The 72089-nt window shown below is 47.0% G+C and overlaps 1 long non-coding RNA gene across 1 annotated transcript; it reads left to right on the top strand.

Annotated features, from left to right (window-relative positions):
* The first annotated feature begins 40962 nt into the window (after window positions 1-40962).
* Window positions 40963-42864, top strand: LOC144165136 (uncharacterized). Its single transcript, XR_013321380.1, has 3 exons — window positions 40963-41181; window positions 42223-42304; window positions 42778-42864. It is a non-coding gene; the product is annotated as an uncharacterized LOC144165136 (long non-coding RNA).
* The last annotated feature ends 29225 nt before the right edge of the window (window positions 42865-72089 follow it).

Below are 72089 nucleotides of genomic sequence, written 5' to 3'. Positions count from 1 at the left end.
GCCGCGCACACGCACACCGATATCCCGCATCAGAAGTGCAACGTCAGAGGCCACGGCGACACATTTTACCACGCGCTCTCCTGCCGCGGCTTGTTTTGCCATCAGGTGCTGGTTAAATTGTCCGGGTGGCGCGACACACCGCAATCGCAGTCTGTCCTGGGAGAGGAAATTCCAAGAACGTTTGGCTTGAGGCAATTTTGTTTGAGGGAGCAGGTTCGAACCTTGCTGTCACCCGCCTTTATCGTACTGCCTAGATGCCCACGTTCCGGTTCTAATCATACAATTACTGGGCGACGGTGCACTGCGCATATCTGTATGTCGAAATGCTGCTTTGCTGTCTCATTAGTAAGTTTTTGAGGGGTTCACATTTGCTCGATGTTACCCTACAGAGAACAGGAACTTGGCCTATTCTCTGCGCGCAGGACAATACAACGATCATGTCCCCTCAAAAAAGAAATGCCCCAAGAAGATGTGTGTGACGATCAGCTGTGGTGCGTTTGCCAGCTCGTGCAACAGAGTGTTCTTCGGTTTCGGTGGCCTTGCAGCAGCAGCCTAGATTATAATTCAGCAAGCTGTAGAAGCCAGTAAGAGACTCTTCAGAAAACTTATCCGAATACAAAAGCTTTTGCTTTCTTCTTGCGTGAAAATATGCTCAGAAATTTAAAAAAATATCAAAGCATGATAGGCTTAGTAAACCCGCTCACTGCACACAGTCTACAATATTATATTAAAAAGAAGAGCTTGGGTTAATATTGGCTGCATTGAGTAAGGAGCTTCTCTTTAATATAACCGGGTTAGCAAGTGACGAGAGATGTGAAGAAAGTAGAAAAGTCGGTATATCAGACTTTGTATAAAGTAAGCATAAATACCCATTTTTCGACCACGGTGGTTCGAATGGTGGATGGTGGCTGTGGCGGCTGACGCTCTTGGATAAAGTGCGCATGTGTTGAAATGCCCGTCTTTATCCTGCGGGAGAAACACTAACTGCAAATCGATGGGGTGCTCCCAAAGTGCTCCTTGTCCCTTTCGCCTCACGTGGACTTGAGAAATCTGACATTGTTCAGTACAACCTCCGATGTCGTGCTCGCTGTTTTTTAGTTGAACTGTCCTGCATTTTCGCTACGTACGTGACCGTGATATCATCGGTAGAACGACACTAGCTCACTTTTAAACGCATCTGAGTGGGACAAAGACGTTTCTTCCGGTGATCGCAAAAACAGTAGCTTCGGCCAAGTTCGAAACGGGGCAGTAGCTTTTCACATACGCAAATAGTGCAACCCAGCCTTACATTTTAAATGCATTTAAGTGCGAAAAAAGGTTTTTCCGGCTATCGCCATACCCGCATCTTCAGCCAATTTCGAAACGCAGCGGTAGCTTTTCACACACGCAAATAGTGCAACCCAACATTCACTTGGCATGCAAACAAGGGCTATAGAAAATTTGACACAGCGGCTTTGATCTGGCTTTCAAACGCTCACGAGGAGGAAAAACAGTTGGAAAATCATTGATCGAAGGCCACGGACAATACTCGCTACATCAGGACTTCTATTGGACATATAACAATATTCGGGAACGGCTTGTGTATTGTTCCGACAACGCATTACATGACTTGGGCGGTTCAAAATGTGGCGTCGTAACTCAAAGGTGGCAGCCGGAGTTTGCGAAGAAAGGAAAAGTAATTGAGGAAAATAGAAACGAAGGAAACTTGGTCTGGATTGAAGTTCAGCAGAGAAGGGGCCACGGCAACGCGATACTAGCACGCATTGCGTACTTCCCGGAACCGATGCTGCTGACTGAAAGTAGACCGTATAAACACGTTGCAGTCTTATAGTTTGTATCGCATGCTCGTAATGGTAGGCGGTCGTCGCAAGGCACGCTCTCACGAAACCTCTGCATTTTTTGGTATTTTTAACGCGTTTTGCGCCCCCAAATTTGGGCTAGCTGCTTCAGCTCCGCTGCTAAAAAAGCCTGTGCCCTTCCACTGTGTAAACAGGGGTGACAAGCGAAGGTCGCCAAAGTCCAAGGAGGGCAGGAAACAAAACATATTTGTTTGTCATTTGCAATTAGGCCTATGCTCTCTACAACAAGCTGAATGACACTTGGAAGGACGTGCGCTGTGTTGCGGCGTGCACATATGGGGTTCTTGGTTTCACTGCCGCGTCATACACAACTCACTGGGTCAAGCCTTAAAGTCGACCATCACGGATTTTTCTCAGTAACACTTGTGGCTCATCTTTGAATGGCCCACAATGCTCCCGCAAAGTAATTTTTGCAAACATTTTTTTTCTGTTTAAAGTTACTACTGTCGGAAAATTCATCAAGAAATCACATCTTCAATCGCAAGCATTTTCTAGACATCATTTTAAGGCCACGAAGAGTACCTATGCACATATGAAAAATATATGTGCTTTTTGTTTGGTCTACTTACGCCCTTCAGGAAGTGCTTGATGTTGCGCATTTTCATACTTTCTAGCATAAACAAGCACACTCAATCAGATAAGACAACGTTTTCCTTGGATTTCCCTCATGTGGACATTTTGTTAAAAACACTGAACAAAGAATAAATGTGCCAGAAAACATTTGTTAAATTAGGAAAAAGCTCCTTTCAGGCACACATTCACCTCATAATGGCGCATTGCTGCGCTGGTACTAAAATTATCAAATACAACGCATTGTTTTGTACAAGTCGCCGCAGTTTATTTCAGATAGTTTAATCTGAACAGTCTTTGTTTTAACAGAGAAAACATTTTTGAATTGGTACACTGACAACCACCACGTTGTTCCATAGAGCGTCTTCTCTATAGAGCACCAAGGTACTGCTGGAAGAACCGCCGCGGTGGCTCAGTGGCTAAGGCGTTGCGCTGCTGAGCACGAGGTCGCGGGTTAGATTCCCGGCCGCGGCGGCCGCTTTTCTGATGGAGGCGAAAAGCAAAAACGCCCGTGTGTACGAGATTTCGGTGCACGTTAAAGATCCCCAGGTGGTCAAAATTAATCCGGAGCCCTCCACTACTGCACGCCTCATCGCCTGCGTTGCGTCGGCGCGTTAAACCTCACAATCAATAAATCAATAATTCTGCTGGAACAAAAAATGACAGGGACGGGTGTTTTAGGACGCATCCCTTTGGCGCTCGCCTCTGGGCTAAGCGGAGTCACCGTGGTAACCGAGTGAACGATCGCAAGACCGAATAGTGAAAGAAAGTAAAAAAAGGAGAGTGTCGCGAAATTGTGAGGGGAGGGCGGTTCGCCGTGGCGGCGCGAGCTTTCCCCTAAAGATTGCGGTGCGGGAGGGGGGCAGTATGATGTAATTAGTAGAGCTTTGCGAAATTGTGAGGGGAGGGCTGTTCGCTGTGGCGGCGGGAGCGCTATCCGAAAGTGTGAGGAGGTGAAGAAGGCGCAATATGCTGTGCCCGCACGAGACGCTGCTCTGCGCGACGCATGCAAGAACGTGAGGGGTGCGTTTCGTGACGATGGTGTGCATTCCGCCTCTGAGACACGAGTAGTGGTCAATTCCTGATACGCACTTCATCTTCAAGCTCATCTTCGCTGCCGTCGAGAGAACGCACGAGTGAGTGCTGCCTCAGCGCACTGCTGCTGCGTCAAAATATCGAATTAGGGAGTATAGTACTTGCCCGCCACATTTTGTAGGTTTATAGTATTCAGCATGTTCTTAGAACATAATTTCATTTATTTTGTTAAAAACAGTTGGAAGTAAACTTGGCTGAACAGTTTTCTGACGACAACTATTTGGAGACACGGACCTGCACTGTAGTCGAGTAGGAAGTAAGCCCAGCCTGAATAGTGGAACGGCATTATGACTTAAGGTGATGGAATGATTGTGTTCCCTTGATATAAAGCACTTTTCCAAACCTTTCTAGGTGTTTTGCTTTTCTATCCTGCACAGCGAATTCCGCTCCCAAAGCACTGTAATTCCGGTGATGTTCCTTTCAGCACGCATAAACGATTGATGTAGCCTTATAATCTGGTCTTCGTAAGGCGTCTGAAGACTGCCCCTGCTTTTCAACCGATTTACAGTGCCACCAACGCCATTTACATGCGCTCTTGCCGTGTGAAGTAGCAACACCTATTTTCGATTTAGTTCTAACGTCATCACCAGATACTATGTAAAGAATTGTTCACTTTCCCGGGCTTAGCGATCGTGACGTATTACATTTTGAGCTGATGTAGCGAAAACATCGTTGCGCAAACGCTTTAAAACAATTAGAGACTACAGTGAAAGTAATTATGAAGCAATAAATAACGAACGTTTCTTGTTTCTTCACACTTTTCTACCTCATTATCTCGAAAGAACGGTTGAGGATAACTGGCTTATGTTCAAAAATAAGCTACTAGATCTTGTGAACAAAGTTATTGTTTTACGTCAAGTTTTCTTTAAATGCAACGCCCCCTGGCATAACTGCTACCTCAAATGACTCGATAATAGGAGCGGAAGACTCTTCAAAAAGGCAAAACGATCCGTCGATCCTACACACTGGTTAAAACATAAAACCTCCAACTCGAGTTATTCGTCCACCCTTAAATCGACTGACTTCACGTTTTTTAACGCCACTTTGCCGTCATTACTATAAAGTAACCCAAAGCAATTTTGGAACACTGTTAGGACACAGAATACAAGCAATACAGCAATACCTATAAAGGTGACCCCATGCCCAGCCGTGTGTGCTGGTTAGTGTTAAACGACACGTTTGTTACGGCATTTCCATCTTCACGAACCCTGCCTGGGGCTCCTGAACTTCCGTCAAAGGACTACGTTCCGATGGATCCGATTAATTGCAACGCAACTTTGATTTCCCCCATCATAAAAAAATCGGAACCAAAATCCTCTTGTGGTGTGAAAGAAATGAATTCGAAAATTCTAAAAACGCTGTTGAATATTCTTCAATAATACTAGAATGCATATTTTTGCAATGTTACCATCTCCACGCATTTCCACAAGATTGAACAATAAACAAGGTAACACTAGTATTAAAATCAGGAGATTCTCAAACACCCTCCAACTAATGACCAATATCTCTGTAGAATTATGGAGCCTATTATTTTCACACATCTCACAAAATTTCTAGATTTTTTGACTCCCAGGAAGCAGGCGTTCAGAAAATGCTTCTCCTGTCAAACCCAACTTTTTTCAATTACTAGCAATCTGCACAATAATCTAGATACTGGCTTTGTAACTTATTGCATAATCCTTGATTTTGCTAAAGCGTCCGACAGAGTTGACCATTCCTTACTTTTACATAAAATGAGTGTTCTTGAAATAGATCCGTTAATACTGGACGGGATACACGTTTTTTAAACCTCACTTGTTCAATTTGTCCTCGCTTATGACTGAAACTCTCCTTCATCACCCGTTAGTCCCCCTGTTCCACAAGGGTCAGCTTTAGGACTTCTCTTATTACTAATATATATAAATAGTTTACCAACTGACATCACATCTGGAATGTATCAAAAAATAACGAACGCCAGTGATATTATGCAGCTTAAAACTGACTTAAATAAGCTCTCTTCTAGGTGTAAAACATGGCAGATGCAGTTAAACGTCTCGAAATGCAGGTCAGTGCTAATTTCGCGTAATAATCAGACACCACCCTCTTACACTCTTAACCATTCCCCTTTACGTACGACGCTCTCTTACAAGTATCTTGGCATTATTATTACTAACAACCTTTCATGGAACCTACATTTAGAAAGCATAACATCGAAGGCTTACAACTCTGGGCTACCTCCGTAGAAACGTTTCTCTCGGACCTTTGTCGTTAAAATTACTTTTATACACCACCTACGTTCGCCGTAAATTAGAGTATTCTTATTCTATTTGGGATCCAGCTAACATGACATTAATACATTCAGTCGAGATGGTACAAAATCGCGCCACCCGTTTTATTCTATCCAATTATCACACAACAGCCAGCGTCACCAAGATGAAAAAAAAACTTTAGGCCTTTCGAACCTCTCAACTCGACGAAAACATTCACGAATTTGCCTCTTTCATATTAAAGCGAGTGTTGTATGCCCGGCTACAGAAAAATTTTAGTGACGTGATATCCGTCATGGAAGTGATGTCGCTAGAAAAAGTGTCATTGACGCGGCGGCGCCCGGTTTCAATCGCATGACTGTCTGGCCGAGACGGGAGGTACGTGGTGCTCTTTCAACTGCGCTACCAACCGCGACGCGAGCATATGCTACGAACACGGTTTATGTGTTTCGCTATGACTCATTCAGATGGTGAGCGCCGTCTAGAAGAAGCGAAGCGAAGTAGCGCCTCATGACGCTCCCCGCAGGGGCGGTTCTATCTCACTACGGCGGACAGTCGCATTACGGCTAAGAGTGCATTACGGCTGAACGTCGCAACACGGCGGAGAGTCTCACTACGGCTAAAAGTGCGTTACGCCTGAACGTCGGAACACGGCGGAGAGTCTCACTACGGCTGAAAGTGCGTTATGGCTGAACGTCGCAACACGGCGGAAGGGGGACCCTTTCAGCCGATCAGCCGTTCAAATGATCTGCAGATAGTTGCGTTCAGCATTTTCGCAGCTGGGCGTTACGTGCAAGAGCCAGTATATATATTTCGGCGTGTCTTTTTCGCATTTTCATTGTTTTCCGGCACTTGTTTTATTGCTTGCGTATTTTGCGGGTTTATTTTTTACGGCTGAAAGTGGTGGTACGGGTAAATACGCGTTTAATTGTTATATACGTGTTATTTCTAGAAGCATTTGAAGTATCGAACAATATTCCTGTACTCAAAAAAGGTCTCGCGGGGTTTATGCATAATTATCGCCCCAAATTAACTCATTGAGACCAGACTTTTTCGCCATCTAAAAACATCCGCTTGCTCCCCTTTTCTCACTTTAGTTTTCGTGCTGTCCTAACTACTAACATTATGACTGTGCGCCTAACAGACAAAATTAAATCGTTCATTGACCGCTGTGACGCTGCTGCTGGGGTTTTCTTAAAGTTCTCGGCAGCATTCGACACCATTGACCATGACGTTCTTTTCATTTCGCTTGAGCGTTATGGGATAACAGGTCCTGCCATAACTTCGATACGAAGCCGTCTACTAATCATGCAACAGACCGTTTTAATTTCTACAGCAACATCATACCCTGTCACAATTAATATAGGAGTTTCACACGGCTCGATCTTGGGCCCATTGCTCCTTTTAATTTAACAAATGATCTTCCTCTCTGTTTTAATTCCTCAATGCATACTGCATATAGACGGCACCACCGTCTTAAACTGCCACCCAAATAGATGTGCCTTGATCCAAATGCTCCAGGCTAACCTGTTTTCCTTCCAACGATTGCGTCTCCTTAATAAATTATCTTAACGTACCTAAAACTTGCTTTTAGATGCGAAGCAGCTTATGGTCGGGCCTGTTCCCTCCGCCGTTGTGCGGCGTCCACACCCCCACTGTGCATGCCTGGCCAGGCACCGCTGATGATGATTGTGGCAGGATACCCCTAGAGATTGGCCAACCAAAGAATCCATCACGAGATGGCTTCGCGTTCAACCACCATCGTCATCTTCCCGTAGCGGAACCCTGAGTAGTATGCGAGGCATTCCTCCTATCCTCTGTGACGCTCCTCTCCTCTCCGGCATTCCTCCTCTCCTCTTCGGGATTGCGCAATGAATGGCAACACCTGCGTCTCCGCGCGCGATAATGCGAAGCAGCTTAGTGTTAAGGACGCGACGGTAGCCGCTGCATATTCCGCTGGGGGCGCTACTGTAGCTCCCCGGTATAAAGGACACGCGCGCGCGCGCCGCTGCCCTCATTCTCCTCCCGCAACACCGCGATCGAACTGACAACTAATGGGAACTTGAGTCGACCCCATGGCTGCTTCGCATACTACTCAGTGTTCCCCTGCGGGAGTTGGTGATTTTTTTTTTTTTTTTGCTTTTCAGTTTCCGCAAGAATAATTTTAGCCAGCCACTTCCTTTAGTTTCCAGGTGACAAGGTAGGACTTCGCCGCAGTACTTTTTTGAGGTGGGGAAGGGGGACGGTGTGATGGGCGATTCTCCCCATAAATTTTATGAGCACGTACTTTCCATATCAAAGAAAGTTTTATTTGACATCAGAGTTTACTTGGAGTTAGCCGTACTTCAACTCGCAAACACTCTTAACTCTCTTTAAGTTTTTGTCCGCATTCAAGTAAATTACTGCATTTCTTCCTGGGCGTATGATACATCGCGCAGTTAAGAACACTGCAGAAACAAGTCTACATCAACGTTATGGCTACATCATCGGTAACCGAATTCAACGCGCCGTAATTTGCTACTTTTATGTACACACAATAACTACGGTAAACATGTGATTAAAGTATTCGCCATTTCATTTTTTAATTAGACTTCCAATTCACCTGGGTTTTTAAATAAAAAATAAAGACTTTCTTGTGAAACACTTCACGATTGATTGAATTGTAAATGCAGTATTACGTGTTCGTTTTGCGAATCTGGCATTACGGATTGCCATTGCATCATTTTCCTTTGTTAGTGTACTTGCTTCTTAGTGTCATACTATTTCTTAGGGTTTGTTTTATCCAGTTCCTTCTGTTTTTTGTTGAGTGTTTATTTACAGTTTTTAACATTTGTGCTCTAGTGATGCATGCTATTTTCGCATTTTTTAACAGTCATCACGGGACATCTCGCCTGCGGTTTTTACCTTGGGACCTCGCAGTGTTTTTGTACTCATTCACTTCCCATGTTCCCGCTTTCGAAATAAAATTCAATTCAACGAAAACGTAATTTATGAAATTCATTAACGAACGTATTTTGCTTTACAAGAAACACGCCAAAATTATCTACATAAAGCCAAGCCAATACCTTGGGAAGCTCTTGTATACAACTAAAAAAATCCCGCCATCTGCACGAAGTGCATGATGATGGGAGATGCGAAGCTCCAATGCTTATCGGTAAAACCGTGAAACATTCGTCCACACATCCTATAAAGACTCGACACGTTGTTATAGGGGTGATTGTATATCCCTTTACGGCCCAGCCCACACAAACGTGTGGGTCAACAAATTCCTTTTATGTAGCGCCTGTTTTGGTTTCGGTTTCACAGCCGTGGGTAGCCGCTGGGAACGCTTCCGAGACTTTATTCATTTCGGTAGTTCAGTGATTTTGCCTCCAGGGGACGAGAAATCGCACATTAAAACGGCGCCCCAGCGTGCGCGATCACGAAAGCTGACTCCAAGATGAAAACTAATATTTCTTCTTGCTATACTCGTAGTTTATGAATAACAAGCCTAAGACACGACTTGCAGGACTTGGGAAAACACGATAGGCTAAAAAATACTCCCGTTCCCTTCGTGTGCGTTCCGTCATCACACTTGAAAAATGCACCCACACATATGTTAGGGCTGGGCTTTCGTCGTTACGAAAGTTTTGCTGGGCGGTATAGGCTCCGGACAGCGATGTTTGCCGGGCTAGCGCAGCGCCAGCCACGGCAGACCCGCGCAACTCTGGGTCGGTCCCGCCACGCACACCGCCTTCAGCGCCCATGAACGCAACTTTGCAAAAACGTGTGTGATAACGTTATTTGCGTTTATATCTACTACATACTGCAACGAAGTCATGCAGAAATTTATTATAGTAAGGGGAAGCTTCCAAATAAAACGGGGCGCCGATAAAATGCTGTCTCCTTGCTGCCGAGCCGTAGGTTGACGCAACTGGGAAGCGTGTGTTCAAGGCTTTGCGTTCTCCCGCGGATTGTTATTCTCTCGTTTTTTCGCAGATACAAAGTGTTGTTACTGATTCCTAAATCTTGAAAAGCCCTCATTAAGCGAGCTGATTACATGCTTCCGTGGTGTGCGAGTAGCTTGTTAGTAGGCTGGTTAGCAGGTGGTAAATCCACAGATGTGCGTATTAAATTTGGTAACAACGAGGGCCCCCAAACATAGCTATAGCAGCGTAGGTTATCATCCAGCGGTACTACTCTGCTTCATCTAATATTTCACGGGCTTACATCGCCGTATTAAATACATTAAACACATATGGGGGACACTATAGGCGTTAACTTTCTCAAATGTTTCGCAAGCTATTGGATAGCATTAAATTACCGCCTCTTCTTGCAAAACAAACACTGGAATTGTTCTCTAAGGCACTGAAAAGCAAACAAAAATAGAGATAAGACGTTCCGCAATAAAAGTTGGAAATATATGAACGCAGGACAAAATGTTCGCGCTCGGACAGGAGGAGGAGGAGGACAAACTTTATTTATCCTATCCGTTGTGACTGCGGTCACTCCGGACGGTGTCCTCAGGGAACTAAATTTTCTTCCCTTGACTTTGCTGCAAAGGTATTGACGGTAATAAAAGCGCTACTATGTCTTTCTAAGAGGTCTCACGCCGGACCCGTTGGCGTGGATAGAAAAAAATACCCGAATATTAATATCCCGTAATTTATTCCGATACGCCTATTAGATGTTCTACCTACCCCTCCCCTCACCCCCTCCTCGCCCAATGGAATTTCTTGCGATAGCCTTCTCGTGAAGAGTTTCTCGTGAAGAACTCTTCTAAAAGACGAGTTTCGCGGGGTTGTGGTTGATGGCATAGTGACTACTGTTTTAATGCAAAAACGTGGAAGAAAACATTATTATTATTATCATACGCTGGAGAGCTATCAATTAACAAACAAAAAATAAAGCAAGTCGTAGAAAACAATGAAAATGCGGGAAAGACACGCCAACATATATATATGCAGGCTCTTGCACGAAACGCTAGCTGCGACAATGCTGAACGCAACTAGCTGCAGATAATTTGAACGGCTGATCGGCTGAAAGGGCCCCCCTTCCGCCGTGTTGCGACGTTCAGCCGTAACGCACTTTCAGCCGTAGTGAGACTCTCCGCCGTGTTGCGACGTTCAGCCGTAACGCACTTTCAGCCGTAGTGAGACTCTCCGCCGTGTTGCGACGCTCAGCCGTAATGCACTCTTAGCCGTAATGCGACTGTCCGCCGTAGTGGGACGATCTCACTACGGCGGACAGTCGCATTACGGCTAAGAGTGCATTACGGCTGAACGTCGCAACACGGCGGAGAGTCTCACTACGGCTGAAAGTGCGTTACGGCTGAACGTCGGAACACGGCGGAGAGTCTCACTACGGCTGAAAGTGCGTTATGGCTGAACGTCGCAACACGGCGGAAGGGGGACCCTTTCAGCCGATCAGCCGTTCAAATGATCTGCAGATAGTTGCGTTCAGCATTTTCGCAGCTGGGCGTTACGTGCAAGATCCAGTATATATATTTCGGCGTGTCTTTTTCGCATTTTCATTGTTTTCCGGCACTTGTTTTATTGCTTGCGTATTTTGCGGGTTTATTTTTTACGGCTGAAGGTGGTGGTACGGCTAAATACGCGTTTAATTGTTATATACGTGTTATTTCTAGAAGCATTTGAAATATCGAACAATATTCCTGTACTCAAAAAAGGTCTCGCGGGGTTTATGCATAATTATCGCCCCAAATTAACTCATTGAGACCAGACTTTTTCGCCATCTTAAAAACATCCGCTTGCTCCCCTTTTCTCACTTTAGTTTTCGTGCTGTCCTAACTACTAACATTATGACTGTGCGCCTAACAGACAAAATTAAATCGTTCATTGACCAGTGTGACGCTGCTGCTGGGGTTTTCTTAAAGTTCTCGGCAGCATTCGACACCATTGACCATGACGTTCTTTTCATTTCGCTTGAGCGTTATGGGATAACAGGTCCTGCCATAACTTCGATACGAAGCCGTCTACTAATCATGCAACAGACCGTTTTAATTTCTACAGCAACGTCATACCCAGTCACAATTAATATAGGAGTTCCACAAGGCTCGATCTTGGGCCCATTGCTCCTTTTAATTTAACAAATGATCTTCCTCTCTGTTTTAATTCCTCAATGCATACTGCATATAGACGGCACCACCGTCTTAAACTGCCACCCAAATAGCTGTGCCTTGATCCAAATGCTCCAGGCTGACCTGTTTTCCTTCCAACGATTGCGTCTCCTTAATAAATTATCTTAACGTACCTAAAACTTGCTTTTAGATGCGAAGCAGCTTATGGTCGGGCCTGTTCCCTCCGCCGTTGTGCGGCGTCCATACCCCCACTGTGCATGCCTGGCCAGGCACCGCTGATGATGATTGTGGCAGGATACCCCTAGAGATTGGCCAACCAAAGAATCCATCACGAGATGGCTTCGTGTTCAACCACCATCGTCATCTTCCCGTAGCGGAACCCTGAGTAGTATGCGAGGCATTCCTCCTATCCTCTGTGACGCTCCTCTCCTCTCCGGCATTCCTCCTCTCCTCTTCGGGATTGCGCAATGAATGGCAACACCTGCGTCTCCACGCGCGATAATGCGAAGCAGCTTAGGGTTAGGGACGCGACGATAGCCGCTGCATATTCCGCTGGGGGCGCTACTGTAGCTCCCCAGTATAAAGGACACGCGCGCGCGCGCCGCTGCCCTCATTCTCCTCCCCCAACACCGCGATCGAACTGACAACTAATGGGAACTTGAGTCGACCCCATGGCTGCTTCGCATACTACTCAGTGTTCCCCTACGGGAGATGATTTTTTTTTTGCTTTCAGTTTCCGCAAGAATAATTTTAGCCAGCCACTTCCTTTAGTTTCCAGGTGACAAGGTAGGACTTCGCCGCAGTACTTTTTTGGGGGTGGGGAAGGGGGACGGTGTGATGGGCGATTCTCCCCATAAATTTTATGAGCACGTAATTTCCATATCAAAGAAAGTTTTATTTGACATCAGAGTTTACTTGGAGTTAGCCGTACTTCAACTCGCAAACACTCTTAACCCTCTTTAAGTTTTTGTCCGCATTCAAGTAAATTACTGCATTTCTTCCTGGGCGTATGATACATCGCGCAGTTAAGAACACTACAGAAACAAGTCTACATCAACGTTATGGCTACATCATCGGTAACCGAATTCAACGCGCCGTAATTTGCTACTTTTATGTACACACAATAACCACGGTAAACATGTGATTAAAGTATTCGCCATTTCATTTTTAATTAGACTTCCAATTCACCTGAGTTTTTAAATAAAAAATAAAGACTTTCTTGTGAAACACTTCACGTTTGATTGAATTGTAAATGCAGTATTACGTGTTCGTTTTGCGAATCTGGCATTACGGATTGCCATTGTATCATTTTCCTTTTTTAGTGTACTTGCTTCTTAGTGTCATACTATTTATAGGGTTTGTTTTATCCAGTTTCTTCTGTTTTTTGTTGAGTGTTTATTTACAGTTTTTAACATTTGTGCTCTAGTGATGCATGCTATTTTCGCATTTTTTAACAGTCATCACGGGAGATCTCGCCTGCGGTTTTTACCTTGGGACCTCGCAGTGTTTTTGTACTCATTCACTTCCCATGTTCCCGCTTTCGAAATAAAATTCAATTCAACGAAAACGTAATTTATGAAATTCATTAACGAACGTATTTTGCTTTACAAGAAACACGCCAAAATTATCTACATAAAGCCAAGCCAATACCTTGGGAAGCTCTTGCATACAACTAAAAAAATCCCGCCATCTGCACGAAGTGCATGATGATGAGAGATGCGAAGCTCCAATGCTTATCGGTAAAACCGTGAAACATTCGTCCACACATCATATAAAGACTCGACACGTTGTTATAGGGGTGATTGTATATCCCTTTACGGCCCAGCCCACACAAACGTGTGGGTCAACAAATTCCTTTTATGTGGCGCCTGTTTTGGTTTCGGTTTCACAGCCGTGGGTAGCCGCTGGGAACGCTTCCGAGACTTTATTCATTTCGGTAGTACAGTGATTTTGCCTCCAGGGGACGAGAAATCGCACATTAAAACGGCGCCCCAGCGTGCGCGATCACGCAAGCTGACTCCAAGATGAAAACTAATATTTCTTCTTGCTATACTCGTAGTTTATGAATAACAAGCCTAAGACACGACTTGCAGGAATTGGGAAAACACGATAGGCTAAAAAATACTCCCGTTCCCTTCGTGTGCGTTTCGTCATCACACTTGAAAAATGCACCCACACATATGTTAGGGCTGGGCTTTCGTCGTTACGAAAGTTTTGCTGGGCGGTATAGGCTCCGGACAGCGATGTTTGCCGGGCGAGCGCAGCGCCAGCCGCGGCAGACCCGCGCAACTCTGGGTCGGTCCCGCCACGCACACCGCCTTCAGCGCCCATGAACGCAACTTTGCAAAAACGTGTGTGATAACGTTATTTGCGTTTATATCTACTACATACTGCAACGAAGTCATGCAGAAATTTATTATAGTAAGGGGAAGCTTCCAAATAAAACGGGGCGCCGATAAAATGCTGTCTCCTTGCTGCCGAGCCGTAGGTTGACGCAACTGGGAAGCGTGTGTTCAAGGCTTTGCGTTCTCCCGCGGATTGTTATTCTCTCGTTTTTTCGCAGATACGAAGTGTTGTTACTGATTCCTAAATCTTGAAAAGCCCACATTAAGCGAGCTGATTACATGCTTCCGTGGTGTGCGAGTAGCTTGTTAGTAGGCTGGTTAGCAGGTGGTAAATCCACAGATGTGCGTATTAAATTTGGTAACAACGAGGGCCCCCAAACATAGCTATAGCAGCGTAGGTTATCATCCAGCGGTACTACTCTGCTTCATCTAATATTTCACGGGCTTACATCGCCGTATTAAATACAATAAACACATATGGGGGGACACTATAGGCGTTAACTTTCTCAAATGTTTCGCAAGCTATTGGATAGCATTAAATTACCGCCTCTTCTTGCAAAACAAACACTGGAATTGTTCTCTAAATCACTGAAAAGCAAACAAAAATAGAGATAAGACGTTCCACAATAAAAGTTGGAAATATATGGACGCAGGACAAAATGTTCGCGCTCGGGCAGGAGGAGGAGGAGGACAAACTTTATTTAACCTATCCGTTGTGACTGCGGTCACTCCGGACGGTGTCCTCAGGGAACTAAATTTTCTTCCCTTGACTTTGCTGCAAAGGTATTGCAGCAAAAGCGCTACTATGTCTTTCTAAGAGGTCTCACGCCGGACCCGTTGGCGTGGATAGAAAAAAATACCCGAATATTAATATCCCGTAATTTATTCCGATACGCCTATTAGATGTTCTACCTACCCCTCCCCTCACCCCCTCCTCGCCCAGTGGAATTTCTTGTGATAGCCTTCTCGTGAAGAGTTTCTCGTGAAGAACTCTTCTAATAGAAGAGTTTCGCGGGGTTGTGGTTGATGGCATAGTGACTACTGTTTTAATGCAAAAACGTGGAAGAAAACATTATTATTATTATTATACGCTGGAGAGCTATCAATTAACAAACAAAAAATAAAGCAAGTCGTAGAAAACAATGAAAATGCGGGAAAGACACGCCAACATATATATATGCAGGCTCTTGCACGAAACGCTAGCTGCGACAATGCTGAACGCAACTAGCTGCAGATAATTTGAACGGCTGATCGGCTGAAAGGGCCCCCCTTCCGCCGTGTTGCGACGTTCAGCCGTAACGCACTTTCAGCCGTAGTGAGACTCTCCGCCGTGTTGCGACGTTCAGCCGTAACGCACTTTCAGCCGTAGTGAGACTCTCCACCGTGTTGCGACGCTCCCACCGTGTTGCGACGCTCAGCCGTAATGCACTCTTAGCCGTAATGCGACTGTCCGCCGTAGTGGGACGATGCCCATGGATTCGCGGTCCACGTTGTCGCCACTACGTTCACCTTGAATGGACAAGGCGCCCCTGCGGCATCGTCCCACTACGGCGGACAGTCGCATTACGGCTAAGAGTGCATTACGGCTGAGCGTCGCAACACGGCGGAGAGTCTCACTACGGCTGAAAGTGCGTTACGGCTGAACGTCGCAACACGGCGGAGAGTCTCACTACGGCTGAAAGTGAGTTACGGCTGAACGTCGCAACACGGCGGAAGGGGGGCCCTTTCAGCCGATCAGCCGTTCAAATTATCTGCAGCTAGTTGCGTTCAGCATTGTCGCAGCTAGCGTTTCGTGCAAGAGCCTGCATATATATATGTTGGCGTGTCTTTCCCGCATTTTCATTGTTTTCTACGACTTGCTTTATTTTTTGTTTGTTAATTGATAGCTCTCCAGCGTATAATAATAATAATAATGTTTTCTTCCACGTTTTTGCATTAAAACAGTAGTCACTATGCCATCAACCACAACCCCGCGAAACTCTTCTATTAGAAGAGTTCTTCACGAGAAACTCTTCACGAGAAGGCTATCACAAGAAATTCCATTGGGCGAGGAGAAGTGAGGGGAGGGGTAGGTAGAACATCTAATAGGCGTATCGGAATAAATTACGGGATATTAATATTCGGGTATTTTTTTCTATCCACGTCAACGGGTCCGGCGTGAGACCTCTTAGAAAGACATAGTAGCGCTTTTATTACCGTCAATACCTTTGCAGCAAAGTCAAAGGAAGAAAATTTAGTTCCCTGAGGACACCGTCCGGAGTGACCGCAGTCACAACAGATAGGTTAAATAAAGTTTGTCCTCCTCCTCCTCCTGCCCGAGCGCGAACATTTTGTCCTGCGTTCATATATTTCCAACTTTTATTGCGGAACGTCTTATCTCTATTTTTGTTTGCTTTTCAATGATGTAGAGAACAATTCCAGTGTTTGTTTTGCAAGAAGAGGCGGTAATATAATGCTATCCAATAGCTTGCGAAACATTTGAGAAAGTTAACGCCTATAGTGTCCCCCCATATGTGTTTATTGTATTTAATACGGCGATGTAAGCCCGTGAAATATTAGATGAAGCAGAGTAGTACCGCTGGATGATAACCTACGCTGCTATAGCTATGTTTGGGGGCCCTCGTTGTTACCAAATTTAATACGCACATCTGTGGATTTACCACCTGCTAACCAGCCTACTAACAAGCTACTCGCACACCACGGAAGCATGTAATCAGCTCGCTTAATGTGGGCTTTTCAAGATTTAGGAATCAGTAACAACACTTCGTATCTGCGAAAAAACGAGAGAATAACAATCCGCGGGAGAACGCAAAGCCTTGAACACACGCTTCCCAGTTGCGTCAACCTACGGCTCGGCAGCAAGGAGACAGCATTTTATCGGCGCCCCGTTTTATTTGGAAGCTTCCCCTTACTATAATAAATTTCTGCATGACTTCGTTGCAGTATGTAGTAGATATAAACGCAAATATCGTTATCACACACGTTTTTGCAAAGTTGCGTTCATGGGCGCTGAAGGCGGTGTGCGTGGCGGGACCGACCCAGAGTTGCGCGGGTCTGCCGCGGCTGGCGCTGCGCTCGCCCGGCAAACATCGCTGTCCGGAGCCTATACCGCCCAGCAAAACTTTCGTAACGACGAAAGCCCAGCCCTAACATATGTGTGGGTGCATTTTTCAAGTGTGATGACGAAACGCACACGAAGGGAACGGGAGTATTTTTTAGCCTATCGTGTTTTCCCAAGTCCTGCAAGTCGTGTCTTAGGCTTGTTATTCATAAACTACGAGTATAGCAAGAAGAAATATTAGTTTTCATCTTGGAGTCAGCTTTCGTGATCGCGCACGCTGGGGCGCCGTTTTAATGTGCGATTTCTCGTCCCCTGGAGGCAAAATCACTGAACTACCGAAATGAATAAAGTCTCGGAAGCGTTCCCAGCGGCTACCCACGGCTGTGAAACCGAAACCAAAACAGGCGCCACATAAAAGGAATTTGTTGACCCACACGTTTGTGTGGGCTGGGCCGTAAAGGGATATACAATCACCCCTATAACAACGTGTCGAGTCTTTATATGATGTGTGGACGAATGTTTCACGGTTTTACCGATAAGCATTGGAGCTTCGCATCTCTCATCATCATGCACTTCGTGCAGATGGCGGGATTTTTTTAGTTGTATGCAAGAGCTTCCCAAGGTATTGGCTTGGCTTTATGTAGATAATTTTGGCGTGTTTCTTGTAAAGCAAAATACGTTCGTTAATGAATTTCATAAATTACGTTTTCGTTGAATTGAATTTTATTTCGAAAGCGGGAACATGGGAAGTGAATGAGTACAAAAACACTGCGAGGTCCCAAGGTAAAAACCGCAGGCGAGATCTCCCGTGATGACTGTTAAAAAATGCGAAAATAGCATGCATCACTAGAGCACAAATGTTAAAAACTGTAAATAAACACTCAACAAAAAACAGAAGGAACTGGATAAAACAAACCCTAAGAAATAGTATGACATTAAGAAGCAAGTACACTAAAAAAGGAAAATGATACAATGGCAATCCGTAATGCCAGATTCGCAAAACGAACACGTAATACTGCATTTACGATTCAATCAAACGTGAAGTGTTTCACAAGAAAGTCTTTATTTTTTATTTAAAAACTCAGGTGAATTGGAAGTCTAATTAAAAATGAAATGGCGAATACTTTAATCACATGTTTACCGTGGTTATTGTGTGTACATAAAAGTAGCAAATTACGGCGCGTTGAATTCGGTTACCGATGATGTAGCCATAACGTTGATGTAGACTTGTTTCTGTAGTGTTCTTAACTGCGCGATGTATCATACGCCCAGGAAGAAATGCAGTAATTTACTTGAATGCGGACAAAAACTTAAAGAGGGTTAAGAGTGTTTGCGAGTTGAAGTACGGCTAACTCCAAGTAAACTCTGATGTCAAATAAAACTTTCTTTGATATGGAAAGTACGTGCTCATAAAATTTATGGGGAGAATCGCCCATCACACCGTCCCCCTTCCCCACCCCAAAAAAGTACTGCGGCGAAGTCCTACCTTGTCACCTGGAAACTAAAGGAAGTGGCTGGCTAAAATTATTCTTGCGGAAACTGAAAAGCAAAAAAAAAAAATCATCTCCCGTAGGGGAACACTGAGTAGTATGCGAAGCAGCCATGAGGTCGACTCAAGTTCCCATTAGTTGTCAGTTCGATCGCGGTGTTGCGGGAGGAGAATGAGGGCAGCGGCGCGCGCGCGCGTGTCCTTTATACTGGGGAGCTACAGTAGCGCCCCCAGAGGAATATGCAGCGGCTATCGTCGCGTCCCTAACCCTAAGCTGCTTCGCATTATCGCGCGTGGAGACGCAGGTGTTGCCATTCATTGCGCAATCCCGAAGAGGAGAGGAGGAATGCCGGAGAGGTGAGGAGCGTCACAGAGGATAGGAGGAATGCCTCGCATACTACGCAGGGTTCCGCTACGGGAAGATGACGATGGTGGTTGAACACGAAGCCATCTCGTGATGGATTCTTTGGTTGGCCAATCTCTAGGGGTATCCTGCCACAATCATCATCAGCGGTGCCTGGCCAGGCATGCACAGTGGGGGTGTGGACGCCGCACAACGGCGGAGGGAACAGGCCCGACCATAAGCTGCTTCGCATCTAAAAGCAAGTTTTAGGTACGTTAAGATAATTTATTAAGGAGACGCAATCGTTGGAAGGAAAACAGGTCAGCCTGGAGCATTTGGATCAAGGCACAGCTATTTGGGTTGCAGTTTAAGACGGTGGTGCCGTCTATATGCAGTATGCATTGAGGAATTAAAACAGAGAGGAAGATCATTTGTTAAATTAAAAGGAGCAATGGGCCCAAGATCGAGCCTTGTGGAACTCCTATATTAATTGTGACTGGGTATGATGTTGCTGTAGAAATTAAAGCGGTCTGTTGCATGATTAGTAGACGGCTTCGTATCGAAGTTATGGCAGGACCTGTTATCCCATAACGCTCAAGCGAAATGAAAAGAACGTCATGGTCAATGGTGTCGAATGCTGCCGAGAACTTTAAGAAAACCCCAGCAGCAGCGTCACAGCGGTCAATGAACGATTTAATTTTGTCTGTTAGGCGCACAGTCATAATGTTAGTAGTTAGGACAGCACGAAAACTAAAGTGAGAAAAGGGGAGCAAGCGGATGTTTTTAAGATGGCGAAAAAGTCTGGTCTCAATGAGTTAATTTGGGGCGATAATTATGCATAAACCCCGCGAGACCTTTTTTGAGTACAGGAATATTGTTCGATATTTCAAATGCTTCTAGAAATAACACGTATATAACAAATAAACGCGTATTTAGCCGTACCACCACCTTCAGCCGTAAAAAATAAACCCGCAAAATACGCAAGCAATAAAACAAGTGCCGGAAAACAATGAAAATGCGAAAAAGACACGCCGAAATATATATAGACGGTATTCATTCAAAAGTTTAGCGGGCGATTTTCTTCGCTTGGCCACACTGAAAGCCGCCATGTCTGTGGCCACTGTGCTAGCGCATGCGCTGTGCGCCCGCATCTCGAGAAAAAAAAGAAAAAAAACACCGGTGTCCCGTTTATCGTCTGCCGCGTTTCAACCCGTATGTTTCAACCCAATTATCGGTAGTGGCGTCAAGAGATATATTATTAATCGCATTCACATTATGTGGTGGCGCTCTACCTGCCATCGATAACTTCGCATCACCGGAGCAACCGGAGCACCGGAGGATGAAACCGCGGCAGCGAACGGCCGGAACGGCGCGCAAAAGTCCGACACTGCAGTTGGCTGCCGCCGTGGATGCCGACGCAAATGCACCCGCACCGTATCCACGACTTTGTCTGGTAAGTTCCCTCTAATACATGGTTGAGCACAAAAACCGAATAATTTCTTTGGAGAGGTGTTTCACGCGTACGCCGATTTAGCGATGGTAGCGAATGCGAGGCCGCTTCCCGAGCCGTGCTGTCTCCCGAGCGCTGACGGATCGCAAGCGACCTTTGAACAAATCCCTCGAGTTTGGCTTCCGTACGGCAACATTTTCTGCATATGCCTTCGGGCGATCGCTTTTCTGCGAGCATACGCGTGACTTGGTCTATCGCGACGCAGTCGCACGCATACGTGGGCTCTAACGTTTTTACCGCTCTACCTACTCGTGCACGCCCCCGTGTGCCAACATGTTTTCAAATAGATTGGAATGAAAACTTAGGCAGGCAGCAATGCGCCACCATCAGCTTCGCAGTCACCAGTCGCGGTCGCACGCTGGATGCCTTGTCGGTTGTTCGTACGAGGGATAAAAAACAGGCGCGCTCTTGTTTTTTATTTAAATCGCGGCAATCACTGACACTGACAATCACTGACATCACTGAGATTTTCTTCAGACTCCAATTCCAGAGAAAATCTGCTGTTGCAGTGACCAACCCGTTCCGCTGGTGCCGTGTAGATTCAATGCGCAAGTCTTGACGCAGAAAAATTACTAGGACCCAGATTTCGGAAGTACCTTAATTTGAGGAATGAAAAAAAGTTGGGCGTTTTGATTAGTGAACAAAGCGGAGTAACGCTATAGTTCCATCTTTCATCGTTCCTTTTAACTGCGCTATTTTTACTGTGCACCTTAAAACACCCGGTTATTCCTCCCTCCCCTTCTGTGCTTTTACTACATAGCTGCATTTACTACATGGAATGGCGAGTTCATTTTTAAGCAATGCCTTGGGCACAGATGGTATCTAGCATGTTGCTTTATGCACCATTCTTTTTTTAAGCAACCAACCTACCCAATCGACAAGGAGACCATTCATATGCTTGCAGGCTCTGTTTTCACCATCCTTGCATCTGCACATATGTGTATTTGTTAAACGTTGCCTTGCATACCTTCTAGTCCAGACTTAATATTTCAAATCATTTGAAATGCGGGTTCGATTCCTGGCCACAGTTGCCGCTTTTCTAATGGAGGCGAAAAGCAGAAATGCCCATGTTCGAGATTTTGGCACACATTAAAAGATCCCCAAGTGGTCAAAATTAACCTTAGTCCCTCACTACAGTGTGCTTCATCGCCTGTGTAGTGTCAGTGTGTTAAACCTCATAGTCAATCAAAGTGTTCGTACAAACCTTCTACAAAGCAAGCACAAGCCGTTTTCAACTTTATGTGGTCACTGGTGAACTGACTGTTGTAAGACTGTGCATCGCAGCATGTTTAAGTTCACATGTTACTACTCATTCTTGCAGGTCTGAAGCATGAGATCAACCACTGGCTCTCAACAGCCACTCCCCCAATTCGGCGAAGTCAACAAAAAGCCATCCAGCCACCACTAGGCACACAAGGCTGCAGAAAAAACTTGGCATAGCGTATGCATGTTTCTGGCCTATTTTTGCTTGTCTTTAGAAGTTAAAGTTTATGCAGCCTGTGTTGCTTTTCAGTTTCAGTTGTACAACTTTTTTTGATGTTGATTATGCATTTTCGTGTTGAAACGTATAAAAATGTGCAGTGCCAAAGGGACACTGCACCTCCAAAGCAAACTTCATTTTAGATTTTTGTATCCTTCACCTCCGTAAATGCTGGCATCATTACAGGAGTACTTGTCGAACGTTTTGATGTGTGGGTGTTTGCGTCTGTCCCGAATGCAAGATGGTGTGCCACTGTCCCTTAAAGGGGCTGGACCTACCCCACTTCTGATAGTGATGAAAAGCATGTTATAGTCTTTGCATAAGCCATATGATGGCCAATTCTTTAAATACGTGTGAACATCCACTGCCTGACTACTCTTTACGTCCCAGCTTTCAGCCTCTCATCAGTGCTAGTAAACATCCTACGCGAGGCTGACCCCTTTGCTAAGCTGCACAGAAAAAAGGTCAACCCAACAGCTCAGCCAATTATCAGCAGCTCACAATCCTTGTGAATCCTCAGTTGCTGTCAAGTGCACAAATAACTCCGCCATGTGCTGACCTTTGTGAGAGAGAAACGAGCCAAGAATGCCCCAGCAACACATCAGTGATGGCCTCCCAGATGGCCGATAGGATTCTCCAGGTACAGCGCACCCCCCTCGAACATTTTACTATGCTACACATAAGCAAGTGCTAGCATTCGTTTTGGCAAGGCTCCTTCCGTTCTCCCATACCTCCATACACCCCCAACCCCTAAAAATATTTCTGGCTGTACCAACAGTTGATGGACTGTGAAGAATGAGCACCCTGGAAAGAACTAAAGGAGGTGTTTCAGGTGTTCATTTGGAGGTTGTCAGGTGACACACTGTTGAGTCGAGTTGATACGTGCAGCATACCACGGTAGCAATGCACCAAGCATGTGTGATCCTGCATTCAAGGCCAGTGCACTGCAGGCGTATTAGTAACTGCACTTGCATTGGGTCAAATTAAACTACGCAGCTGTTGAGAAAAACAATGGGGTGTACTCACGGGAGCAAAACTCTAGCTTGATGCAAGCAGCAGCTGAAAGGCATTACATGCTGCCGCATGAATAAGTGCCTCCTGCCAAGAAGACACTGGCTGTACGGCCTAGTTTAACAGTACGATGTTCATTTCGTGCTTGTTGCTTTGGCTACATGTGGCTTCGGCCTTGTTGAATTGTTTTAGCGATTAGCGGTCAGTAATGCAGTGAACGTTTTTTTTCTTGACCTCTGATTGGGAGCTTAAGCATGCGACAGGCTTCATTAAAATCAGGTCCTAGCACTTCGGGATTTACACTCTATGCACAGATTGTGACTATTCGTGAAGGAAGAGGACAATAGAAAGGAGCAGTAAAAAATTCTTTAGGGCCTCATCTGGGGAGAGTGACCATTTGGGCTCCTTTCCTCGGTTGCAGCAAAGCCAAGGGAATGCGAGCTGTGGACCGGCGACCAAGGACAACTCCACCCGGAGCTGGGATTGTGTGCGCTGGACGTTGCGTCGTCGGCTGTCGAGCACTGAGGGCCAAAACCATCAAGGACAGGTGGCCATATCCATGCCAACAGAACCAACCTAAACAACAAGGTGAGCTGGGCAGCTACGGTCTCCCACGGCAAACACACTCAGAGACACATGGTCCCCCAGAGTCAACACACTCGCGGCAGACATTCCGATTTATGCTCAGAAATTAACAAAATCCATTACATGCTTGAGTCCATTATCGTTGGAAAAAAAAAGTTTCAAAAGCAGCCCTAACTGAACTTAAGGGAGTCGACACCACTGTCAACCCCGCCTCTTCCAAAACTTCAGACCAGCATCTCAGGCCATCGTTGATTCCAGCCACAGCGGGTTACCTACCTTGGGGTCCTCAGAAATTGGGTCCGCAGATGCGATGGACAATTCTCCATCTGGCTCTACTCAGTTAAAACGCTGGGACAAGAAAATTGGCCTTAGCAAACCCCCCTTGCTTCAGGGTCGGATGATTAGTACGTTACGGAAGGTGTGCTTCAAAATTTTGGAGAACAGATCATGGAAACCCTCGTGCGCCATTCATAGCCATGTTAGCACAATTTGAGGATAAGATTGGTGCTGAAATCACTGGTCTCAACATTTGCATCACCGGTTCTTTGAGGACGCTGCGTGAAGGGGAATGGGCCCCATAAAATCGACTGCACGTGCGTCTGGCCTCCATCAGCGGACAGTTTCAAAGTGCTCACCAATCGTCTAAAGGCACATTCTCACTGGCGACTTGGCACGTTGCGTGACGTCGGAAGTGATGAGTCAGGCATCGCTTTTTCTCGCTTTGCGACGGAGGACAAGATCACTCTAGGACTGAATCCCCTTGTCGCGCCAAGGCAATGCAAAACCGGATAGCCAATCATGGCTGAGGAGTCAGCTGACGTAGCTGCAAAGGAAAGATTTGTTTACATCCAGCAATGCAAACAATGGTGAGCCGCTGCTGCCGCACAGGGCTGACTGTGCCTGTCGGCTCAGGGGTCAGGGGTCAGGCCGGCAAGGAATTTTTCATGCGCTTCGGTTCTTTGGTCAGTGACTTCAGGGTCAGGGTATGCGTGTACTAATCAACGAACAGCGTAGAACTCATCAGTGTGGAAAGTCTTTTCAAATGGCAAACACGGTGTAGAACTTGGACCGTTAGGAAGCGTCAAAACTTCTGCGTCTGTGAAAAGAAGTGAAATTTGCAGCCGGGATGCGAGTATTGTTGCATCGAATTAATTTCTAAATGCAAAACATGGCTGACCAGCACGTTTCTCCTAAACGTATGGAGCCCTTCTCGCAACACCTCCAAATTGACCAAGCTTTTTTAGAAAACTCTTGAAATTTTCCATTTCCACACGTTACTCATTGTCGGTGATTTTAATGCACATCACACTTAGTGGGGATTGCAAGCATGACACCATTAAAAAGCGAAAACCTTTGGCTTGATGCCCAACAAGAAGGCCTCACCCTTACCACTGACCCCACGGATCCCACCTGCACCGGAAGTAGTGTGAGCAGTGATGAGCAGCAGTGTGAGCAGCCTTGCCTCACTTTTACAGAACACACGTAAAGGAAGACCACTTTGCGCAACACATAAGAGAATCTCGGCAGCAACCACCCGGCAACATCAAACGAAGGTCTGGTAGGCCCGCTTATCCTTATTTACCGAGATGCATTTCAAGGGCTCTGAGTGGTGCAGCGGGATTCTTCACACTCGGTGATTGGTCCACATATATGAGAAATAACTGACATCAAGGCAAAGGCGGATCAACTGGGCCGAGATGCTGAGCAGGCAACTAATTATACATTTGAAGCAGGGAACCAATGCCAGGTTGACTTGCAGCTTCCCCACATGTGGGAGGCCAAGAGTGGTTTGCAACAGCGGCTCCGCAAGAACAAAGTCAGTTGCAACGTATTTTGTCGCCTGGATTGGCTTGACCAAGACATTAAAGAATACTCGGTTATTACGACAAAATTGGCATGCAGCTTGCGATTGCAGCGTGAGAAGCAGCTACGCAAGACATGAAACGTCGTCTGATGCTTAATCGATCTTGGTAAGAGCCAAGCCACACATCGATGCAACCTAATGGGGAATTCCATTGAGAGAACAGGAGCAGTGGCGTCGTACAGTGAGGAGTAGGTGACAGAACACTTGGGGGCATGCGGGAGCAGGGCCACTGCACCTGCCATGAATGCGGCACGAGCCCGGAGAGCAGGTGGGAGAGGAAAATACGACGAGGGGAAAACACGGTCCCGACCGGCTGTCCTGGCTTGTGTCGCTGAGATGGGCATACATGATAGCATTTATCAGTTAAATAAGGGTGATCCGGCTACATTACTTCCAGTAGCAGCAATATGAGGCCTGTCTGCAAGATTGACGAGTGAGAAACAGGCGGTATCACTACGAGGGCCTCTAAAATACGACAAAAACAAGTAACAGAGGCTATTTTGCTCATATGCACCATCTCTCGGGGTGAAGTAGAGGTTAAACTGCCGGCTACTTGTTTTTGTAGTCTCTGGTTCGAATCTCCTCGGCGCCGTTCTTTTTTTTTTCTTTCTCTCTCTCTCTCTTCAGCCTTTAGCGTTTTTGAGAACTGAGAATGAATATTTCAGTAGAAGAAACATCCCCGCCCCACACAGAATCGTTAAATGACGTACAACCAAAGTGGGAAGCTCCTTCACTGGGTCTGTTTACTGAACGGCCCCGTTGATTCTGGGCATGGAGTTCAGTGAAAGTAAAGCCCCTCCATTATGGGCAGGGCCGCGGCGGAGGGGCTTTAATTTAGAGCAGCCCAGCGGCGGCGCGCGCCATGTCGTCACTCCATGTACCGTAATTACCCGATTCTAACGCGCACCCTTTTTCCGGAAAAATAGGCCGAAAAATCGCATACGAAACCGAAACTGCCGAAACAGCGAAAATTTCGTCCCACCCATCGCCATCGCCATCTCAAGATGGCGCCAAAGCCTTTAGCAACATGGAGGAAGACTTCCTCCATGTTTAGCAACAATTTTTTGAACGGAGGACGCACAAGCGCCTATGGTTTTCTATCGGCGTTCACACAAATCGTCAAATCGTTCCACTTGTGCACTTGATAACTGCAATGGCAGCAGCGGCTCTCACACGTTCAAAACGAGCGGTAGGCTGAAGCGTGCGGCTCTGGAGAAGCTTGCGGGATGGGCGTGCGAGGCATGGGCCACGATCCCATTGACCATGGTTGAACATTCGTTCGGAAGTGGGGCATCGCGAACGCTCTTGGCGGCACCGAGGACGAGATGTTGTGGTCAGCGGAAAGCGACGAGGAGTGAGATTACTTTGGGAAATAAATCGCCTATTTCTCCCGCATTCGTTTGTCTGGGTTATAAAGTTCCGTGCGCGTTACAAACGGAGGTGCAAGTTTTTTTGGTTTTTTTGCCAGGAAAATCGGGTGCGCGTTAGAATTGGGTAAGTACCGTATTTATTCGAATCTAGGCCGGCCCCGATTCTAAGCCGACCCCCGGAAGTCCGAAGGCGCGAAAAAAAAAAAAAAACTTACCTCGAATGTAGGCCGAACAAAAAGGCGAGGTCAGCGTTCACAAAAAGAAAACACGTTTATTGAACATGAAGATGCGGTGCTGGAACTCAATCAGTTTCTCTTCAAAATCACCGGGCAACTTCTGGGCGATTGAGGTTCGACGACGGAGGCTATTCTGTAGCCAGCCCCGACTGGCTTTGAGGTGTGCCCGCGATAAGCCTCGTTCCCTTAAAAGCTCCCTTGCTTTTGCCTGGAGCACTTCCGTCGTTACTGGAAGGGCAGCTGCTCGCTGCGTCTGAACGAAGTCAGCCAATGCCATCTCCATTTCATGGTGACGGCATTCTCGTGGTCCGGTGATTGCCAACTTCGTTGCGGCGCACGCAAATATCCTCTCCCGTTGCGTCCTCCAACGACGGACATTTTTTTCATCCACGCCGAAGTCCCGCCCGGCTTGAACGTTCGACGACAACTCCGCAGCTAAAACAACTTTTCTTTTAAAAGCGGCACTATAATGGCACCGCTTCTTTTTGCGCTGTCAAAACCAAACGCCACACCGCACGCAGGCCACTATCTGCACAATTCAAAATGGCGGCCTATGGCCCTTAATGGCTACTGGCTCGTCTAGTAATGGCTACAATACTTTCTTTTCTGGGTGGCGCTAGCTGTGCACCACTTCACTTGGAAATTGGCGCGTATTTCAAAATCCTCGAATCCAAGCCGACCCTGGAGTTTGATATATCAGTATTTCAAAAAAACTATCGGCTTAGATTCGAATAAATACGGTATGGTAGCTCAGCCGTACGAATATACAGCGTCCTGCCGAGGGAGATTTCGCGTTGTGCGAACTTCGTCGTGAAAGTTCGCTCCACGTATTCCAGCCTTTAGGCATCCCAGAAATCTCTGCGGAAAAGCATGTGTGAGCAAAGCCGGGCAAAGCACGTGTGGCGGTGCGAAGCATTCGCATGCTCGTAGGGCTCGCTGCCCATTCCACAAAGTTGCAAATGCACGATGGATACCGCCACGCTCCCCGATACAAGGGAGCAAAACACACACACACACACACAAAAAGGGGAGGATATGACGTTAAAGGTCATGTGACTTCCTTCGTACTGTGCTCACTCCGCTTTTCAAGCGGGAGCAGATCGAACTGCTCCCAACTGCTCTCGGAGCACCCAAAGTGGTCTCGCACTACCACTGGATGACAGTGCTCCCACTCCTGTTCGACCACTGAAACACGCCTGCTCAGGAGAGAGCACTTTCAGAGTGCTTTTGAGCGCTCCTGCTCTCCCAATGGAATTCGCCATAAGTGTCATTCCCTATCAGTTTGGTAGCACGGACAAAGAACTACTGAAGGTTATTCAGGATCTTCATATTGCAAGCTGGGCTGCCAAGGTACTGCCCCCCTACTCGAGCCGGAATAATGCCCTCCTCAACATTACTTCGGGCAAGGTACGCGGCTGCCATTACGGCCCTTTGCACAAAACAAAATGTGCTTTTAGGCAAAATGACATCAGGAACAAATGCTTGTAATCTAGGTTATGACTTTTTGGAAGCCCTCACTCATTAGCTCAATATGTGTTGGGATAGAGGCCACATTCCGAAATAGTGGAAAAGAGCCAAAAATATTTTCATCCCTAAACCTGAAAAAAAGCTTACGATTGAAATTCTCCAGCCATTATCTCTCATTCCATGCGTGGGAAAGGTTCGTGAACGTGGAGGAAAACTCTCTTTCTGCATACCATGATCAGTTTCAGATGTACACTTTCTACAAAGGTTAAGGCAGCACAAGCTTTAGCTAACAGCCAAACAAGGAGTCGCATTTTAAGCACATTGGACATTAACCTTCCTTGCAGCACGACTTTACAAGTAGCTATTCCTACAACGCTGAGATTGCATCCTCATTCCCCCTCTTCTCGTGAAACGCACCCCAATTACAACGACGAGCGACGATAGGCCAGGGCCCAAGCTCTGCGCAAACGCTAAGCTAAATGTGAGGACGTGGTTTACAGGGACGCAAACAACTATTTTCGTCTCGACGTAATATTAGTTGCTGTAGTCAATAACCAGGGAAACTCCATTGCCTCTGGCCCGCCCCACATGACCTCCCCAGTGGTGTAGGAAGCAGCAGCCATCGCACTGGCAATGGTGGCCTTCACAAAAATCAGAGCAGTAAAAAAATTCAGGGAAGCTTGCGCTCACGTGCAAGACTTGATCATTGACGGACACAAAGTTGAGTTTTAGTGTCGTTGTGGTGCCGTGGTTGACGTCGGCGGGATGGCATTTCATTACCTTACGTTGAGCAACGCCCGAGTGAGCTCGTCGTTTTGGTCGACGTTTTCTTGTGCCGCCCTGTAAGCATGACTTATCGTCTCTAGCAGATGCTTTGCACGCCGAGCCTGTCGAAGCACACCGGCCTCTTCCTTTCCTCGGCCGTGCCAACTATCTGCGGCCTATCCACTATCCGCGACAAACTATGCACACGTATCAAGGCACGCGGGCATGAATGGGTGTGCATTTTCGTAGTATTTTAAAAGCTGCGGACACCATACAGAAACGATTTGCTCAACAGCATCGCTGTTAATTAAAACCTCCAAGTCTGCAATCCTAAATTTCTCCCGAGGGCAGATTTCCGAAGAGGCGTCCGTACCTCTAACTTTTGGCTTCAACCCCGGAAACGAACCAGCAAGTTACATCTAATCTGGACCGCTGCCCTCTTTGGCATGGCCAGGAGTGAATCCGCACACAACGCCGCTTGCGGCTTCACCGACCAAACGCACGTCAATCTGGACGGTGGCTTCATCTCACTGTCGGGCAGGAACAGAGTAGTGTCCTACACGGATATCCCCAACCACTGTCGGCTGACCTGAGCCTGTATCCCTCCCGGGAATCTGTGGTTTGGAGACACCTCCAGACAAATTCGTGTCGGAGCTTAATTGTCTACAGCTACTGTTACCCAGGACAGGTAACAGTAGCTGTCCCCCCCACCCCTCCTGCAGAGTGCCATAGGTGCCAGGAATGAGCAGGCCTAGCACACATGCTATGTCAGCGTCCTTGCACAGCCACACCAAGTTGCAATGTTAATAGCCGTGAGCAGTGGGAGACCGAACTGCACAGCTCCTACTTGGGGAGAGTAGAACAAGGGTAGGAGCAGTAAGCACCCTGGAACTATCATCACATCTGTCTCTGGCCCTCCAACACCTTTCACCGTATGAATTGTTCCAATTTTTACTGCCCCATTTGCTCAATTCTTAGTTCCCACCCCATTTTAATAAAAGGTGTATTGAATGTTAAATACTCCAAATCTTTGTGCATCAACCGGAAGTGCATCTATCGTAAGTGCAAGGGGCATGAATAAAAGGGGATGCTTAGAATAAAAAAAAAATTACAATGTAGCAGTGAGTCTGTTAATTTTATCATGTTTTAGCTATGATGGGCATGTAAATTGCTTTTCAGTGATGCTGTGTGCCAGATACTAAGTTCCCTTGTATGTACACAATGTCGAGTTTTTCCCAGCAGAGTCCTGGGTATCGCGTTTACAATAGTGAAAATTCACTATCTGCTACTGTACTTATTTTTTTTTTGTAGGTCTTTAAGCAAAGCCTGCAAAGCTGTTAGTAAGCAACAGGTTAGTGGGCAACAGCAGAAAAAGTTTATTCAGCACACAGTATGTCATTTGTGATGTCACTGCTTAAAATGATATTTGCATTTTCCTCATGCTAAAAAAATCACAGCAACTGGACAGTATCATACACAGAAAAGTGTTGAAACAGTTCAAAGAAATAGGCATTTAAAGGCATTATACAGACAGGTAATAGTTTTCTGGTAAATACACAAAATAATGTCACACTCTTAAATTAAAAAGATAATTGAGATTGATGTGATTTCTCTAACATAGCACGTTAATAACAACTGAACAAGACGACGAGCTGCAGGCTTACAAAATTGCTTAACCGATGCAGTTGTTGGAGTGAGAAAAGAAATCTGTAAATACAGGATGTGTTGAGGACAAATGATTATCAATACGAGACGTGCCCAGTAAGTGCAGTCTTCTGCTGAATGGCAAACACGCAAAAAAAATGACTTGATACACTTAATTTACAACTAAAAACAAACTGCAAAAAATGCGAGTATAATCAGATTGCAAGGTAAAACTGACAGGACTAAATTCCTTGGCAAGTTGCAGTATTCCAAAATGGTTTTACCAATGCTGCAAATATAACCCGCCGCGGTGGCTCAGTGGCTAAGGCGTTGCGCTGCAAAGCACGAGGTCGTGGGTTCGATCCCCAGCCACGGTGGCCGCTTTTCTGATGGAGGCGAAAAGCAAAAACTCCTGTGTGTGCGAGATTTCGGAGCACGTCAAAGATCCCCAGGTGGTCAAAATTAATCCAGAGCCCTCCACTACGGCGCGCCTCATCACCTGCGTTGCATCGGCGTGGTAAACCCTACAATCAAGAATCATCAATGCTGCGAATACAGGAGGTAGTGACCAGAATGACCACTGGTACTAGACATATCCACTGGCTGGGTTATGGGTGCACATTAACGTTCCTGTAAATGTCTTTAGAACAGGAAGTAAGGGACTGTTTCGAAGAAAATGGCATTCATTGTTCATGCCCATCACTTTAGCTGACACTACTGTGGAGAACAGGAAATTAAAAAATCCACGTGCAGTTCCACATATCATTCAACAGACTTGCAGCTACTTATTATGAAGATTCCCTGCAAACTAACAAGGGTTATGTTTACAACTATGACCAAATTTAAGACATTACTTGAAAAAGTGAAAATTCTCTGAGACTTGTCATAGTAAATTGTTTAGTTGTTTTGCTTACTCTGCTTAGCTGCAAAAACTTTTTAACAGATTGCAATACAGATTCTAACGCGAGTTCAGCATGTTTGTTCCAATTCTCCAGGCTCTTTTGAAATAAAGTTGCATCGCAAAGGTGGTCAGTCTCGTATTTTACTTTCCCGAGTACCTAGGCCTGCAGTCCTTGCAAAGCCAGTTTTTCTTTTTTGGTACACACTTTAGTTTAGTGCATGCAAGGTGAAAAAATGTTCCTTTGCAGCCTGCATTCTGGCACTCTACCATCGTTCCCGATCTGGTGCCACCACAGTAGCAGAACCCCACGTCTTTGTCCTCGCCCCCCTTTGGCTGTTGCCCCATCCCTGTCCAGTATTTGAAAAGGATCTCTGGAAGCAACACTTGCTCAAAAAACTGCTGGCATTTGTTCACAATCTCGTTGCAAAAGGCAGAGTCAAACTCTATCCTTTCAATGTGGCAGTCTTGTACTGTCCACACTACAAAGTCACAATAGCGCAGCCCAGTGGCAAACATCTGTACTTGCACCTGATAGAAGTACTGATGCCCTCGGTTTAGTTGAAGGCGGCCACCTGAACCCTGGGTCAAAATACCTTGCGTCCCGCTACAAACGTCCGCAACACATTGTGCTGTGTAAGGGCACTTGATCTCGAGTGCACCCTTGCCACAGCACTCACAGGAAATCACCCCATCAGGTGATGCCGCGAGGAAGGGGTACTCAGAACAGATGTGCAACCCAGATGCAGTGCACTCAAAGTTGATGTGAGAAGATGACACAGTTGACACATACTGCCTCCTGGCTACATCCTCCTTGGAGTGCCCCCATTCAGTTGCCCGAGAGGAAAAGGTGGAAGCCTCCGGGTAGCACATCCTCTTGACGAGACTTAGAGATGGTTGCGTCAGTGACGTGTGGCATGCAGCTCGAGCATTGGATGCGGTTACTCTTCCTGCTCGGAAAGCAAACCATGTCGTCGATTTGGCTTGCTCTCTTGTTGCTTTCTCAACAGCACGGCAGACCTGCACATTATTAATAAGTACCCAAAGCTGTAGCAAATTTTCTCGCTGTCAAGCTATTCTTTTATTTTTTTTAACATTTCTGCAACAAGCTGGCTTTTTCCGAAACTTTTAGCAAGGGTTTTATTGACAACCAAGGAAGCCAAGAACAGATGGTGGTGCCTGATTGATTGCATGTATAAGGATAAGCTGAACATAGTAGTCCAAAGCAAGCATAACTCGTGTATGAAAAACCAGATCATTATTCTGCGTTAATATTGTTGGTTATGATACCAACAAAATAAACTTTAAGCACTTGAATAACATGACCTCCGCACTTGCAACATCCCTCTCACTGCCTACCACTTAGTGCATTCATGCCCAGACAACCCTAAACTCTTCCTCAACCCATCTCCTGAGCAGTGCGAGTCTGTGCTTACCAGCTCGGCTCCGGAGCAAAAACAAGCTATGGTTGACCGGGAACCGGAATCGGCACGGACTCCTGGACTTGGGAGCCTGATCGCAACCAGTCTTACTCATTTCCCTTCACGATAAATAAATGTTTATCTCCCTCTCCCTTGGGTGTCAGAATTATTTATACTTCTTTAAGACAAGTGTTTTCAAGAACTACTTTCTTCACTGCCATTATTTTGGCTTCTCCTGGAGCACGAAAAATCGTGCAAGTGTTCCCAGTCACTTGCACTGTTTTGTTGCTCACTTCAGCCTTGAGGGGTCCATTTTAAATAAAACAGTTCGGATTCTGCCAAGCAGGCTGTTGATGTGCTCTTGGCCAGTAGCTTTATATTCCTACTCGTAACAAGTAAACTTTAAAAAACTGAAATCGATATCCTGTTTCAGGAAGGGGATGTAGTAGCATTTAATCACTTCTTCAGTCCATTTTCTCCGACACTGATCGGCGACACAGCATCGACCAGATATCTAATTCTACCGACGCGAGTCCGAATTTTATTGGTTACGAGGAAATCGTTTCCATGCTTCTCAACCTAAAGCTAAAGTCATCACCAGGGATAGATAATATTCCAAAATTTTTTTTTACTGTTACGCAGAATCACTTGCTCAATTTCTGGCAATTGTCTTCCACACTTCCTTCCATTTTGGTGTTGTACCCACTGTGTGGCGGATTGCACGTGTCGTCCCAGTCTTCAAAAAGGGTGATCGCGCCGTTCATACAAATTATCGCCCGATTTCACTTATCAGCTGATGCTGCAAAATCATGGAGCACGTTCTTTCGGACTACTTGACTGATTTCTTGAACCAGCACAATATTTTAACTCCATTTCAGCACGGCTTCCGTAAAGGTCTTTCAACAACCACCCAGCTTGTTAGTATCGTGCACACATTCTCATCAATTGTCGATCAGTCAGGCCAAATTGATGTCATTTTCTTAGATTTCAGCAAAGCATTCGACCGAATTTCACATTCAGGCCTTTTATTTAAACTAAATCAGATCAAAATTCCCTATAAACTAATTAATTGGACTGCCTCGTATCTAAAAATGCGCAAGCAATTTGTTGACAAAACTGGTCATATTTCAGAAAACGTCCCAGTAAACTCGGGAGTACCTCAAGGAAGCGTCCTAGGTCCATTGTTATTTTTGTTATATATCAATGACATAACTACATGTGTCGACGAAGGCGTTGGTATTCATCTATTTGCCGACGATTGTCTTTTATATTCAGCTGTAAATTCTAGCAATGACCAAACTACTCTAAATAACAGCCTAAATGACATAACTAACTGGTGCGACACCTGGGATATGAAGCTAAATCACGATAAGACAGTAATGATGCGAATAAGTAATAAAAAAAGTCCTATTTTATACCAGTACTTAATTAATTAGAGGCGTCCAAATATCCCAAGCTAGCAGTTTTAAGTACCTCGGCGTCACATTTACTAGCAACCTTACGTGGTCAACACGCATAGATACTACTTGCGCTTTAGCCCGACGTAAACTCGGTCTTTTGAGGCACAAAATCAAGAATTCACCGTCCAATGTCAAGACTCCTTCCAAGACCCCTTCTAGAATACGCAGCTATTGTTTGGGATCCTTACACAAAAAAGAACATCAATAAACTCAAGCGAATTCAGAAACTTGCTGTACGTTTCTTTTATAACCGTTACTGTCGTAATGATTCCCCAACCAATTTAATGAAACTAAACAACATAATGACACTGCAAGCTCGCCGGAAATTAGCTAGACTTAAGTTTCTCTACCAACTCTGGAACCGCGAATTTCTACTTCATCCTTCATTGTACTTGCAGCCTCTTTCATCCCGGCCAACCAGGAACTATCACCCTCTAAAATTCACTCTGATTTTTGCTCGCACAAACAACTACAAACACTCTTTCTTCCCTCGTACTATAAGTGAATGGAATGCGCTGCCTCCCGAAATGTTTGCCAAGAAATGCACGTTCCTTCACTGAACGGTTACAAGATTGGTTTTGGTTACAAGATTGGTTTTGATGGGTGTAATTTTTTTTGTACCCCAGCAAGGCTCCTTGTCTCTGTTTAGCTCCAAGTAGTAGTGCAGAAGTGACAACAAAAGAGAATCGGCAGACTGCATCGGTGCTCCTGTGACCTACTGCAAACTAATACTAATATTTAACTGATGGGTAATTACATTGTGAACTGTTGGTTGGGTGGTGTTTTATTGATGTGTAATAAAATGTTTCTTGATAGACATGTTCTCATCATGCCATTTTTAATAGTGTCCCAAGCTGCTGTTAGCAGTTACCCTAGGTGTAAGTAAAAAAAATTTAACTTAACAAGCCTTACTGCTGATGCCCGGAAACACCAATGTTAAGCTTTGGTGGTGCACAAAGAAGATGGGTTGGTAAGCTAGTTGGTATTGCATAATGAAAAGTGGGTCTTACAAAGCAATATGAACAAAGGCAGGACAAAGCACTGAACTGTGACTGATTGTTTATTCAAGGAATAAACATACCAATGTGATTACAACCAATGAAAAGGCTAAAAGCACACCGAAACCAACACGTCATCTCGCCCCTTCCCTGCTGCATAGCAAGGTTTTGATACTCGATTTCTTTTTTTTGGGAGTGCAACTGAAGGGTCTCTAATGCATGTATTATTAAACATTCAATTTCAAGTACGCCTATCAATTCATGTGTGAACTTTTCCTTTTCTAAGCAATGAACGCACTTCCCAAAAAGTGGAACACAAGCGCAACTTTTCGCAGTGTGACAAAATGTGGCCCAATAATTCAATGAAGTCCTTGTGCTCGCTGTACAGATCACCATTTCATAACAGTTGAATTAGCCAAAATGAAGGCGATAGCCATGAGTTATCATTTCCTGGCCAGAAACCACGTCTCGCAAAAAATATTCTAGCACATGAAGAGCATGACCAAAATGTTTTTTTTTTAAATATTCTAGCACATTAAAAGCATGACCAAAATGTTTTGTTTTTTTTTTTTTCATTTTCCACAGTCATTGTAAATTCAAATAGCAGTAGCTGGAAAGGCACCTAAATGCACATGACAGGGCACCAGTCGACCTCGCTATTTATTTCTGAATATTTCTGTAGATCAGTTTCGAAGTGTGCTAGACACCATCACTGTATTTAAACCTGCTGCTGCTCACGGATGCCGCAAAAAACGGCACTCTTGAGGCTTGCCCCGCAGGACGCACACCAGCTCTGTGAGGGCGCCGTATTTCTTTTCTAGCAGCTGCATACGCCTGCAATGAAAGAGAAAGGAAAAAAAAACGGGCTAAAGAGCGGGGTGAAGCAGAAAGGCACAATTAGTTTTTCTAAACCAAGCAAAAGCTACAAGTTTTGTCCGGAGACTGAAATGGCAGTTCTGCTGCCCCTAAAAACACATAATAGTAAGTTTCGCTAAGCGCTGCTGGCGCAAAACAACAGCTTGAGACGACGTTCGTTTCCGGACGGCGTGATCGAACAGCAATTTCTTTAAAAGATAGCGGCCTCAAAAGTGCGCAGGATAGAAGTACCCGAGGTTTTGACCTTTAACTGATGCTCGCCGGTTTTCTCACTCCACCGAAGGACAATCGAAACACAGGGCTTGACCTTTAACTGATGCTCGCCGGTTTTCTCACTCCACCGAAGGACAATCGAAACACAGGGCTTCATGCTCTGCGCTGAGATTGACAGAAGTAAATTGATCGCTGCATGCGATGCAATCACCGCACGAGAAAAAACAAAAAGAAAACACGTTGCTGCTTATGTTCAGCCCAACAAACGGCTTCCCTCAAGATGGCACGGGCGACACATTGGCACTGGGTTTCTCGTGCACTAAATGTTTCACACTCAGCAAAACAACTCACCTGTGACATTAGAGCGCCGCGGCTGGCCATCAGCTGATCTGCGGCGGCGACTTGATACGCGTCTGGCGATGGTAGATCGCACTGTACTCAACAGTACTTAGCGTCGAGTTATTACTTTGCGTTCAGTGGGCATCAGTTTGGAAATGATGCAGTTCATGCTGACAAACGACCAATGCGCTAACGATGCAACCTTTGCGCCCCGACCGACTCGCACTCGCTCGTAGGTGTGCGCAGAGGCTGGGGTTGAATTGCAGATAAGGTTGTCACACTCATGAGCGGAACCATGAATTTTCGCGTAACCAACGCTATCGCGGCGCAACAGACTATCAAGCCACTCGCACACGCCTTGCACGAAAACAAAAGATCACATCGCGGACCGCGACCTGCCTGACCGCCATGAAGGCACGGAGGAGAAGAGGAGGGCCTGATCTGCGGGCCGTGCGCACAACGTCGCCTAGCAACAGACGCTTGGCCACAGATATGGCGGCGCACGCATGGTTGCCTGTATGTATGTGAATACGCTCTATACTGGATCTTGCACGTAACGCCCAGCTGCGAAAATGCTGAACGCAACTATCTGCAGATCATTTGAACGGCTGATCGGCTGAAAGGGTCCCCCTTCCGCCGTGTTGCGACGTTCAGCCATAACGCACTTTCAGCCGTAGTGAGACTCTCCGCCGTGTTCCGACGTTCAGCCGTAACGCACTTTCAGCCGTAATGAGACTCTCCGCCGTGTTGCGACGTTCAGCCGTAATGCGACTGTCCGCCGTAGTGAGATAGAACCGAATCCATGTGGGTTGGACGCACCCACTCCCTCGGCTGTGTGTGGCTTTGCCGTGTCCGGGGAAAAGGGCACCCTGGTGTCTTGAGCCAAAGCCAGGATTGTTTTGGACCTTCATGGCCCCCTGGCAGAGGCAACACTCCATTTCGGGCCCCGCTTCCCGTAGACGGTGCCCCCCCGTCTGAACCGACCGGGGGGGGGGGGGTAGGGGGGAATCAGCCAGTCGCCTTTTCCTGTCCTCTTCTACATTCTTTCTCTTTCCTACATTCTTTCGTAACCCTGTCCTGCAATCTTTTCTCTTCCTCATTTTTCCGTTTTTTCTCTACGCGGCGAGGGTTAACCCTGTGCGAGGATATCACCCTAGTTTCCTACCATAGAGTTATAGTGGCCAGGTACAGTTAACGTGTGCTTCAAAGCCACGTTCCTTTGTTGGGCTCGGTGGTTGGCGACTGGCCTTGCTACCGAATTGATTCCATGTTCTATTGCTATTTTCTCAACTCCCGCAAAACACCCTGATCAGCCTCCTAAAAGGGGTCGCACCGAAGTACTCCGCACCCGACCACCTCAGGCAGCTTCCAGCAAGTACCTAGTTGTACAGTCGACCGACGAAAAACCTATCACTGACCTGACAGTCTTCTTAATCGCCACGTGTGTTGAAATCATTGTTGGCAAAGACTACAACGCCAAAAAGATGCCCTCTGGAGACCTCCTTGTTGAAGTTATGCAAAAAACCCAAAGCGAAAACCTATTGAAGCAAGAAAAAATTGCCAACTTGACCGTCACCGTTACGCCACACTACACGCTAAACACTGTCCGATGTGTTATCTCTGAGGAAGAACTCCTCCATGAGACACATGATGATCTCCTTGAGGGACTGCATGACCAAGGTGTTGTTGGCGTCCGTAGAATTGTTATGACAAGAGATGGAGCTGAGATCAAGACCCGACACATCATCCTAACATTTGCAATCTCTACCCTGCCCGAGACAGTGAAGGCACCTTTTATTAGCTGTCGTGTACGCGCCTACATTCCAAACCGAGGCGATGCTTTAAATGTCAACACTATGGTCATGGAACTATAGCTTCCCGTGGCAAGCTCACCTGCGCGAAATGTGGGGAAAATTATCACTCTTTTAATGACTGCGAAAACACAATCATGAAATGTCCGAACTGCAGGGGCTCACTCGCTGCATACTCACGATCTAGCCCATATTTCAAGAAAGAAAAAGTTCATTCAGATCAAAGTAACCAAAAATATAAATTTGCCTGAAGCGCGCCAAAAGCACAAGATGTTTTCGGCTGCATGCTATGCAAACGCCGCCAGCCGGTGGTTGGGGCGACGTTTGGTCAGTACTGCGACACAATGCAGCTTAACTGATGTGTCGCTGTCATTAACCCCCTGCGAGCAGCCACCAGCTCTTGCCTCTACAGCAGAGGCCCTGGTGGTTCCTCCTCTTGCTGGGCTGCAATCCACAGCCGAGCACTCCATCGCAACTTATGCGAAGCCCGTGGAGGACGTGATGACGGGTGCTGGTGGGACTGGTCCGGCCTCTTCCAGTCCAGCTCTATTGGCCCACACGACAGCCGAGGGCTTTGGACCATGAACACAGGGGGCCCTACACATACTCCTTACCTTCTCGCACCGCAGGTTCCAACCAAGAAGCCTGCGGCGACCTCAGGAACCAATCTACGTGGTGGATGTCGGAAGGACACCCATTCGGTGCCGCCTGGATTGCCCGACGAGGCCATGGACCCTTCGGCATCTCAACCTGCCCAGCAGGCGCAAAATAAGCGCCGCAGCACTTTTGGGCGTGGGAAAAAACCACCTCCTCATATCATAGACCCTAAAGAAGACTCGCTGACATGAACCAAAATACGCAACTTCACAACTACATTTTTATAATCTTTAATTCATAATTGCTGTTGAAAACATAGTTCAATGTAACTATAGGGGTCTCATAAAAAACTTAAATGATAAATATGAACTCCTTTATAAACATCAATCCAGTATTGTTTGCCTCCAAGAGACACACCGGAATCCCAAGCAAAGTAACTTTCTGAAACAATACACTGTCTTCAGGAAAGATAGCGATGCCTTCGCTCATTCATCTGGCGTGGTTGCCATTGTGGCGCGAAATCTATTCCATCCCAGTCCATTAGACTACTCACCAGCCTTGAGGCAGTTGCTGTCCGCGTGATCATTTTTGGTTGGCTGATTACGATATGTTCCTGATATGATCCCCCGGATCATCAATTGTCTACCTCGGAATTTGAGTCCTTGGTGGATGACCTTCCTGAACCATTTATCTTAGTTTGAGATCTACCGTAATTACCCGATTCTAACACGCACCTTTTTTCCGGAAAAATAGGCCGAAAAATCACATGCGCGTTAGAATCGGATACGAAACCGAAACTGGCGAAACAGCTGAAATTTTGTTCCACCCATCGCCATCTCAAGATGGCGCCAAAGCTTTTAGCAACAATTTTTCGGATTTGGGTGCCTAGGCTTTTATATCGGCGTTCACACAAATCGTCAAATTATTCCACTAGCGTGCTTGATAACAGCAATGGCAGCAGCGGGAACGAAGGTGCGCCGCTTCCATGGCTTACGAGCGTCTCCCACGTGTTCACAACTACACTCTAATCCGGGTAACCCATAATGTAACTTCTAAACGGAAGTAACCTATAAAATAAAGGTTACAATGGATTCATTTTGATGTTTTCTTTATCCCAGTCCGTTCTAAGGGTTACAAGCGTGAGGTTAAAAGCGATTTATAGGTTACAATAATGATTTGTTACATCAACAAAATCTGACATGTAACCTCTACGTTGTAACCTATAAAACGCCCTGTAACCTCTAAGAGATGCTCGTCGCGCCTTCTCTCCCGGCGGCCGTTGATTTCTCCGTTGCATGACGGGATATAGAGAAATGGCGGCGCTGGCAGGCCCGGTGGCCGCGTTTTCGCGCCACTCGAGCCTTTTAACCGCTGTGATACCCCTACGATGAAGCGAGGATTGCTGTAACAAGACTTATTTGTCGGCGTGAGTCGCGGAGGCTGCGGCGAGCCCATTTGTGACTGGCAGCGCTTCACGGCCCGTTCTTCTGTGACCAGCATCAAGTTCGCATGTTGGACCAATGCCCCGGCGCCAGTGAAAGCGAACTCGGTGAGTATATTCCCGTGACGGTGTTGGTGTTTTCATTGGATGTATCTTTTCGCTGGGGGCTTTTCAATTTGAAATTGCAGCATTCAAGAGGGATTTTCGTTACCTGACTGGTTGCTTCGCTGGACGTTTTCTGTTGTCCGCGACGGCAATTGAATGAAATCACGGGCTTGCGTTCGTTGCGTCAGACTAGAGCGGACGATCGGGAAAGCACAGATAACGGCGCCCGTGACCTGCTTTCTGCTCTGTTAGCGCGCCTTCGTCATGTGTTGAGCGTTTTGTTTACGCTGTTCGCTGCATCGGGCGCACTTAACGAGTTATTGGACCATGTAATTGCCAGGTAGCTCTGTTTGAATAATTGAATTTTTTCCCATTAAAGTCTTATATTATCGCGCTATTCTCTGGGTATTATCATTTTGTATCAGTCGTCGGAAAGTGTTCATTTTTCTCGCTGCATATATTCGGAATGGTGTTCATTTTATTGGTCTTGTAGTAATATATCCGGATAAACACAAGGTGTGTGCTGCAGAAAAGTAGTCCACTAAATGCTTCCCGAAATTTCTAAACTCACTTTTGTCCAGCACAAGCCTCTTTTATGTTAAAGTTTGCCTTACGGCACAATAAAAAGTTTTCGTATGTACAACACTCCTCATTTTTTTCATTCTTTTCCTTGAGTGGGTAAATTTGGTGTTAGTCATTTTGAGACAGCGGGCCATTTCCACCATATTAAGTGGTTTATTGTTCTCATTCGCACAAATCAGTCGTTTATTTATTCGCGTGGTCTTGCAGGGCAAATTATTGTCTCGCGTGATCCTAGTGTAGTGCAGTAAAGCGACTTTACAGAATGGTGGTATGTATGAGCGAGCATGCAGGCTGCTTGATTGTTGTTTTTTGATGATACAGAAATTGTGACGAATTACACAGAGACAGATGCAGGTCTAAAAATGGGTTCTGCACCCTCATCGGATCCTGGCTGTTCGGAAAGTGTGGTTGCATCTGGCTACCTATACTATGACTTATCAGCACTACTGTTTTTTCTTGCAGGCAGTGTTCCTTGAGCTGACAACCAGGACTCCCCTGCGTATGACACAAGTTGAAATGAAGTCTGATTTCAGCGGAAACAATGGTATGAAAATGCAATAACTAAAACACATTTCATTGAAATATTCTTTGCAAAGATGGCACCCAGGCCTGCACAGACAAAAGTATGATTCACTTGTAAAAATTCGAGGCCTTTCTTCAAGTGTTATGATGTTATATTTCGTATCTTATTTTGCCTCATGTTTAGTGACTCTTTCTATCAGTTCGTTACTACATGAACGTTATAAATTCACGTAACGATTTCCTCAGCATGGAGCTTTGTATTTTTTCAGCAAATCTAGCTATTCTATAGGATGCGTGGTTTTGCAGAGCCAACAAGGAGAACTCTTTTTCTAAAATAGCTCTGTAAGAAATCTCCAGTTGTTAATGAGTGCTTGTGCTGTGTTCATTTCTTCGTCTTGTCAAGTTTGAGGTGTTCTTTCATTATGAATGTATACCAACTGCCCAGCTCTAAAGCCTATTACATTTTAACGCAAATAACCCTTCGAGTCATTACAGGTACAGACCTCCTGGGAATGCCACTTGAAGATCGGTGCAAGTTCTAGATGTATCCTCTCCCACAACACATCTGGACGAAGTAAAAATGTAAATTGGCGATTCCTTTTTACTGATAGCCGAGGAAGAAACCACCGATAAGAACACTTTACTTAAATGAAAAACGTTTCGGCTTCCACGTGGGATCCTTGTTCAAAATGAAACTGCCAGTACAAGGGGGGCGGGGGGGGGGGGGGGAAGGAGGAGGAGGATGTTTAAGTACAGCCAAAAATGTGACGCAGGTGGCGTTAGCATCGTGAAAGCACGTTTCCTGGGTTTACTGCGACGTTCGCTCTGTTGCGTGTACGAGTGATTCCAAATGAAGGCGCGGAAACGTTTTTGTTTTCTCTTTTGCAAATATATGTCAGTTTATCTCGTAGCCCAAAGTTTCTGCCTGTTCTGGGTGAGCATGCAGAAACATTTCGCGAGATAAACTGGAACACGGCACGATTAAAATTCGGGAAGGTTGGCCGGTATGACTATAGTGGTTTCGCGTTGAACAATGCGGCCAAATTACTCTGTGTAACGATTACTGAAATGATGTGAAATTATTAGCAAAGGACGTGAATCACTCCTCTGGTGTGGCCTTTCATTTCATTCTCTGGTCTCCGTCTTCATTTCTGTGCAATATATTTTTCGTACTTCATATGCCTGTAGTTTGGTGTGAGGGGCTTATGGTTGCACTGGATTTTGTTCTTTTTCTGAAATTTTCTGTAGATGGCTCATCCAGGTGGGGATATCCAAGTGACGGCACCTCACATATATACCTCCATCTGCGGCAGCAGGGAACAAGCAGGGAAATCTTCAACGTGCCCTGATTTTGTGCCTGCTTGTATTCTACGTAAATTGCGAAGCTTATCTCTGAATTTTTCCAAGCGCCTTTTTTCATGCAGGAAACTATAGATACCATTTAAAGTTTGTCCAAAAGACAGATTGCAATCGGCCTAGAAACTTGTTAGTGCTGCGTAAAAAACGATAACTTGGCGTGGGAATCACAACTCAGGTGGAACTGTAAAGAGGGACCTACGAGGGAAGTGTAAAGATGGATTCGTAAAGACGAGTGAATTCCAAGTGTAATATTAGACTGAGTGAAACGGAGAATGTAGGGAACATAGCCATAAACACTGCTTTGTATGAAAAAGAGAATTTGTAATAAATGTTCTTTCTACTTTCCCACATTCTGCGTTTTTTCTGTGGGGAACCACGACAACAACGCTGTACTGGGAAAGTGCACCCCTGAGAACCATCTTATAAATGTAGCTCAAACTCGAATTCGTCTGAAATTGTTCAATGGCAGTATCCAAACAATTCGGAATGCTTTGCATACATCCGTGCAAATATTGAGGTAAAGAATTTGTATATTTGGCCATGTTTGTGAAGCTGTTCACGCAACATTTATTAAATAGGTTTAATAAGGATATATGAATAAACCGATTTTTACCTGGAAGTCTAAAGCAATATAGGAAACACCAATTCGCCCAGGAATCCGCACTCGTCTAATACTCATTAAGGAACGATAATAACGTTGGGGTGGTTCGCAGCTTTGCTTTTTAATAAATAGCCCACAGGTGTTTCATATTAATAAATGTGAATGTTCAAAACTACCGATGCCAAACTTCTGGAAATGTGCTCCTGTTAAATGCACAGATATGTGTGCATGCCCTGCAATTCTCTTTTGATAATCATGGCCTTGGTTGTCAGACAATAATTTTTGGCTTAAGGCTATGTTATCATAACTTTGGCGTCATTTTGAAGTATGCTATCAAGTGCATGTTTCCACTCAAGCTTGGTTTCACTAAAGCCTAATGTTGTTTAACTAAAGCTCAATTTAGCAAAAGACCTATCATGCATGTTTGATACTGGTTTATTAAACGGCACAAAGCTGATGCAAACATCAAATTTAGTTATGCCTGTTTATAAGACTTAAGCGTTGCCAATACTCACGAAGATTTTTGGGTGACAACCTGGGTAACAATTATCGAACAGGTAATGCAATGCATATATATTAAGAGAACATTTTCAAGCTTTTTGGCGCTGCTGTTTTAGGAATTATAAAAGTAACTTCTCTTTTAGCCCCAGCCGTGTGGCCGGCAGTTTATTCAAGGGACGAAGAAAAGACACCCGACGCAAAAGTTTAGACGGCGCAATGGACAGCATGGTCGCACATATCTTCCACTAACGCAATGTTTGTTCACCACGCGGGAAAGGCGCTTTCGGGGTGTCGCCACAGCGGCGCCGGCGAAAGCGCGCCTGGCGCGCAACATCACACCTTCCAATTTGTGTAGCCTTGGACGGCGGTAGATGTAACTTATATAAAGGTATACATGCTGAAAGCTGCAAAGTAGCCCATAACTGCGTAACCCTTACGTGTATACGTATATAAAGGTTACGAAGATATAGGTTACATTTGTACCTTATAAATTATAGGTTACAAAAATTCGAAAATGTATACCTCTATTAAGGGTTACCCAGCTTAGAGTGTAGCGGTTGGCTGAAGCGTACGCCTCTGGAGAAGCTCGCGGGATGGGCGTGCGAGGCGTGGGCCACGATCCCAGCGAACATGTTTGACCGTTCGTTCAGAAGTGTGGCATCGCGAACGCGCTTTATGGCACCGATGACAAGATGTTGCGGACAGCAGAAGGCGACAAGGAGCTCTCGGAGAGCGACGAGGTGTGAGATGAGTGAGATTACTTCGGTAAATGAATCTCCCGTTTCTCTCGCATTCGTTTTTCTTGCTCACAAAGTTCCTTGCGCGTTACAATCGGAGGTGCAAGTTTTTTCGGTTTTTTGCCTGGAAAATCGGGGGCGCGTTAGAATCGGGGGCGCGTTAGAATCGGGTAATTACGGTAAATGCACACAACTCTGGGGTTCGAGGCGAACTGACGCTCGTGGCTGCTTGATTGAGCATTTCCTAGTATCCTCTGGTGCGCGTTTGTTTAACAAAAAACAGCCTACTTATTATAAGATCACACACAACACGTACTCACACATAGACTTCGCAATCGGTTCTGCTGTTCTTTTTCCACTCGTTGAGTGGCAGGTGGAAAAAAACCCGCTTGGAAGTGACCATTTCCAAGTATTCCTGAGATGGCTAGACAGAGACCCCTACACTCCCATCTCAACTAAAATGTTTAAAGAAACCGCTGCGCACTGGGAGAAATTTAAGCAGAAATCTCAACTCACAAACACTTCCATAGAACACTTGGGTATTGATGAAGCTTGTAGCTTTATCACAGCACATATCCTTGACGCTGCAGGGAACTGCAATCCTCAGATTTCTGGCAACACAAGTAACCTAAGGTGGCCCTGGTGGAATGAAGAGTGTCGACAAGCACGCCAGGTACAGAACAAGGCGTGGGGCATTCTATGCAGGTACCCAACTGCGGATAACCTTGTAGCGTTCAAGCGCACAAAAACCATGGGAAGGCGCATTCGCCGTCAGGCCAAAACAATAGCTGGAGGTCCTTCTTAACTTCAGTAAATTCTTTCGCCGATGCACGAAAGGTTTGGAGCAGGATAAGAAAACTTCAAGGCCAACTGCAACGACAATTTACCTGCCCCGAATTCTACGTCAACGTGTGGTATGCACCACTCAAGTCACTTGTGACCTAATTTTAAACTCCAGAAACGCGCAGATTTTAATTAAAACTGTTCAAAAACACGCCACTTCAGCCGACGCAGCACCTAGCGGAGTGTCGCCACAACGTGTAGCCACTGCGGCGAACTTCCGGATGTGACGGGCCAGTCAGGGCTACCGTGCTGCCGTGCTGCCGTCGCCTTTCCTCAGTAGCCCTTTTACGTGCGGCCTCACGGGAGTGGATAGTGTAATTCGTGCCTCTTGCATGAATAATTGCTTTCACGCGTTTCTGTAATGCGAGAAGCTGAAGAAGCTCTGGGTTGCCGACACATAAAGAGCTAATTCGAAGAGTGCCGGGGCCGCTCTCCGCGAGGGTATACACCGGCGGCGAGCGAGACCGGCAGTTGCACACCGGCCGATTTCGTGGTTGCAACGGTGGAAGCAGGGTTCAGGTCGACTCGATAAGCACACGAGACGCGTGTACGGCCTACTCAAGGCGATGCGCTGTTGGCGCGGCAGTACGGAGCGTCGGCGCGCTGATACCTACGGCAACTGCGCGACACACTGCAAGATCACGGCCGGGCGGCTCCACGAACGGCCGACGCGAGACGATACATTGTCGTCGTGGCTGGTCGGGACACGAACGGGTGCGCAAGCTGTGTGGCGCACCGCAAGCTCGCGGCAAGGGGTATCTACGTACGAGCGAGAACGGACGACGAGAGACGATGACGCTGTTGTCGCGACCGGTCGGGGCGAGATAGCTATGCGGCCCACTGCACAATGGCGGTCGGTCCACTCTTCAGGAGCGCGAGTACAGCCGACGTGAGGCGATGCGCTGCTGTCACTGTTATCACGCCGGTCGGGGTGCGAACGAGTACAGAATGCGGCGCGCATTGCACGGAATTGATTGAGTTCAAACAACTCCGTCAAAAAGAAAATAAATACTAGCCGCTGTTGGCGATATTTCTCTCACCAGTTAGAAAAAAAACAAAAAAAGGGGTGGGGGCACATTTGGCATCATCGAGCGTCGGGAAAGGTTACTGTTTCACGACGCCAGAGAAAACACTGCAGTGCTTTCGTCGCTGCACTAGCTAAATATCTGATTATCTGAAGATTTGGCGCGGACACCCTGGTAAGAGGAAAAAATTCCCCTCTAAACAAAAGTAATAAAATTCTGGATTTGAACTGTGATACCTTGCGCTGAAACCGAACTCTTGCACGCAAGCCCGCGTGTTTTGACGCTTTCCTCCCGCGTAGCTTTTTTTTCCCTCACAAACCCAGGATGGTTCGATCGGCACAAGGCACATTGGCTGTGCCGGCCCCCATCTAGCGCTCAACACTGCTTTTTGTGTAGCCATTTACTAGCTCCCAGCTTCTCCACGACGCCTCGCGATTCTTGTGTTTTCGTTTTACCGGACGAATAAAGGTGCGTGTCAGCAGCTCGGAGCGAAGCAATAATGGTTGCACGAACTTCCCAACCTCTTTTCACGCATGTTTTAAATGTTTGAAGAAATGGTCTATTCGAAACCCGTCGCATGCACGCCGTCTTCTCACAGACAGCCCTGGGAGAATCCGCAGGCTGTGCCCGCTTGTATCCTGAGTGCAACGTCACCTCCGGCCGTCCGTAATGGCCGCCCTTTTTTTCCAGTTTCGGTTTGAAAAGAGCGTTTTTGATCTTCGTTTACGATGCAGCGACGCATATTTGGGCCTCCCAATTTCGCAGATAGCAAATTTTACGGCACTACTACCGGGAAATAGTGTATTTAGAAAGCCGAAAATTTCGTTGCAGTTGGCCATTAGTGGAAAAGCACACAACGCTTACCCCTTGTAGACACCACTGCTGGCACCCTAGAGGGCCAGGCAAACGCCTTGGCACAACACTTTGAACACGTCTCAAGCTCTTCACATTACAAAAGCACATTTATACATGACAAAAAGTCAGCTGAGCGGAAGTCCATACGTGACCACAAGCAATTGAATGACTCTATAACTCTCCATTCTCCCTTCACAAGCTCATGGCTAGGTTGGCTGGTTGCAAGTCTTCGGCGCCAGGTGCAGATCACATAACGTACAGCATGATCAAACAGCTTCATACAGACACAATCAATACTCTCGTGTTTTTATTTAACAGAATATAGCGTGCTGGGCACTTTCGGAAGGCATAGAAACAGGCTTTTGTTGTGCCACTCTTGAAACAGGGAAAGCATGCCTCCTGTGTTTTAAGGTATCGTCCAATTGCCCTGACCAGCTGCTTGTGCAAGCTGTTCGAAAAATAGATCAACTGAAGGTTACTATACTTCCTGGAATACAATGGCATTCTTGACAGCTGCCACGCAGGTTTTGGGTCAGGCAGATCAACAACAGACCATCTTGTCGCCTTTGAATCCTATGTGAAAAATGCCTTTGTTAAGAAACAGTTTTGTATGTCCATATTTATTGATCAAGAAAAAGCATATGACACTACCTGGCGCTACGGCATCCTGCGGGACCTAATATCTTTTGGTATTTGTGGGAATATGCTTAACACCCTTGAAAGCTATCTGTCTGAACGAACATTCAGAGTGAGGATCGGGGCTGCAGTATCCGCACTGTATATGCAAGAAAACGGGTTCCTCGAGGGCGGAGTAATTAGTTGCACATTTTTTATAGCGAAGACGAACACACTTTTAAAAGCGCTGCCCCGTACCATTTTTTACTACATTTAGGTGGACGATGTTCATATCAGTTTCCGGTCTTGTAACCAATCTATTTGTGAGCGTCAGGTATAAGTTTCCACAAACAGGCTTGTAAAATGGACAGAAGAAAATGGCTTTATGCTAAATCCACAAAAGCGCACATGAGTCTTATTTTCTAGGAGGCGTGGTATTCAACCCCAACCCGCCGTCCAGCTCAACAAAGTACGTGTGCCTGTAAAAAAGGAACACAAGGTTTTAGGAAGCGTTCTAAATTAAAAGCTGTCATTTATTCCACATATAAAGATACTCAAAATTAAACGTATGAAGGCAATGAATATCCTGAAAGTCCTACCCCAAAACTGCTACGGAGCAGATAAGATGTGCCTGCTGCGTCTCTACAGTAGCTTAGTGAAGTCGCGGTTGGACTATGGGAGTGTAGTACACGGGTCTACTTCGAAAACCGCTTTAAAAATGCTTGACCCTGTTTGGCACCTGGAGCTTCGCCTTTCCTCAGGAGCCTTCCAAACGAGTCCTGCACAAAGCCTATAGGTGAAATGTAACCAGTGGTGCCTGGAAGACCAGCGCTTATACACTGACCTATTGTATGTTGTGAAGACAACATCCGTAAAAAATCACCCTTCTTCGTTTATTGTCAATGACACCTCTGCCATGCACTCGTTTCTCATTTCGCAAATATTTGCCGCCACCCAGTTCATCACCAAACAAGACAAAATTCCATTGGTCATTGCTCTTGAAAAAGTCAACGGCCCTCTGCTGAAAATTGTGGGCTATGACGGCTATGCCCCGCCAAAAGACCTAGCTTCACCTTTTTTTTGGCGGGGCGTAGCCGTCATAGCCCACAATTTTCAGCAGAGGGCCGTTGAGTTTTTCAAGAACAATGACCAATGGACTTTTGTCTTGTTTGGTGATGAACCGGGTGGCGGCAAATATTTGCCAAATGAAAAGTTACTTGCCCGGTTGGAACGCCGACACCTAGACCTAGCTGCACCCCCCGCACGGGGCACCTTCAGCAATCTTGGTGACGGTGTTGGCAACACCGCGGACCCTGAGCCCCCATACATAAGCTGGATCCAACCGTGGTGGTGTGTTTTAAGGTGAAGGGTAGAAACCTCAAACGGTGGCCGTCGGAGCCCAGGTCAAGCTCCGGCGGATGGGCTCTCTGTCTGTCTACCAGGCAGGGAGCTCCGGGACCTCTTTGGCTACCAGGGTAAGGTCAAAGAAGAAAGTACTCCGCCTCCCTGCTTTTATACTATGCTAGATGGCATTTTCAAACCCCTCCCCCCCCAAATGTGATCGGCCCCCAAAAAGGGGCCGCACCGAAGTTTCTTTTCCACCACTTCCTAACTTGAGTCCTCCGAAACCGAACAACTATCCTCGCTTCATCGTGATGGAATCTGTATACCAATCAAAACCTCTTGCTTCACAGTCGGTATTTCTCATTTCAAAGTTTCTTGACGGTATTGTTGGAGGGTCGTATAAGGCCAAAAAACATCGCACCGGTGAAATTCTTGTCGAGGTCAGTAGCCAGGATCAGGCCAATAAACTTCTTGCTCAAACCAGCATCGCCGATCTCCCAATCCGAGTCACGCCCCAACGCAGCCTAAACAGCTCCCAGGGCGTGATTTCCGAGTGTGACCTACTAAATGAATCTGAAGCTGACCTGCACTCTAAACTTTTTTCCCTCCCATATACTCCATAGAGGTTCTTTTTCGCTTGTCCTCTAGTGATCCTCCTTGTAGGAGTTTTTTTACTACATGGAACAGGGAGGTTTTGTTTACCTCCTCAAAACAGGGAGTTTTTAGGTTATAGAAAGGAGGTATTTAGGGAGTGTTAAGAAATGTTCGGGAGAATTTAAGGAGGTCAAAATGGAGTATTCTTTACTTCCTGAAGGGCGTTTTTAAGTGATGTTTATGGAATTTTTAGGCGGTTGAATAGGAGCCTAATATGGCTCCCTTTGGAAGTACTTATGTTAGTTTAGGGGCGTTTTTAGGAGGTTCAAGGGAAGCATTTACTTCTTTTGAATGGAGTTTGACGAAAGCTTGGGGAGTTTTGTAGGCCTTCCGAAAGGAGGTTTTCAAGGCCACAAGGGAGAATTTCTAGTTCCCTGCGGGAGTACTGATTTCACACGGTTTTTCTCGGTTTCAGGTTTATTTCAAACGAACTATCGCAGACAAGTTTACATGGTACATGGTGTACACAAGGAGGTTCCGAAATAAATACTTATGGCGACCTCATATTAGAAATCACAAATGGTACATTGCTAAATAACACGCCAGTTAGGAATTGAAGACAGCAATACGATGCTAGTTGAACAAAACGTAGAAACAATATTACTACAAGAACTGGAAATACGCGAAAAACAAAGATAGGCACAAACACAACCGCATGGTAAGTGAAATCATTATAGAATACTAGAGGATCGAGAACGCGTCAGTACTTATCAGAACTTATCAGTACGCATCAGCGCTCAGTACACAGTGAAAAAAACGGCTGCAGTGGTTTACAACAACAACAAAAAAATTCAGTAGGTGGTGAAATGAGCGAGAGCTGTCTGCTAGTTGAACAAATTGTAGAAACAATAATAATACAAGAACTGGAAATACTTGAAAAACAGATAGGCACAAACACAACGGCATGGTAAATGAAATCATTATATAATACTAGAGGATCGAGAACCCGTCAGTATTTATCAGAACTTATTAGTACACATCAGTACTAAGTACACAAAGTGAAGAAAAAATGGTTGCAGTGGTTTACAACAACAAAACAATTTTTCAATTTGTCGTGAAATAAGCGAGAGCTGTGCAACGATTTGATATTGAAAGGTAACAAGCATTTTGTAGGTGGTAAAGGCACAAGAGATAAATGATGTAGGAGACAGACTGCAGTGAGATGGCTATGGATAAATGAGTAATATAAAGAACGAAAAATATGCTGCGGAAAATACCAGTGGGTTTTGATAAAGACACAAATGCGCCAAGAAAAGTGACCGAGTCTGACGGGTTAATTGCAATGATATAGAACAGAATGGGTGGTATCGCGACAGCTTCTTAATAGTGAGAAGAAAAAGCCATGAAATTCGTGTTTTTCGGATAATTTTTAGTTGATTCATTTCGCACCAGTAGCCAATATTATTTAGATCATTGTTTCAAGTTAAATTAGTTTGTTAATATTATTGCTTCCCTGAAAGATAGCTATATTATGAGCATACAGAACGGCCCGTCAAATATCCCCTTTTCAGTAAAAAAAAGAAAAAAGAAAAAGTCAGAAATATACTACGGAATTCTTTTTGACTACTATCCAATGATTACAGGATTGAAAACAAATATTAGTGAGCGATATTGATGCGATAAAAGTTAATTAGTTCTAAATCCTTCACACATGGTTCGGCGCAGGCAAGGTCCAAAAAGCCATGTTCCACAAACGTTAGAGCTCTGTGTGCCTTCTTCGGATATTGAATGTTGAAAATCCAGAACGATGCAAACAGACTACACAGTCCTCCCAGTAAAGATGATGAAGTCAAGACACGCTGGCCATCGATGTGGAGGCTAACTTCCCCGTTCACGGAATGCAGGCAGGGAGTCAGAGGAACATCTGCCTGAAAAAGAAAAAAAGAAAAAAAATGCCCCACACGTAAAATTCAAAACAGACACTATGGTTAAATGAACTTAATAATTTGGTACAGTAATAAAATTGTAAGGCCAGGTTCCCTGCGAATTCCAGTACCTAAATTAGGAATGCAAAGGCTTCATAAGACCAAGTGCCAGTACATTAACCGTCGTGGCTTTTGCAGCAATAAAAAAGATATTACTTCCGCACAATATACTCGAGCACAACTTTAAATGACAGTGAAGATAAAATGCAAGTCTCTGTTGGTTGATAGATTAGTTTTTGTTTTTACTGAAAAACACTTTGGTATTGCATGATTTTGTTAACCGCTGTTTCTTGCTTTAAGATGCCAGCTTGCATCTATTCAAGTGAGTGGGCACACAGTTAAAGATGCAAACCCTTACACTGCCTCTCCCCTACCATGGTGGCTCACTTTCATAGAAAAAGTGGAGCTTTTGCGAGCTGGACGGCTGTTGCAAGCCGTGGCAATACTCACTTCTGCTGGAGGGGCCAACTTGGTTTCCGAATGCAGCCTTGCCTTGTACAGCCCAGCCTATCCTGCCTGAAGATCTATGAAGTCATTCAACTCGATCATGTATCAGGATCTGCAGAAGAAAATCGTGTCAGCAAATAATGAATTCATGCCGGACAGGCACCCACTGTTTCAGTTATACTTGCAGATACCTCCACCTATTTCCCTCCTGGTGTTACATCCAAAGCTAATTTGTTACGGCTTGTCTCATCAAGTATGGTTATTTGTCATAACACAGCTAGTCATACAGGAAAGTCCTTCACTGGGTCAGAAAACACTTTCTTTTTGTACAGTAGTAATAAACTAGGCGACTCAGTCATCCGTATTCTGACACCTTAATATTCTGTGTCACCGAGCTGACAAGCGTGATTGGTGCATAAGGTCATTTGTAGACGCAACCGTTACTACAGCCTTGTTAGCTAACGTAAACCTCGTTCATCGCACCAAATTACTTGTGATTGCATGGCAACAAAAAAAAAACAGCTGAAATGGAAACGCTATTCTGGCAAACTTACCAACGCTGCATGCCACACACACCTGCCTTAGTTAATTTACCGTGATTGTAGAAGTTTCCGTCACGTAAAACCCCAGTGCACTTTTTGGAGCTGCAAGCCCCGTGTCAAAATCGGGTGTCAGATGAATCGAGTAATTTTTGTGTATGGTCTTACTATTGATTATGACAAACTTATTACCAACAAAAGAAGAGTGTGTGCATTGTTCTTGTAAAAAAATGATATTCTTTTTTATACCCGGCAGACTTGTGTCATGCTACGGCAAACTGTTCTCTTCCATAAGGGCATGAATTTGTGTTTTTAATTACGTGGCCTTAGCCGGCGACTGACGGGCCCCGATTGTATACAGACCCCTCATTATCATCCGAAAGGGAATAAAAACATTTCGGTTTCGAACCACGTCGCCGTCGTGGTCCACACTATATGCATTTAATCGTTCGATAGGCTCATAGCATCTTTTACGCATGTCACCGTTTCCTTAATAGGGTACGCTGTTAGATGTGAAGAGTCGACTCAAGCGAGCAAACAACCCCACCGAATCTACAGGGCACAGTTTTCGAAGGGGGTGGCCGTGTGATCTGCGGCTTTCGCCGACCAGAGCGCTAAGAATGAGTCAGAGCCTTGAACGAAAACAACACAAAGACGTATATTTGGACAGGCAAGCCATCAGGAGCGTTAACAAATAGATATTACAAAGTAGAGCAGTTAACTAAAAAGAACACGAGCAGTTCGATGCATATGAGAGACAGAGTCCCACAATATTCACCGACCGGGCCCGACGATGCACCGCTGTCGGAGGCGATTCGGCTACCTGAGTAACCGTCACGTTGCTTTGAAACGACGCCGCGCGCGACAAACGATTTCATATCGAATGCCCTGTTACAAACCGGCCTACAAAAGAATGCGAATGCATACCCCAAAAGCCACAAACAAGTACAATAAAACGAGAGTGCGCTTTTTTCTTTGCAAGTCCCTCAATATTCATCGACCGGGCCCGACGATGCGCCGCTGTCGGAGGCGATTCGGCTACCTGAGTAACCGTCGCGTTGCTTTGAAACGACGCCGCGCGCGACAAACGATTTCATATCGAATGCCCTGTTACAAACCGGCCTACAAAAGAATGCGAATGCATACCCCAAAAGCCACAAACAAGTACAATAAAACGAGTGTGCGCTTTTTTCTTTGCCCGTGCGTGTACGTGCTGTATGCGGCACGGGTACTTCGCAGTTAACCCTATCCAAACGTTTGACAAACGCATCGACTGATGAAAGAGCACTTACCAGCGAGCTGTCCACAGCTGTCGCCGTATCCAAATGTTGTTAGCGGCCGTTCGTCGTGTGACAGGGGCACATAAAAATCTTTCCACCAAATGGCACTACTAGTCCTTCTCAAATAAGAAAAAATTCCCCCGCATTTCCCCGAGGGGGAGAATGTGAAAGTGCGAATGCACGGTTGTCGGCCCGCTTGCGGCGCTTGCGCTCGGCCCCCGCAGCCCACCGCCTTGCCGCCTTCTCTTCCATCTCTTCCATCGGGTTTGTAGTATCACGTGTACACCACGCAGTTATCAAGCCGCTATAACGCCGCTGAGTCGCCAACGCACGCCGCTGACGACGTAGTTTGAATGCGTTAAAGATATAAGGCGCGTCTAACACTGATATCACCGTCGCGTCTGTGGCTTGGTCGGTAGCGCGTCGCGCTGCGGCCCGCAAAGTCCTCGGATCGAAACCTGGCGCCGGATGCTGTTTTTTCTTTAGGAGCACTGCGGACGCCGCCGCCGACGCCGGCGGTGGATGGTTTGGGGTCGCTTATAAGGAGCATTCGCTCTTAAAAAATGATGGCCCAAGGCGAGGCGCTTGAAGCTCCGGCCGCACCAAGTCACCGGCCGCGCTGCATTGAATGCACGAGGCTGTTTACATCCGGGCAGCAAGTCGTGCCGCCAGGGCAAGTTGAGTCGCTGCAGTCGGGTGCGTTGGCGCGCTGGCACGAGAATTTAAATTGTCTATATATGCGCAAGCAAGCGAAGCAGATGAACATTGCAATTGTTTGCAACGGCGAGAACTGTCTCTTTGTTAGCAGCAGAGTTTGACAACACCTACCGCCAAAATAAACAGATTGAAACAACACGGCCGCGCTGTCTGCTTGTGATCGCGCTGGCTGAAGCATCTATACGGGTATACGTACGGTATCGGTTTTGTAGCTGCATGCAACTGTCACGTCCTGCTTTCTCGTTCTAATTAGCATTAGTCCACGGTTGAAGTGCTGACACACGGAAACAACACAAGACTAACATGGCGACCGCCCGCTTGAGATGATTACCCCAGATGGGGAGTTTATTGTGAACGTGGTTGTTTACAAGGGACCTGACGCCATCTCACAAATGGTGTTATGTCGTTCTAAATCCTCCCTTTTGCTACACGGATGGGCAACGGTACTACCATGGAGGTTCGTCCACTTGTTTAGACCATGCCTAGGGAGTACATTTTTTGCTATAAGTACTTTTCAGGGCACATTAATTGATTAAAACTCCATTTCCGGCTAGTTTGCGTTTACAGTGTGCTGGAGGGCTTTCGTAGTCAGGACATAACAGCGGTCAGGCGCATAACCATCCGCAGAGACGATAAACAAATACCGACAAAGCACCTCATCCTAACCTTTGACAAGTCCATCCTTCCAAAATTCATCAACGCAGGTTACATCCGATGTTCAGTCCGCCCGTACATCCCGAACCCGCGGCGCTGTTTCAAGTGCCAACGGTTCGGGCACGGCACAAACTCCTGTCGCGGCCGACTTACCTGCGCAAAATGCGTCCAGCTCGACCACCCGTCCGACAACTGTAACGTTCAACAATTTCTTTGCGTAAACTGCCAGGGTCCACATGCGGCCTACTCCAGAAAATGTGAAAAGTTCCAATTAGAAAAGAAAATCATTAACATCGAGGTCACTGAAAACATCACTTTCCCAGAGGCGCGGAAGAGGTTCGCCTCTTTCCCTCTGGGGAGGTACGCCGACGCAGCTCGCCGGGGGGCGGAGCGGCGTCTGTTTTCGGCGGAGACCCAGTACCGCGAGTCGGACTTCGTCCCGCCCCCTCCCCCCCCCCCTGGGTTGCCTCTGGCTGACCAACCTGCCTTCACACCGCTCGCTGAGTCGGCAGCGGCTGTGGTGGCAAGAACGTCTGTTGGGGATGCCGCTGCATCCACTGCTTCCTCTCCACCAGCCATCTTAACAGGCGACTTCAATGCACACAATAATTCTCTCTGGGGCTCTTCTCGCACGGATGCCCGAGGTCGCCTGATAGAGAAGTTTTTAACATCCTGTGGAGCATGCCTTTTGAACAAGAAACAGCCTACATACCATAACATAGGACACAATACATACTGAAATTTTGATTTGCTCATTGGTTCGGCAATTCTCTTTCCATGTCTTGAGTGGGGAGTGGGCACTGACCCATACGGCAGTGACCACTTCCCCACTTCACTAACATATATAGGTACAGGCCCAAGCTGTTCATCTTCCCATAATAGGTTCAATGAAGCACGAGCTAACTGGAACACATTTACAGAGACATCGAAACTACACCACACATCCATAGGACTTCTACACGTTGAAGAAGCAACCCAACTCCTCACGGCGCACATCCTCGACGCCGCCAAAAAGTCCATTGCCCACGCCTCTGGTGTCCCGCGCAACCAGAGGAGGCCGTGGTGGAATGAGGACTGTAGGCGGGCGCGAGAGGCCCAGAACAAGGCGTGGGGTATCCTTCGACGGTACCCCACTTCGGGCAACCTTATTTTGTTCAAAGGGCCAAGGCGTTTGGCAAACGTGTGCGCCGGGAGGCAAAACGAGAGAGTTGGCGCACCTTCCTTACATCTATTAACTCATACACAGACACACACTAAGTCTGGACACGAATACGAAAACTAAAAGCACAACAGACACACAGCCTGCCCCTGGTTAGTACAACAGGGGACACACTGGAAGACCAGGCTAACACACTTGGACAACACTTTCAACACGTTTCCAGCTCTGCACACTACACAAACACTTTCCTGAGACATAAAACCGCTTGTGAAAAGAAGTCCTTACATGATAATAACAGGTCAAAATCTGGTTACAACTCTGAATTTACTCTCTATGAGCTGAAGGCTGGCCTGAGCACATGTAAACCTTCAGCTCCAGGCGCAGACCAGATTACGTACACAATGATACAACACCTACACCCAGATACTCTTGAAACACTCCTACACTTATACAACAACACATGGCTTTCGGGGCACATTCCGAAATCTTGGAGGGAGGCTATTGTAGTGGTGTTCCTGAAGGAGGGTAAGGACCCGTCTTCTCCCGCCAGTTACCGACCCATCGCCCTCACAAGCTGCCTGTGCAAGCTTCTCGAGAAGATGATTAACAGGAGACTCGTGTACTTCTTAGAATACAATGGTTTTTCGAGAGCTGCCAGGCTGGCTTCAGGGTGGGGCGATCCACAAACGACCAACTCGCCGCCCTTGAGTCGTATATAAAGGATGCCTTTGTCCACAAACAGTTTTGTGCTACAGTCTTTTTTTATCTTGAGAAGACCTACGACACTGCTTGGCGATACGGGATACTTAGCGACCTGAAATCATTTGGTGTTTCGGGCAATCTGTTTAACACTTTTATAGCTACCTGGCAGAACGAACCTTTCGTTAAAGAGTTTTACTGCCCTTTCAAATGTTTTTGTGCAGGAAAATGGTGTGCCTCAAGGTGGCGTTTTGAGTTGTACGTTGTTCATAGTCAAGATGAACTCACTTCGAAAGGCGTTGCCACGAACAATTTCCTGTACAGTGTATGTAGATGATGTCCAAATATCTTTTAAGTCGTGTAATATGTCAATTTGCGAACGCCAAGTCCAGCTTGGAGTAATAAGCTAGCTGGCTGGGCTGATCAGAACGGTTTTAAGCAAAACCCAGTTAAGAGCACTTGTGTTCTCCAAAAGGCGTGGGATCAGCCCAGATCCAGATATCAAACTGAATGGTGTCTCGATTCCGTTCAAAAAAGAACACAAGTTCCTAGGTATAGTCCTCGATGAAAAACTTTCCTATATCCCTCATATCAAACAACTAAAACAAAAATGTATTAAAACACGGAATATTCTAAAGGTCTTGTCGCATCACTCGTACGGTGCTGAAAAACAACTTCTGCTGCGAGTGTTTACCAGCCTGGTAGGCTCGAGGTTAGACTGTGAGAGTGTTTTGTATGGTTCAGGAAGGGAAGCTGCTTTGAAAAGGCTCGACCCAGTGCAGCACTTGGGCCTTCGACTTGCATCTGGTGCTTTCCGGACTAGCCCCGTACAAAGTCTGTACGTCGAGTGTGACAGATGGTGCCTAGGGTACCAGCGTGAGTATGTCGATTTGCTATATGCTTTTAAAGGTTCATCAATGTCTCACCATCCCATTAAGTCTATAATGAACGATTCATCCACATCCCAACTGTTTTTAAATCGTCCATCTATTCCTGCGCCTTTCTCGCTCAGGGCGAGGGGGAAAGCCTCTGAACTTTCTGTCTCGTTTTTAGACACTTTTACAACATCTCTCATTGCTTCTATAGCCCCATGGCATCTTCGCCCTGTATTGTGTGATTTGTCGTTTACGCAATTGAAGAAAAACACGGTGCCCACAACTGCCGTTTTGCAGCATTTCATGTATCTCCAGGCGAAATATGGGGCAACAGAAGTTTTTGCTGATGCTTCAAAAACATCCATTGCGGTGTCTCGTGCTGCACACGGACCCAATTTCAGTGCTTGTAAAACCATGAATGTGAATTCTAGCGTTTTTACAGCGGAGGCATATGGTATACTTCTTCTTTTAAATCACATCAATGAACTTAATATCGCAAACTCCATCATTTTCACGGATTCACTAAGCGTCGTGCGTACATTATCATCCCAAAGGTCTTCCAAAAATTACATTGTCAATCTGGTTTTTAAATCTTTGCTGTCGGCGTATGCGTCAGGTCTTAATGTTACCATCTGCTGGGTTCCAGGCCACGCTGGCATCGCGGGCAATGAGTTTGCTGATGAAATGGCCGCTGCTGCTGCACTGAGAAACACTCTAGACATAGCAACAGTACCGTACACTGACTTGAAGCCAGTCATCAGACAACACCTACGTAAAACATGGCAAACACACTGGAGTGAACAGTCAGACAACAAGCTACATGTAATAAAGCCACACCTGGGACGATACACAACTGACTCACACAACAGACACACCAAAGTGACCCTAGCAAGGCTACGGATAGGCCACTCACATGCAACACACTCGCATTTGCTCACTGGATCTCCAAGACCCATGTGCAGCAGGTGTGGAGAGGGCCTATCCGTAATTCACGTACTCATCCCATGCAAGGCACTTGACACAACACGACGCAAACACTTCCCACAACTGTACAGGCAACACGTTCCGTTTCACCCATTGTACTTTCTAGGAGACGAGCCCATGTTTTCCACCAAGCTTGTTTTAAAGTTTCTCACCGATGTCAATTTTTTACATCTCATCCCTTATCATGCATCATGACAACCTGGCCCTTTACACCAGTCATCTTCATTAGCTTGTTTTAGTTTGTGTATGTTTACTGAAACCCTCTACTTTTACGTTCATATCGCTGTCATGAGATCACTTTTGTTTGGCGCTCTTTGCCCTTAGCTGGCCTTGCGCCATTAAAATCCAGATATCATCATCATGTAGTTGAGCTACACCGCGAATCAAAAGAAGGACACCGAAAGACAGCGGGACGAATGCTGACTTCCAACTGAAGTTAACACGATAAAGCTTGCACCTTTCATACATTTTATTATTCTTGTGGGGTTAACTGAAAGAGTGTGTGTAAAAGGTGCAAGGTTTATCATATTAAATTTAATTGCCAGTCAGTGCGGAACTATGTCCATTCGCTTGTAATTCGAAGTCACAAATCGTGAATGGCCCGCGTCCTAACAAAGGTTAAAGTAGCACGTCACACAATCGGTGAAGTCGTCATCTAGGTTGTGGAGTATCTTATTTGTTATTCCGGCTGGCCATGGTGCAGAGCCAACCCGGAGGGCCACAACTGCGTCCTTCACCTCGCTTAAAGTGAAGGGACTGTCGAGGGAAGTGTTGTCATGGCCCGAGTAACGGGGGAGCTTATCGGTAGCCGAAGGGGCAATTTAGCGATCCTGAAGGGCCTGGAGAAAGTGCTTGTAATTCCGTTAGACTTGTGTAGGATAATGTTTAGAGTGTGTCGTTCCGTGGTCTTACTTCTGTCAGGTTCTATTAGACGATGTTGATCGGCATGTCTTAGCCATTCCGACCTCTCTGTCAATGCAATCACAAGCGACGTGCCGATTTTGTCGCAAGAGTTACAGAGTATAAACTTAGATTTCCCTCTGAAGCCGCGCAAACCACCGACGCAAGTTGCGATTCGTTTTACAGATGTGGAGTCGCTGTCGTAGACTGTTCTTGGCCTGCCACATGTTAGGTAGCCGTGCGTCTGCTTGAAACAGGTATGCTTCTGCGGGCATACTTTTCCAAGGTGTGTCGGCATGTCGACATAGTTGATCCGCCCATGTCTCAATATTGGTGCGAACCATGTATTGGGTTTATTTGTGTTTTTGCTTTTACCGCCAGGCTGCGCCGGTCTGTTTTATCTCTGTGCCAAGGGAAGCGCGTGTTCCATTCTCTCTTTCTGTGCCGCATGCGTTATCTGTTCTGATAGGGAGAGCATTCCGATCTAACGTGAACAGCTCAAAATAATCTTCTTGGATCTACAATGTTCTAGATGAGAATCGACGGTTCGAGAACCACGCGCGCCGAGAGATAAAAAAATTCCCGCGCCTTCCCGCGAGGGGAACACGAGTAAATGCAGAGCTTTGGGGCCTCAGTACTTGTTGAAGGCAGTGTTGCTTCCATCGCTTCTTCCGTGATGCTGGAGTAGCAGACACGAGTAAACGTGGGAGCGAGCGTCAACCAAGGAAGGAAGGAGCAACGCAGTGACTGAAGCACGAGCGAACGCTAGCCGCTTTATATTTGCAGCGAGCACAGTAGAGGGAGAGCAGTACGGGGGGGAGAGCGCGCATGCGCAAGCAGCGCGCACCCTTCCACGCCCCACCGAGCTGCTATCACGCACATGTTACGACGATACCGCGACGGAGCGAACGGGCTGACTACGACGCATGCGCGCGCCAGCTGCTGTTGAGAGAGAGGAGGGAAGAGGAGAGGCGCACCTGCTGCGGACGCGGAGCTGTGGACGCCGTCCAACGCAGGAAGAGGCGAGGCTAAGAAATGCTCTGCATTTAAAAGCCAGCAGAGCAGACGCCGGGGTATTCGATCGCCGACGCTCGCCTGCGTATACGTCACTTTGCTGACTGCTGCTTCGCCGCCTGTGTATTCTTTGAGTTGTTAAGGGAGCACAAGTTCGCTCCAATAAACTCGTTTTCCTTCAAGACCACTGTGTCGTCTTTGGCATCGTGACATCTGGTGGAGGTGCTGGGTACATGAACCCTAAGCCATCGCCAAGCCGACAAGCAAGCCCAACTCGTGTCAGCCGCCGACAGCAAGGTCTTCAACCAGAGTTTTGGCTGCTTCCGGACAACGTGCAGAAAGAAGACGACGGGAAGACCACCATGATCAACGCAGGCACCATGACCAGCGCTTCTAATTCTGCCCTCATCCTGCCACAGCCTCGGGAACCACCATCATTCCGAGGATCCCCCGGAAAAGACCCTGAGGACTGGTTGGAGAAAGTGGAGAGCGTCCGCATCTTTTACAGGTGGGATGACGAAGAAACATTCCGTCGTGTATTCTTCTATTTAGAAGATACGGCCCCAACGTGGTTTAAAAACCATGAAAACTCCCTAACTGACTGGACTTTCTTTAAGAGCGAGTTCCTCAAAACGTTCGCCACCGTCGTGCGGAAAGAACGAGCCGCCCTTTTGTTGGAAACGCGCTCGCAACACCCCAACGAAGGGGTCGTTATCTTCGTTGAGGAGATGAAGCAATTATTTCGCCGCACGGACCCCGAAATGACGGAAGAAAAGAAGCTACGCTTCCTAATGCGCGGTGTAAAAGAGGAACTGTTTGCTGGGCTTGTCCTCAACCCGCCCAAAACCGTCGCCGAATTCGTGACCGAAGCCAGTACCACTGAGAAAGCCCTGGAAATGCGCGCTAAGCAGTATGACCGCAGCTTTATTGCGTCGAGAGCACGCGCATTCCTGCAGATAGCCTACGCGAGGCTATCCGCGATATAGTGAGGGAGGAGCTGCGGAAACTGCTCCCAACGCCGCCGCAACCACAGGTCTCTTCCCTTACCGACGTCATTAGAGAAGAACTGCAGCAAGCGCTGGGAACTTCTACGACGCCGAAGCACCTCGCGAGCCGCAAGCCATGGCCTACGCGGCTGCTGTCCGTCGCCCTCGCCCACCTGCGCCCTATCGTCGCGAGGCTCCGTACTGTCGTCCCCTGTCACCGGCCCGACCACCTGCGGTGCAACCCGCCGCCCCAAGGAAGACCGACGTGTGGCTACCGCCCGACAATCGTGCGCTGTGCTACTACTGCGGAGAGGCCGACCACATCTACCGTCGCTGCCCTTACAAAAGGCTCGGTCTGCGAGGATTCTCCGTCGACGCACCACGCCCCAGACCTGGTCAGCGCCCATCGGAGATCGAAGAATACCTCTCCAACACCAGCCGTGGACCAGCCCGTTTCAACCGATCGCCGTCACCCTGCCCATACCAGCCTCCCAACCGCCGTAGCAATGCTGATTTCGCACGGGGAAGGTCCCCCAGCCCACGCGGGGGAAATTAACAGCAGCAACTTCTGGAAGTGAATTTGCACAACGGCGGAATAATGAAAACCCCCAACGACGCAAGGGCGTGCCGAATACCGTGATGCACGACATGCCCTCATCCCGACGACTCGAACGAATCCTGACGAGACTCCCGAACACGATAACAGCTACACGGCGCGATGCGTACCCAACTTGCCCGAGACTGCCGCTGAGAAGACGACAACAACGACGCAGAGTGCCCTACCGCCAACACGCACAAGCCGAGATGCGACGTGCCGACGCACCCGGAACTCGAGGAAGGCGGCGTCCGATGTCCAGTTTTCCATCGACGGCTTTGACGTAGTCGCCCTCATCGACACGGGAGCCGACTACTCGGTAATGAGCGGGTCATTTGCGTCTAAGCTGAAGAAAGTTACGACAAGATGGGATGGTCCGCATATACGCACAGCAGGAGGCCACCTCATGACGCCAAGTGGAACGTGCACAGCGCGCGTCACCATAGACGGCACGACGTGCCCAGCGGCGTTCGTCATTTTGCCTCACTGCTCCCGCGACGTAAATCTCGGAATGGACTTTTTGACAGACAACGGCGCAATAATCTATCGGCAGTCGAAGTCGATAACTTTTAAGTGCGCACTTTATAAGCGACCCCAAACCATCCACCGCCGGCGTCGGCGGCGTCGGCGTCCGCAGTGCTCCTCTATAAAGAAACAGCATCCGGCGCCAGGTTTCGATCCGCGGACTTTGCGGCCGCAGCGCGACGCTCTACCGACCAAGGCACGGACGCGACGTGATATCAGCGTTAGTGACGCGCCTTATATCTTTAACGCATTCAAACTACGTCGTCAGCGGCGTGCGTTGGCGACTCAGCGGCGTTATAGCGGCTTGATAACTGCGTGGTGTACACGTGATACTACAAACCCGATGGAAGAGATGGAAGAGAAGGCGGCGAGGCGGTGGGCTGCGGGGGCCGAGCGCAAGCGCCGCAAGCGGGCCGACAACCGTGCATTCGCACTTTCACATTCTCCCCCTCGGGGAAATGCGGGGGAATTTTTTTCCTCCGATCACTCTATGACGCCGGAATCAAACCCCGCACACCGTGCAGCTGTAAGGATCGCCGATGATCACGTCACCCTGCCACCCCGCGCAAGCTTGATGGTCACCGTGTACTGTGAAGGTGCTGCTCCCGACGTCGACGCTATCCTAGAGAGTGACCAAAGGTTGCTTCTCGACCACGGTGTGTCTGTCGCAAGAGGCATTGCACGGTTTAAGCAGCGTAAATCCCACGTTTTGGTCACCAATTTCACAGAGGCGTACCAGCATTTAAACAAGGGCGCTTCAATTCCGTTCTTCGAAGAAACGCAACAAGCAAGTGACGTGATCGCATTCGCCGACTTTGAACGCGCACCCGACGATACCTTCAAGCTTCCGCATCCCTTCAACGGGAATCCGGCGCTACCGCAGGAAGAACGGAACAAGTTATTGGCTTTGCTGCGTCGCTACAGCGAGTGTTTTTCGTCGAACTCAAAATCCGGTTATTATCCGGTGCTTCGTCGAACGAAGCACCGAATAATAACCGATGATGGAGCCCGACCTACCCGACAGTCACCGCACCGCGTCTCTTCACACGAGCGCGAAGCCATCTGGACGCAAGTCGACGACATGCTCAACGACGACATTATACAGCCATCGAAATGTCCGTGGGCTGCGCCGGTCATGCTCGTGAAGAAAAAAGACAGCACACTGAGGTTCTGCGTTGACTACCGGCGATTGAACAAAATCACCAAAAAGCACGTGTACCCCCTGCCACGAATCGACGACCCCCTCGACCACCTCTGCCATGCGAAGTACTTCTCATCGATGGATCTGAAGACACGCTACTGGCAATTTGAAGTAGACGAGAGAGATCGAGAGAAGACTGCATTCGTAACCCCGGAAGGCCTATACGAGTTCAAGGTGATGCCCTTCGGGCTGTGCATGGCACCAGCAACGTTCCAAAGAGTCATGGACACTGTGCTAGCTGGCCTGAAGTGGCACACCTGCTCGTATACCTCGACGACGTTGTGGCAATCTCCATAGCGAAGTTCTCAAGGACAAAAGATAAGAAGGGCGTCCGCAGATTTCTAGGACTGTGCGCATAATACCGGCGCTTCGTCGCAAACTTCGCACACATTGCAGAGCCACTCACACGCTTGACGAAAGATAGCACCCCTTTCAGCTGGGAAAATGCCCAACAAACAGCGTTCTGCGAGCTGTAAAAATGCCTGCAAAGCCCGCCTGTGCTCGCGCATTTCGACAAAAACGCCGAAGCGGAAATGCACACGGACGCCAGTGATATAGGCTTGGGAGCCGTCATCGTCCAAAAGCAAAGCGAGTGCGAAAAAGTAATCGCCTATCCCAGCCGTGGTCTGTCCAAGGAGGAAAAAAACTACTCAGCCTCTGAGAAAGAATGCCTCGCGATTATATGGGCCATTTCGAAATTCCGCCCGTACGTGTATGGAAGACCCTTTAAGGTTGTGACAGACCACCATGCGCTGTGTTGGCTCGCCAATTTGAAGGACCCCTCTGGCCGTCTTGGTAGGTAGAGCTTGCGCCTGCAAGAATTCGACGTTACAGTAGTCTATAAATCCGGGAGGAAACACTCCGACGCCGACTGCCTGTCTCGCGCCCTCGTCGACCTATCATCACAACATTCTAACGATTACCGCGCATTCTTTGGAGTCGTGACGGAAAGCGACCTAGCCGCCCAGCAGCGTTCCGACCCCGAGTTACGCGTAATGATCGACTACTTTGAAGGACGCAGCGTCGCCGTTCCTAGGACCTTCAAACGGAACTTACCAGCATTCAGCCTGAAAAACTCCGTCCTCGTGAAGAAGAATTTCACTCTCCGAACCAGAACGAATCATCTTCTTGTCATTCCTACAGACCTTCGTGACGAAATTTTGGAAGCATGCCACGACGACCCGTCTTCCGGACATCTCGGCACAACTTGCACTTTTGAAAAATCAAGACGAAGTACTTCTGGCCTGGCCTTGCATCCGACGTCACCCACTACGTCTGGAGCTGCCGTGACTGCCAGCGACGAAAGACGCTACCGAAGAGACCCGCCGGACTTCTGCAGTCGATCGCCGTCCCATCAAGGCCCTTCTGGGTCCGTTGCCTACGTCACGATCCGAGAACAAGTGAATTGTCGCAGCAACAGATTACATGACGCGCTACGCGGAGACCGCCACTTTTCCCAGGGGGACTGCACAAGAAGTCGCCAAGTTTTTTCATAAGACAAGTTGTGCTGCGACATGGAGCCCCTGAAGTCCTCATCACGGACCGCGGAATGGCATTTACTGCGGAGCTCATGCAAGGAATCTTACGCTACAGCAACACGGATCACCGAAGAACGACGGCGTACCACCCCCAAACGAACGGACTAACGTTACGTTTGAACAAGACGATTGCGGATATGCTGTCCATATACGTCGACGTTGAACATAAGACCTGGGACGAAGTGCTCCGGTATGTCACGTTTGCGTACAACACGGCTATCCAAGAAACCACGCAGATGACACCGTTCGAGCTTGTCTACGGAACACGGCCGACTACAATGCTTGATGACATTCTGCCGCACGTAGAAGACGGCGACCTGAACACCAACGTCCAAGGATACCTTCAACATGCGGAGGAGGCCCGCCAGCTCGCTCGAGTTTGTATAACGGACCAACAGCTGGTGGATGCCGGCCGCTACAACCTCCTCAGACGCCGAGTCGCCGAACCGCTACAACCTCAGACCCCGAGGCACCCAGGGGATCTTGTGTGGGTTTGGACTCCCATCCGACGACGTGGACGGAGTGAGAAACGTCTGCGACGGTATTTCGGACCCTACAAGATTCTACGACGGGTTGGCCAACTTACCTATGAAGTGATCCCCGATGGTGACTCCGGCATATCACGACGACGCACGCGACCCGAAGTCGTCCACGTGGTTCGCCTAAAACCTTTCTACGGACGATGACGAACTTTTATTTTTATTTGTTCGGACTGCCGCTTATGTTAGCATCGGTTCGATGCACTCTTAGAGGGGGAGGGGGGGTAATGCCGCGAACCATGCATTGGGTTTATTTGTGTTTTTGCTTTTGCCGCCCGGCTGCCCCGCTCTGTGTTATCTCTGTGCGAATGGAAGCGCGCGTTCCATTCTTTCTGTGCCGCATGCGTTCTCTGTTCTGATAGGGAGAGCATTCCGATCTAACGTGAACAGCCCAGAATAATCTTCTTGGATCTACAATGTTCTAGATGTGAATCGACGGTTCGAGAACCACGCGCGCAGAAAGATAAAAAAATTGGGCCCATCTCCCCACGAGGGGACTCGAGTGAATGCGTCGCGTAGGGGGTGGGTGTATTGCGTTAACGTTAGTCTTTGGGGGCCGGTGGTGGGGTGGTAGTGAATGTGTTAACTATTATTGCTTATTACTATTAATTATTATTATTTCTTTCATATATTAATTATTACTTTCGTGATTTTGCGACTCGAGTCCCCCTCGTGGAGAGATGGGCCCAATTTTTCTTTTTTGTGACGCAAGAAGTGAAGGCTAGGAGTAGGTTGTTGTACGTCGTTATTTATTTATTTGTTGCTGTTGTCGTTGTATTTGACGCTGAGAACGACGGCTTTGTGGTCGCTAAAGTGTACTGTTAAGGGGTCTTTAGGCTGTGGTCGTGCGTTGCAGCAACTGGTGAAGACGAGATCGATGCAACTCCTGCCGTGTATCAGCAGCTTCTTGAGGTAGTTTGAATGAGTCAAGGATATAAGGCGCGTTCGTAGCCTTTGTTTCTGTGTCGCTTTTGTGGCACAGTGGGATGAGCACCATGTACCTCGCGTTCCGCCCACGGGGTCGTGGGATGTGAAACCAGGCGCCGATGACTATTTTTAAGTGCAATGCACTTCTTAAGCGACCCTGAACCTGCGTCCACCGGTGATGTCCGCATAACATACCCACGTGGGGGATTGGCCAGTTAAGTGCGAATGCCCTTCTTAAGCGACCCTGAACCTGCGTCCACCGGCGATGTCCGCATAGCATACCCACGGGGGGGATTGGCCAGGAATCTCCTCGTCTTCCTTGGCAACGGGGGGAGATGGGCGCGCGCTGCCTGGCCGCTGACATGGCACATACCCACGTGGGGGATTGGCCAGGAATCGGGCGTGAGAAGGGCTAATGCACCCGCTTAAAGGAGTACTGACACGAAATTTCAAAGCTGAGATCCGCTCTAGCAATCAAGTACAACGACAACACAAATAGGTGTCTGTGAATAAATGCATTTTTCTTTCTTTGTAGTTGTGTGTGTGTGTGTGATCTCTCTTTCGCGAACATTACCGAACCGCGCAAATTCAACTCGTGCATTCGCACTTTCACATTCTTCCCCTCGGGGAAATGCGGGGAATTTTTTTTATAGTGTAGAGGGAGGGGTGCGGACGGACAACAACGCTGCACCTGTTGTTGAGAGCGAGGAGGGTACGGGGGAGAGACGCGCACCTGCGCCTCACCGCGACGCGCATGCGCAGTGAGCGTGTGGACGCCGCCGCCGACGGTCGAGGGACATCGTGCGACTAAGAAACGCTCCGCGTTTAAAAGCCAGCAGAGCAGATGGCCGGGGTATTCGATCGCCGACGCTCGCTTGCGTATACGTCACTTTGCTGACTGCTGCTTCGCCGCCTGTGTATTCTTTGAGTTGTTAGGGGAGCACTCCAATAAACTTGTTAAGCTAGGGGAGCTTAACAATGCTCCCCTAGCTAATAAAGCTAGGAGAGCACTCCAATAAAAGTTCGCTCCAATAAACTTGTTTTCCTTCAAGACCACTTTGTCGTCTTTGGCATCGTGACAATATGGACTATATCTGGCCCTCCCGGCTCGATTTCGGAGTCAGTGTTTAAAGCGCATTCTGCTACACGAATTTTTTGGAACGCGTCCCAGTCGACTAGTCGAAGCGCTTTTCGAGATTTACGCGTAACACCGCCGGAAACTCCTGCAGTGGCTACGATGTAATGGTCGATACCAAGATTTGCGTAGATATTAAGCTACGTGGCCTCTCTCCGCATGTTTTTAGTAAAGCATAGGTCCGGTGTGTTGTCTCCGCTCACACTATTTCTGATACACATTGGATATAACGTGTTTGTTACAAGGCTGAGGCCTTCTTGTTGGGCGTCTAACCAAAGATTACGGCCATTAAAGGTGTCTCGTTTGTATCCCCATTTAGAATGGTGGGCATTAAAGTCGCCTACAATGAGTACAGCGTGGCCAAGGAGATTTCAATAGTTTTCCATAGAAGGATAGTGTCCCTTACGAAGTAGGGTTGCTTCCAGCCGATCGTTTGCCTCATCAAAACACTTATTGAGTTGATTCAGGCCAACCAAAATATTTCGTTCCTTGACCTCGATCTACTAGGCGAAGCCTCAGCTGCATTGCATCCTTAAAAGACTTATATTCCGCTCGCAACTCCTCCCTAAATTCTAAAAGCAGTTTCTAGAATTCTTTTGCATGCCTCCAGCGGCAAAGGCAACACAAAAAAATATTGCGTGCACAATACCAGCAGCCGTAGCCGCGACAGTCACATTGCAAAACATACACCGTAAAAATAGATGTTACTCCATGAACTTGTACGTATATAGCCCGCGCAAGAATAATTATTATTCTATGATGTAAGAAGTATTTTCCTGAATATTTTTTGTTATGTTGCTGTCACTGCTACTGCTGCTGTTATTGTGCACGTAATACTTCTGCGGGTTTCATTTTGTCGCCACACTGGTGCAAAAGACTTCCAGAAACACTTTTTAGAATTTAAGGAGGAGTTCCGAGCGGAATTTAAGTCGCTTAAGGATGCAATAGAGCTGGCGCTTCGCATAGAAATCGAGGTGCAGGATAGAAATGAAATAATTGGCCTGAATCAAATCAGTAAATGCCTTGATGAGGCGAACGAGCGGCTGGAAGCCACCCTAAAGTAAAATAACTGTTTAAAAAAAGGAAAACGAAGAGCTCCGACAACGCGTCTATGCGCTCAACTGAGACCTCTCCGAATTTAATATCGACTACATTATGTCTGACCCGTACAACAAAAATAAAAATCTTAAGGTCAAGGGTGTGATCCAAGAACCGAACAAAAGCATCCCTGGTATTCCGGAAGTAATTGGAAAGGTCTTTGGTGAGCGGATATTACCTAGCGATGTATAAGTATTCTACAGCGTCCCAACGAAGAATAAAAAGACAGCAATGTAATTAGCGGCGGAAAAAGCCGGAGAGAGTTCCCGAAAACACCGCAGTAAAAAAGTTACGGGCGAAGGTCTCGGTCTGTGGATGGCAGAATCTGGGTCAGAAGACGTGCCCAACTTTGTAAATGGGCATCTTTGGCCTTACCTAAAAAGGAATTTGGGAATCGCCGTCGCCCGAAAGCGAGAACACACCTGGCGCTATGTATGGACAAAAAACGGGCGCATTTTCGTCCACCACGCAGAATCTTCCGATGCCGTAGGCATTCAAAACGAGAGGGGCCTGGGCAAAAATTTCAGTGGAACTCGTAGCGAACACGTATTGAAATGCCCCGTCCGGCCATCTCGTCGTGGGGAAATATGGCGGATTACGTTGTCCCAAATGATATGCCACACTTGGGCACAGCTAATCATGCCGGGAAATGGTTGATGATGCATGAATGCACGGTCGTTCTTTCCTGAGCGAGACTATATGATTTCTTTAAAAGATTGTTGTGTAATCGTATTCGGTGCAATATTATTAACGGTCACGTAGTACACTGAGTACTTCTATCACGTTGTACTCCCAGGCTACAGTCATTAAGACGTGGATCGCAGTCTCCAGGATTGGAGGGGTCGCCGTACAAAGTGCAGTCCGAGGTTTCGAAATTCTAAACCATCATACTGCAATCACAAATAAATACGCATTGCTATCAACCAAGAAGAAAAAAAGTTGCATGCGACATCTAAGTTTAGGTCTCAAGATTTAAGAAGAGATAGCGTTACCTCAACGTCAAGGGAGAGTTTCGAACGGAGCTGCGGCATTCTCCATTCAGCCTATCAGACCGCTGGAGTTAAACTTAACGAAACTAGTAACAACGGCTTTATGTTGAAGAAGCTTTACTGCGCACAAGCGGAAATTGACGAAACCACGTATCCGTGCTGTCTTCAGCCCAGCAATATAACTGCCGGAAAGCCTACGGGCCCGACTTCTTTCCACATTTGGTGTTAAGCAACCATGCCCGATTACAGCTTCACGCGCGAGCTCTCTTTTGTGTGCGCGGACGTGCTTCCCTATCGACTGGTGTCTTCCGCAGTCGCTTCTACAGCACTGCTGATAGCAGACAATTACCTTTACGGAAATCGCTGCATGAGCCCAGTAACGAGTTTGCGTCAACAGTGGCTCATCGGCGCATGCACGGACGGTGGGAAAACGAACTCATTGTGCAGACGCAAAGCTTTATGGACCGCGTACCGTTTCTGTCATAGCGTCCGCCATAGCATCATTTCCCTCCTTCCTACCCTCGAGTTACCCTTGCATCTGGATGCC

This window comes from Haemaphysalis longicornis, unplaced genomic scaffold (genome assembly GCF_048455015.1).
Source record: "Haemaphysalis longicornis isolate Haplotype H1 unplaced genomic scaffold, Haemaphysalis longicornis Haplotype H1 scaffold_14, whole genome shotgun sequence".
Classification (NCBI taxonomy): domain Eukaryota; kingdom Metazoa; phylum Arthropoda; class Arachnida; order Ixodida; family Ixodidae; genus Haemaphysalis; species Haemaphysalis longicornis.
This window is presented reverse-complemented; position numbering and strand designations above follow the sequence as displayed.